At 40.2% G+C, this 71,755-nt stretch overlaps 5 protein-coding genes across 7 annotated transcripts; 3 read left to right on the top strand and 2 right to left on the bottom strand.

Moving 5' to 3' along the window:
- The first annotated feature begins 30,963 nt into the window (after positions 1-30,963).
- On the top strand, positions 30,964-34,970 carry ube2g1b (ubiquitin-conjugating enzyme E2G 1b). The gene is made up of 6 exons (XM_079235443.1): positions 30,964-31,131; positions 31,574-31,676; positions 31,796-31,893; positions 32,883-33,061; positions 33,392-33,502; positions 33,677-34,970. The coding sequence occupies exons 1-5, from the start codon at positions 31,089-31,091 to the stop codon at positions 33,476-33,478; spliced, it is 510 nt and encodes a 169-aa protein (XP_079091569.1). The 5' UTR covers positions 30,964-31,088; the 3' UTR covers positions 33,479-33,502; positions 33,677-34,970.
- A 156-nt stretch (positions 34,971-35,126) lies between these two features.
- Positions 35,127-38,068, bottom strand: arpc3 (actin related protein 2/3 complex, subunit 3). The gene is made up of 7 exons (XM_079235708.1): positions 37,974-38,068; positions 37,474-37,573; positions 37,001-37,077; positions 36,590-36,658; positions 36,181-36,307; positions 35,658-35,752; positions 35,127-35,367 (listed from the first exon to the last, which is right to left on the bottom strand). Exons 1-7 carry the CDS (start codon positions 37,977-37,979, stop codon positions 35,305-35,307), a joined length of 537 nt encoding a protein of 178 aa, XP_079091834.1. The 5' UTR covers positions 37,980-38,068; the 3' UTR covers positions 35,127-35,304.
- A 90-nt stretch (positions 38,069-38,158) lies between these two features.
- On the bottom strand, positions 38,159-41,039 carry gpn3 (GPN-loop GTPase 3). 3 transcript variants are annotated; one of them, XM_079235395.1, is made up of 8 exons: positions 40,875-41,039; positions 40,619-40,727; positions 39,953-40,120; positions 39,493-39,617; positions 39,245-39,360; positions 38,862-38,958; positions 38,661-38,789; positions 38,159-38,561 (listed from the first exon to the last, which is right to left on the bottom strand). In XM_079235395.1, exons 1-8 carry the CDS (start codon positions 40,920-40,922, stop codon positions 38,496-38,498), a joined length of 858 nt encoding a protein of 285 aa, XP_079091521.1. In that variant the 5' UTR covers positions 40,923-41,039; the 3' UTR covers positions 38,159-38,495. The 3 variants fall into 3 exon arrangements, with proteins under 3 accessions (XP_079091521.1, XP_079091520.1, XP_079091522.1); XM_079235396.1 differs by having other exon boundaries at positions 38,521-38,561; positions 38,735-38,789; XM_079235394.1 differs by having other exon boundaries at positions 38,661-38,958.
- A 1,297-nt stretch (positions 41,040-42,336) lies between these two features.
- On the top strand, positions 42,337-45,891 carry rnf170 (ring finger protein 170; the record flags this gene model as incomplete). Its single annotated transcript, XM_079235312.1, has 6 exons — positions 42,337-42,476; positions 42,876-42,951; positions 43,256-43,370; positions 43,630-43,703; positions 44,021-44,152; positions 44,485-45,891. The coding sequence occupies 6 exons, from the start codon at positions 42,337-42,339 to the stop codon at positions 44,752-44,754; spliced, it is 807 nt and encodes a 268-aa protein (XP_079091438.1). The 3' UTR covers positions 44,755-45,891.
- A 1,563-nt stretch (positions 45,892-47,454) lies between these two features.
- hook3 (hook microtubule-tethering protein 3) lies at positions 47,455-64,550 on the top strand (the record flags this gene model as incomplete). Its single annotated transcript, XM_079235468.1, has 23 exons — positions 47,455-47,586; positions 52,689-52,774; positions 52,973-53,045; positions 53,226-53,276; positions 53,457-53,589; positions 53,711-53,778; positions 53,949-54,011; positions 54,510-54,593; positions 56,901-57,064; positions 57,179-57,319; positions 57,527-57,614; positions 57,811-57,924; positions 58,098-58,208; positions 58,601-58,685; positions 58,818-58,887; positions 60,487-60,627; positions 60,966-61,053; positions 62,519-62,553; positions 62,722-62,804; positions 63,018-63,118; positions 63,238-63,342; positions 63,510-63,581; positions 64,410-64,550. Exons 1-23 carry the CDS (start codon positions 47,530-47,532, stop codon positions 64,548-64,550), a joined length of 2,154 nt encoding a protein of 717 aa, XP_079091594.1. The 5' UTR covers positions 47,455-47,529.
- Positions 64,551-71,755: the final 7,205 nt, after the last annotated feature.

Here is a 71,755-nt window from a genome sequence, read left to right as displayed (position 1 = left end):
ATGCGTCTCTTGATCTATGTCGACCATTTGAAACTTCATTAATATCTGAGTATTTAAAAGTGTTACGTCTCCTTCAAATGGATTTAGATTTAAAGCAGTTATGATCAATGGCTTTTATTAAAACAATTGATCAAATGACTGTTTGTATTGTTTTGAGTGACAGTGAGGATATTGCTTGTAGCTCCTTGGATAGCACGCCATGTTCGATCTGTTTGACGTGTACTGCTGGCATTACGACTAAAGATCTGTTGGTAAACAGCCAATGTTGTAATTGCTTGGGTGAAGTAGTGCTGCGTGTCTGGTCAGTATCTCTTCCCCCAGTGACCCTTACATCATAACACAGCAACACAAGTGGAAACATGCCGGCATATTAAAGGGAGTTAAGTATTAATAATGTCTTGCCTCTCTATAAAGGTTTAATTCAGCAGGTTAGCCAAAGGCCCGGCTGCCCTGTTAAGTTTTAACAATAAAAGATTTATCTGTTAAACTGAGTTCTTCATAATGCAGTAGATATTGCACTCACCTATGTGGAGTGTAGAAAAGAGAGCAAAGTAATGAGTCAGTAGATGCATCACTGATATAGCACACACACACACACACACACACACACACACACACACACACACACACACACAGACACACAAACACACACACAGTGTACGCACACATCCTTTTAAAGGGGTCATTGCCAGAGGCTGACCTGATAAGAGATTTAAAAAGAAAATAGTACTGTGCCCTTCTCAAATCAGGAGCAACACAAACAAAACAATATCATAATGTGCTGATGAATCAGAGTTGAGAGGCAGACGCACAATGATATGTAATGAATAAAAGATCAGATGCTGCTGTGAAGCACATCTTCTTTCTCAATGTGAGGCACCTTTTTAAATATTCCTCGATGCACATGAAGGACCAGAGAGGTTAGAGACAAAAGTGTCACTAAAATTCACAGAGAAACGGGAACAATTGGAGAGAACCATTAGTGAAGTAAACATGTTGTCAAGCACCCTGTTTTATCTCATCTCAAAGGTTTCTATTAGCACGGCACATGCAATTTCTCTGTAAGATACAGCTGTAAAACTGTGCTGGGAGGTTATCGTATGCCTCTTGCCAGCATGCACTCGGACATTTCTAACTGCCTGGTAGGTTTATTTTATATTGTAGCATAACAGGACATCTCAAGGAGTTCTGGTCAACATTTTAACCCACTCTCTAAATCAAGTGCACTTTGTATAGAGTTTCCAAGTAGTAGACATGGCCAGTTTCAGTTTTCTTTTTATTACATCCTGAAGTTCTAAATCTTTAGATGTCAGACCCTGATGGACACTCCTAACAGGTGGTTCGATACAAGCCTAAGAATTCTGGGTCTGTTATATACTCTGTCAGAAATAGAACAGAGGAGGTTTATCTATTTACAGCGCAGCCAAGCAAACAACAAAATAATTGGCCTTTTTCCATTATGCCATGCAACTGAAAACTGATTTCTCGTTGAGCGTGGCGCAAGTAGTTTCCCACACAACGGCGAAAGCAGTGGGTTACCTTGCTGAGGATTTAGAGGTGTCGCCCGCTGCTCTTCGTCTAAACGCTCGCTGTATAGCTGCTCTTTCTTGTTCCATTTCTCTGCGCAATACTTTAAGCTGATCTGGCTGTGGTCTCGTTTTGTGGGCACATTGTTGATGATGGTTGTGGTCATCAAACAACAATACAAGTCACCTTGTGTTTTCTACATTGGTTGTAACTTAATACAGCTGTGATATTGCTGTAGGAAAGTGAAGACTAAACAGTGAAGCTGTTAAAAACAGCCATGTTCAACCCTGTCTCCTAAAAATTACGTTCCCCCAGAACTAATACGCATTCCCAATTACTTTTGATCAGAAACGTATCTCCTCCCTGATTATGTTTGTGTTTGACGTATTTACATATACGTTGATTAAACACTTATGTTGATTATACACATATTTTTGTTTTATTGTTGTTATGTTTGTGTTTGACGTATTACAAATACGTGTATAATCGTGTGTTTGTGTTATTGTTTTCTTGCTTTATTTAAGCATATTTTAATTTTTAAACTCTGCAGAGAAAAAAGAAAAGAGGGGCAGCTGTCACTGGCCTCACCCCGCCCCTCTTTTCTTTTTTCAAGAAAAAGCAAGAAAACAATAACACAAACACACAATTATACACGTATTTGTAATACGTCAAACACAAACATAAAAACAATAAAACAAAAATACGTGTATGATCAACATACGTGTTTAATCAACGTATGTGCAATATGTCAAACACAAACATAATCAGGGAGGAGATACGTTTCTGATCAAACGTAATTGGGAATGCGTATTAGTTCTGGGGGAACGTAATTTTTAGGAGACAGGGTTGCCATGTTGGATTATATTCATGCATCATTTCCTGCGTGTCCCTTGTCCGTGTGAATTCAGCGCCAAAATGGCGTACTCCGCCACTAACAATTAAATCTAAGGCATAGAGAGGAAGATGCAGCCTGTGAATGCATATTGAGTATAAAAAGTATCAAGCATGTGGTTTGATTTTCCAATTAGCTTTAATGTTCCTCAACATAGAAACCCAGGAGTTTGCTGGATAATGTAACTGTACTTCAGTTTTCAGTTTTAGCTATTTCACATCTGTTTTTGAGAAATCTTGATTCGTCGATCAGTTTGGTATCGCGGATGGCTTTGAGTACCACAACAATAACCATCACTCAGCTGCCATCCATCACGATAGAGAAGAAGCCAGCGAGAGGTGGAGTCAGAGCATATCATCATCAGTGTACTTAGCTTCTGCTCGGCATCAGTGTCACTCATTGTAGGCTCAATTATTGGATGTTTCCTACTGAAGTCCTGCATCATAGATGACATATTTCATTATATTTTTAACGTACACAGGCTCGTGCCTTTGACTTTTTCATCAAAGAACCAGCAGTTTTCAAACGCAGTTTTTAAAATCTTTTGTCCCGATAACTCTGATGAAGCTGAGAGTTTCCTCCCATTCAAGCCTTTTTCAGAACTCCAGCAGTGCAGGAAATTAACCATTCCTTTCAGAACCTTGGAAAGTGCATCCCATTAACTCACCCCCCTCCATGTTGAACTATAGGAACCCTTAGCAACAGTAAATCTGCTTCATTTCATATTACTGAATGCAGTGTATCTCTCACTGGAGGAACTTGAGTTCAACTTTAATATATTTTATAATATTGCCTACTTGAGGTTTTCACCTCCATCTCTTCAGTTATTTCCATTTTATCAGGACACTTTGTTGTGTTTTATAGCTCTCATAGAAAATCACAAAGTGCTCATGACAAACCAGATTGACACAAACAAATTTTGACACAATTTCGCCTTGATTATATATTTTGATAAACAATCATCAATGTATCTCTGTCTGTTTATTTTACTATAATTGTCTCACCTCCTTTCTCACACACACATGCACACACACCCACACACACACAAACACACACACACACACACACACACACACAGTTTGGCTGGTGAGATAATTTGAAGAAAACCATTCTTCTCTTGGGATTCCAGCTTTTCTCTTATTAGTATTTCTCGAGGATGCATCAGCTGGTTCACATACAGAGCATGCGTTCTCTTCCAGGCAAAATCACTGAAGTATTGATTAGCTGTATTACATCCTTGCCGCTGCCATTGGGCAGACTTGAAGCGAGCTGTTAGCTGATCTGTATTGACTAATGAGGACCAATGTATGGAGGATTTGCTGCTACTCCAAATAAATGCTTCTTTTGTTGTCTTTTCCATGTTTCATCATTCATTTTGAAAGCTTCTGGGTTTGTAATATAATATTCCGCTCAACTTTGAGATGAAAGGAAATCAGCAGTGAAACAGATAGTGAGATAGAAGCAAATGTTTTACACTACTGCTGCAGCACATTTGATCTGTCTTTAGTCCCAGAAAATGATAAACATAAGAACAAACACATACAATGATATACAAAATAATATACAGTCACAACTGCAAAAACAAATGCTCAACAGTAATTCCATCATGAGGTCCTCTTCTTGCTGCTCCAGCTGCGTTCTCCGTCTGATGTCAGGGTGGAGTAATTAACATTTATCAGTCTCAAAGAGAAACCTTTCCCCAACAAGGGGATAATGATGTGTTACCTGCAATGGTCTTTACTTGCCCACTACTCTGCTCCCTCAGCCATTACCAACAACAGGCAATCAGGGATGGAGCTCCGAACAAGGCCGAACTGTCATCAGCTGCCATTATATGCTGCAGAGCCAGTAATACTGAGTGACCGGCCAATTTGATGTGGCAGGCTCAACTTGCAAAGTTCATGACCAACGATATAGCCATTAGATCTAATAAGCACCCACATAAGAAATTATATATTTGAAAAAGATCCACACTCATCAGCATAGTTATTGGGTCAACCACATTTGGTGCACTATGAGCATAAATATGTTGGATTCAGTATTACAGCATAATGGACTATATTTATTCTCACGCTAATTATGTCAAGTATGGCCGTGCCTTGTTTTAAATAGTAGCTATAGTCTATGAGAAGGACTTGCGCAATGTGAAGCTACATTATACAAATGCTCAAAGCGTCTTTGAGCATTTGGAAAAGCGCTATATAAATTGAAAGTATTATTATTATTATTATTATTATTACACTGTATCTTAATTTGATGCAGTTGTGCGATGACATTTGCCTTTGCTCCTTCCCTGTTGGCTTTCATTCTTCTTCAAACATGCACGGCCAATCCACTTGTGTACACTCAGGATAATGGTAAATAATTGAATCTACAATCAACAACAAAGGCAAAACAGACTTCAAACTTCAAGCAATGTTTTCCCTCAAAGGTCATGCAGTTGCTTTAAAGCCCCTGAAAACATGGTTTAAAATATAAAGAACTTCTCTATAGCATTAAATATTCATGACTACATAAGCAAAAAAACACCCTACGTTATTGTTTGTGAATAGTTTACCAGTCCATCCATTATCTTTTCTGCTTATTCTGGGCTGGGTTGCCGTGGCAGCAAGCTTTGCTCCAGGATATTCCAATGTTTTCCAGCTCTTCCTGGGGAACCCCGAGGAGTACACAGGCCAGATGAGATCAATAATCCCTCCAGCGTGTTCTGGGTCTCCTTCTGGTTTCTTTCCAGTTGGACCTGCCCAGAAAACCTTGAAAGGGAGGCGTCCAGGAGACATACTGATCAGATGTCCAAACCACCTCAGCTGGCCACCTTCCTACCCCAAAGAGCAGCGGATCTACTCCAAGCTGGGCCGCTTGAATCCGTAATCTCATTCCTTCATTCACTACCCATCGCTCATGACCATAGGTGAGGGTCTAAACATTAATGGGCTGGTAAATCGAGAGCGTTGCCTTCTGGCTAAGCTCCCTCTTCACCACAACGGTCCACTACAACACTCGCATCACTGCTGATGCCGCAGTGAGCCGCCTGTCGATCTCACGCTCCATTTTTCCCTCACTCAGGAACAAGGCCCCAAGATGACTGAACTCCATCGCACGGGGCATTGACTCCCAACCCAGAGGGCGCAATATATTGTTTTCTATCAGGGAACCATGTCTTCAGACTTGGAGGTATTGTGCCAGTGGACGGGGCGAGACTTTATTCATATTTGCGTTATTTTTACAGTTTTAAACGCACATGTTTATGGATGCTATTATTTTGTAATTTATGTTATTTCCCCTTTTATGTATTTACTTTATTGTTGTCTTTTCTATCATTTCACATAGCTTACACACACACACACACACACACACACACACACACACACACACACACACACACGCTCACACACACATAATATTTACACAGTATGAAATATTAAATCCCAAGACTCCACGTTTCGTATGCACTAATTCATGAAATGGAAATATCCGTGCGCTTCAGTCGCGCCTTTCTCCCCTACAGTCATCCTGACTGAGTGCATATCTTTAGAAACTAGAACTTCAGATCACGCCGTGACACTTTCCAGCTGTTTGCAGACCCCTTCTCAGCTGATGTGGAGAGTGTCCCAAGTATGTCGCAAATGGAACTTATTGACTTGTAGTGCAGCAGTGATCTAAGAGCCACAAGGAAAACCAGGCATGACTGGACAATTTATGAGAGAATTACCTCCATCCTTCCCTGAGCTGACAAAAGTGTTCAGTCGGGTAATGTGCCTTTTTAGAGGTGTGAGACACTTTTCTCGATTATGAACTTTAATAAATGCAAGTACAGGTCTAGCGATGTCCATCTTGGAGCTGTAATCAGGGTTTCTACTGTGACCTCAATCAGGGTTAATGTGGCTCAGCTGTGTGAGCAAGCAGAAGCGCTGCCAGGAGTCTGGCAAGAAATAGAAGTACAAATGTATTCAGGGATTGCATTTGTTGGTTCGGTGCAATGTTTCAATAAGTCGATGAAAAACCGGTCCAATAAATTCAGCTCGCTGTATGATCTCTTGCACGTAGGTTTTGTTTTTATATATACACTTAAAAAAAGAAATGCTGAAACATAAAAGCATTCACTTTTGAAGGTGACTTAATATAGCCCTCACCGCTGTTGGTTCCTCATTTTACAGATCCAGGTCATCAGGAGTAAAAAGACTGCTGATAAAGTTTCAGAATCGAATGACTTCTCTTTGGACATATCCTCAAAAGGATGATTGAACTTGATGCTGCCAAGAGGCTTACACTCCTTCAGGTGCTCTAGCATCCAGCATGCATCACTGACACCATCTCAGCGCCCAGTAAGTTCATGTTGATATTTCAGTTATTGCACTTTTAGTGATGTGTGATGTACTTTCTCTGAATGTAGAAGTTTATTCATGTAATTCTTATTACAGAAGAGCTAACCTTCTGCTTCTGCTGAGAGAGGCGCCCTGAGCCAGCGACAATGCATCAACCCTCATCCCTGCTCTACCCAGATCTCGGTTTGTTCAATTCAGGTATGAAAAGAAACACTTGTTGTATGCCAGCGGATCGGAGGAGCGTACCCTCTGAGCATCACCGCCACCGCACACACACTTTAAGCAGCACCCAGACTAAGAGCCGGGCTCACTCAGAACTGAAAATAAAATCCCCTGACGGTGAAGACATGCTGGATAGAAAAAGGACCTCTGCTCTCAAGTCAGATAAAAAGAAAGGAAGGTCTGCAGTGTGTGACGAGCAGGATAGGAGGAGGAGAAGGAGAAGAAGGACCTGATCAGTGTTGCATCCCCTCCGAGCACCACCACCACAGCGCATATACAGTTGACGTTCGCCTTTACAGGGGATGTACCTCATACTATGGTGTCGAGCCTATTAATCACAAACCAGTGGAAGTTTAAACTTCAGCTCCAGCTCCATTTATCTGTCTCTTTCTCCAAAGATTTGAGTCCAAATTAATAGCTAACCGGCGACTTGAGGTATCGATACAAAATCTTGTAAATTGTTGCATGGCAATAAAGTTCTTATATATATATATGTTTTTGAATTTTAAATGTGGCTGCGCAGTGCGAGTTTGTAATGACTGGCCTACTGGCATGCAACCTCTTGTTAGACAATCAGATGCAAAGTACAAACGAGAGTTACACACAAAGCTCCCTCCTCTGATTGACCATGCATATTGGCAATTATGTTACAATTGTGCATGTATAATCCCAATGTCTCATACGTAATGCATGCAACATGGTACAATTTGCATGTTGAACATCATAGTGTGAAGCCCATTACGACAGTACATTTGACTCTACTTGGAAAAGCATGGACAGCTTTTTAGCACAACGATGGATTATCACAGCATTATTATTTCTGTTGTTGGTTAATGAGAATCAAAAGGTCAGTGCAACACTCTCTGTAACATTGATCAAATAAAAGGAAGTAGATGAGCTTCTGGTTGAGCCAGCACGAGTCATTAAACACATTACAAAACATAAAATATAGAAATGTGATCTTATTATTATTACTACTGGTGTTATTGTTTTTCCACAGACTCCTACACATTCATGCATAACTTTGATGTACAGCCATGTAATAACAAAGAACAAAATAATTAATCTTTGGTGACTTTACAATAAAATCTCCACATTTCAGTTTAACTATGTATATTCACCGGGGGTGCACCAAGCTTTGTGCAAAGAAATGGATGAAAAACTGCATTAATTAAACAGATGAGCAAGGGTATCATTTTTAGGCACAAAGTACACATCACCTTTTGAATTAATGTAAAATCTTCCAGCCAGTAAATTACACCTGATTCCATACACCTTGAGACGAAGACAATAGTCGGCTTCAATTAAAAAGTGCTTGATGAATCATTGTCATGAAGTTATTAAAAGTCCTGAAAAGGAAACAGAAGGAGATAATTGTCTGTATGTGATTTGTATGCAAGTCAGACACACTGACAGTGTTACTGCAACTACAGTGGTTGGACAGCTACCTGGAATGTAATGTTATACTGTTTCAACAGCCTGGCAGTAACATGGGCGTGCTTGTCCCTGCACAGAAAGGAATACTGATTGTTTTCTGATCACACAGCATGGGAAAATGGGAAAAGAACCTGCTGACACATCTGGTAATAGATCAACCTGTTGAGAGGCTTCTCCCAGAGCCTAGAGATTTACTTTTTCAGCCGTGGGACATGGAAAATAGCACTGTTATTCTCCCAGGTGGCTAAAGCCCCTTTATTATCTCTGTAATCCGACCCTTTGCAACATCGCCAACCATCAGCTCCCCATTGCAGTACGCGGCTAAGTGGGATAGACAGCAACAGATTGCCATGCAGCCCATTTACTATACTCAAGGTCTCTGTGATGCATTCTCACATCCAACCTCCAGTGCAATTCAGGGGATGAACTTTAAAAAATGCAATCAATTACCTTTTCAATTACTTTTTGTAATGGAAATGAATTAACCTTATCAATCTCCTTCAGAGAAAACAAATGCTATGTGAAACATTTAAATGTCTTTAAGCATTTATTAAACATAAACTTGGAATAATTCAATTGAATGGACAAAGCTCGTCACCACAGATGGTTCGGAGGTCTGACCTAGAAAAATAGTTCAACATGAGTTTTATACAAACAATTATTATTGAAATGTTTGAAATGTTTGATTCCTGAGCCAGCCATGTTAAAACTCCATGCATGCGTAGAGTGCTAACATTATATTTGTATTTTATTTTATTTAAATGTTTTAAATTTGTACTTTTAAGATTTTGATTCATTTAATTTTGATTCATTCTTTTTTTCTTTAAAAACCAAGATCATAGTAAAGCCTCAGATTCACATTATGTCATCTAAGACCCTTTTAAAGCCCCTTAAACCATAGCTTCAAATATTGTGTATGTACATATTTCTCTATAAGATTAAAAGAACACAAGTGAGCAATAGTGACCACAGGCCACTGATAAGCACATGAAATGTGACATCACCTTTTTTCCAAATGATTGCACAGATCCAATCCCAACGACAACCACATACAACACTAATGTTCTCTTCTGACTTGTGCACAAGACCATTGAAACATAGCTGACACAATCAGGTGTTGTTTACTCAAGTATATACAAAACATCAACTCATAGAGAACCTTTTGAGACAGCAATGTTGGTGGAGGTGTCCTTGAGTGGGCATTACACTTACCTCTTGAAGCAGAACAAGAGGCCATCACAAACAACAGAGACGGTCAGTAAAGTGTCTATTGCTTTTGGATGTGAACTTGCATTTGCATGAGCGCGTATGATCAATGTGGTCATTGTGTGTTACCGACCATCTGCTTGTTTGGTGCACTGAGATCACTGTTGTGGTCACCTGCTGACTTCAATTCAGTCACCTGAGATGCATGTTAATGGGCTCTATGTTCCCATACCATCATAACAGGTGGCTGAGGACATGTGAACAACCAGGTCTGAAAATATATCACAGTATGGAACTGTAACAACAGGGCAGAGATACAAAATGTGTCCTGAAGGAAATATCTTTTGGGAAAAATGGTGTTGCCATGTTTGTGTCAGCTTGTCTAGACAGGTTGATATAATGCCCGCTGTCTACCACACTAAACATGACATCACACGGCATCTGATGAAATGTCTAACAGTGGAAGCAATGGCCTGCCAAAGTGCTTACCCCCCAGCCCTTGGATATGTCATAGTGACATATGAAAGTGCTTAAACTCAAGGAGGCAGTGGGGCCACTGAAGATGAGGTTGGAGAGGTGTTCAAATGCCGGAGCAGCGTGTTTGTAATGAGAAGAGAAGAGGGAACACTGCAGCAGCATAAAGAAAGAACATTAAAGTGTGGGGTGTTTTACAGAAGGTAATAAAGCCCCCGGCTAATCACATTCACCAGGAGGGCACTATCCTTGAACCAAAGACCAACGTACAATCATCCAGTTTTAGCTTAATAAACAATGCATGTCTTTCTTCTTTTTCTGGTGTGAAGAAAAATAGGATGAACAGGGATTTTTGATGCCATAGGTTTTTAAGTGTGTCTCTCATCTCGGCAGATAGAAATGTAAATTACTTTGATACAGTCATGCTTGATCTGCAAAAAATATGCATTGGCTTTTGCTTTTGGAGGCTAGTTTTGTCACAGTTTAGAATAAGAGGCAACACCATTGAGAAATACTGCAGTAGTGCTGCCAGATATAACGGGTCAAATAGTGTGCTAGTTTAAGATCAGGTTAATTGTCTGAGAAATAATCAAACAGAAGCCAGAGGTGGTTTCTCTGCTTTTTCAGACTAAAATAATTGAAAAATGTGTTCTTATTAGCTCATCCATCAAAGCTTTTGTTACTTAAATATCACTTACCACACTCAGGTTGAACTTCCTTTTTCCAGAATAAAGACCCAGAAAGATAAAAAAAAAAAAATAATTGATGTACCTAAAGAGTACTGAAATTTTAACACACACAATCTCAGCCCAAACTTGCGGTCAGTGCTTTGTCTGTTCATAGGATTCTATCTCATGGACATTTCAGGCTCCTTTTCAGGATCTGTGATCACTGAAAAAACACTGGACAGGTAAAAAGGGTGGGGTGCATGTCGGTTTTGTTGCACCTGACCCCATGATCAACATGCATGTTCCCGTGCTCATTGATGACCTTTGACCCCTGCAGGGTTAGGCCATGGCTCTACCCCGTTCAGTTGTGCACCCCCTAAGTTGGTTGGACCCCCACCTGTCTGTTGTGGCAGCATCGGTCATAGAAGAGTAGATAGGCAGCAGCTACTGACGTCTAGCCGGACAGGATCAATATGGCTGGGTCGATGTTATGGCATTGCATTCGGCGGGCTCTACCCACACAGCCTCTGGGAGTTAGAACGAAGGTTACGATATTGTAACCGTTGTTCTATAAGCACAGACAGAACCTCCTACCAAGGGGGCCCTGCCACTCCGAAGATAGGGTAGGATGGCAGACAGCGTTCTGTGAGGCCTTATATACTGTGGGGTCAGCACCTATTTGCAGCGACATGTCCTGATTGGCTGGCTAATGTATGCTCGTGATTGAAAGAGGGTTTTACCCATAGTCCAGAAGAGGGCTTATACAACTAGGGTTACAATATCATAACCTCCGTCGCCATGCAACCGCTCACCATGTCATCATGACATGAAGCAGCCAAAACAGCCCATTGTTTAGTCAGCACAGTGGTGACACAATCACATATGGATGTATTTTATGATTAATTTAGCTCTGGAGGACTCAGGGCAATTAAGAGTCTCATTCACTACGAAGAGCATCCTGCTGAATAGTAAGTAGAGGCTCTTGGGGGAGGAAGATGAAACAGGTTTCCTGCTTTAGACTGCCACAAACACAAATACAAGATTTAATCAGACAGTTTATTCATCATCTCGTGCAATTATCTTCACTGGCAACACTTTACCTTTCACTGCCTCTTTTCAATTATTTCAGCTTGTGTACTAACTTATGGATTTATCTACCTTTTTGGTTAATTTAATATTCTAAAAAGCAATTATACATTCTTGATAAAACATCTAATTACAGGAGTACAAAGCATATCAAATGGCATTAAATACATCCCACTATTGTTCAATATACATACACTGAAATAGTATCATGTTGTGCACTAGTATTAAGGTGATTATGGCTTTTGATGTTAATTAAAATTGTTCACCATAATTCCTAACTATTCAGGGCCTTCAATAACTAACAGCTCTACAGCCCTGTCCACTCCAAAAATCCTCATACTAGTGCAGATACAGCCAACAATGCCACATACTAAATACACATCGCGAACAGCACTATGTGCAACACTGCATCATCACCAACAAGGCAATTGATCTTCAACAACCGAAACGCACACCTCTGTGCACTATAGCAGCAAGTTGCAGGATCACTATCACATCTTCCTCAGCGACCAGATTCCAAACGCAAACCAACAACAAGCAGTGCTCAACAGTGTTCACTCGTGCAACTTCAACAAATGTAATAAAGTATAGCCAAAATATTAACAGCGCACTGCCTTCAGTTCAATAAGAAAACGATGAGACATCTAAGTTAGGTCTATATGCTAAAACTTTTGCGCTAGCGAAAGCTGCTCCTTCTCTATGGAAAAGCTGCTGGGCTCTTCCCCTGGAAGTTGTGCTCAATCATCGCACTGTGCACTAACTTTGTCTCCTTTCGTACAAAAACAGCAATATCATGGGCTCTTTTTATCTCTGTAACGTCCTCTAATTTAAAAAATCTCTCTTTTACACCCATTTCCGTAGTGTACCGGAAGACAAATGACAGCTGCACAAAGGATCAATTGCATTTCAATTTGTGTCATGCTTTGGTTGATAACTAAATACCTGCCCAAACTAATAACATTCTTATCAGCCTCAGGTGTACTTTGCGGTTTGTGCTAATTAGCGGTTGTTAGCAAACTAGCATGCTAAATTAAGAAGGTCAATGTGGCAGACATTATGCTCGCTTGACATTAGCTCACACATGTGTGAGCATGTTAGCATGACAACGTTAACATTTAGCTCAATGCATCGCCTAAGAACAGCCTCACAGAGTTACTAACATGGCTGTAGACATCCACTGCCTTAACCTTGTGGCATTCTGTGTGGCCTTCCCTGTATGGGGGACACAGCTTTGAGGCCCCAAGCATTTCATCAACTTTGCATCTTGCATCAATGCACATCTGTTGCTTTTTTAAGACAAAACTGAAAACTCATCTTTTTAAATAAGCTCTCCCTGAGGCTTTTTAATCTGCATATATAAAATGTGTCTGGCTATCCTTGACGGATCCACTTGTCTTGTTTTCTGTGTTTTTCGTTTTCATTTTGCACGGATTCTGCTACTTGTATAAATTTGTTGACCTTTAATTATGATCTGTGCATTGTCCTTGGGTGACGGATTTGAAATTGGCTTTTGAATAAAAAGTCTAATTTTTTTTTTGAAACTGTGGAAATGTTTGTGTTTGCATACTTCAGTTCTATGACACTTTAAACTCAATCCTATTTTTTAATTGCAGGGATCTGTCATCTGTTGCAAGGCAAGATCGTGCTATGCATATACTTGTCCAAAGTTAGTCTCAAGGATACTAAGACATACAGTAAAGCGAAAAATGCTTAGTAACAAAGCTGCTCCTGCATAATTTGAAGAAGAAAATGAATATGATTACATTTTATTTTCTTACCTACAGTAGAAAACTCGTGCTTGATTTTCATATACATTTTTAGAGAACATAATTACACTCATTGGAATTGAAAGTTCATTGTGACGTAACATTTTCCTTGCAAAAGGATGCCTTTCCTCCAAATATCCTACCAATGGAAAGTCACCATGTGCATGAAACCCACTCAAGTAAAGAAAAGGCAAAAATGTCTTCAGGTGCATCATCATGCCCTAAGCTAATTAATTCCTGTGCTAGTAAAATAAAGCAGTTTTTTTTTAATGGAAGAATATATGGCTGTCATAAAAAGTGGTTTATTCAGTTTAGTTTAGTTCATGATGAAGAGCAAAAGGCACTTTGCCGAGTTGATGATAACAAGAGATGATGTGTTGTGTTGCAGGGGCTATCCTTTAAATAATTTAGTAAATTGAACTGTGCAGAAAATAAAATGGGATTATTTTCCAGGATTCTGTATTGACACATAAAGCACGTAGTTTGGCATCAAATGCTATCGCTCAAAGTGGAGGAAAGATACCACGACATTCACTGGTGAAACTTTTCCAATGCCTTCGGCAGAGTATCACATAACTGATTGTGGGAGGTTTGGACTCTCTGGTAAAATGCAAAAGCCAGAGCATATTTAAAAAATATTTAAATGTTCATCACAATAGCAGAGTTCAGTACAGAAGGGCAGCATCTGCAGATAGGCATCATGACAGACTGAACAATTTCCCCTCCAGCAATCAGTAGTGCATCATGGTGGGTTTAAGGGAAGCAAAAGGCTACAGTGAGAGTTGCACCTTCCACTGAGTTGGGTGTATGTGATTAAATCTTATCATATGCAGAACCTTGTACAAAAGGTTACTGAACAAACTGGGCGAACATTGGATGGAATTTGGAAATTGGATCTCAGCCTAAGCCTTTCCAAACTCTTAGTCAAGTATAATGAAGAGAGTCTTTATTTCACTACCTCTTGTTAACAGAAAACTATCACGTAAAAGCTCTGCATAGAGGAGAAGACAATTCCAACGGACTTAGAGAGAAGGGTGTAAAGCTTAAATGACAAGGAGCGGCTTTGGCAGAACAGACAGGGGACAGTTGGAGATACAAAGGGATAATTGAGGGCACGGAGGCGTCTAAGCCACCTGGTTGAAGGAAAATTCTTCCTTTTTTAATTCTGTGTACATTCTTGCTTTGAGAAAGTTGACATTTTGCTGACACACTTATGGATCTGGCGAATGCGGCCACGTAGCTGGATCAAAGTCATACAGAGCTAGAAACACAAGTGGCCAGACAACCAGACAGGTTATTAAAAACTGTTGGGTTTATAAGAATAGCAAAGAAGGGGAGAGATTAAAGGCTGTGAAAGTGGTTAGTTTATAGATATTGGGAAAGGGTTTGAGGTCCCATCTCGACAAGTCTTCTTATAAACCACTTATATCTACGTTAACCCGAAAGACATTACGACTGCAAATATGTGAATAAAAAGGCTGAGAAGATGAATCTGTGTGTTCAATATAAATGCAAGAATTGGATAACAAATAATTACACAGTTGAATTCAAACAAGTCCAAGGACCAGTCTATCGACACAGAATGTTTGACACTGAAGGAGGAGTTGAAAAGTTGAGAGCCACAGGCAGGAATGACTTCCTGTGGTCATTGTGGTGGAATGAGACATGCACAGAATGTGCTCCTGTGTTTGACCAGCACTTCAGGGAGTGGGTGGGAGACATTGTCCAACATGGCACATAGCTTGGACAGCATCTGCCTTTCTCAAACCGCCTTCAGGGAGTCCAGCTCCACCCCCACAACGAGACTGGCCTTTCAGATTAGTCTATTGAGTCTGTTGGCATCCATTACCCTCAACCCATTACCCCTTGCTGCCCAAGCTCATAACAGCCAACGGGAGAGCACTGCCACTGACTTATAAAACCTCTTTAGCATTGTCCGGCAGATGTTGAAGGACCTCCGCCTCCTCAGAAATTGGAGATGGCTCTAGCCCTTCTTGTAAGGCTTCAATGTTCTTCGGCCAATCTTATTGAGTGTACTGTCAAAGTATCCTCCCAAGTACTTTTGTGCCCCACATTGTCCATGCTGACCCATGAATATCATGGGTTGAGTACTGCAATGGGTTTGCACAGTGTATTTACTTGTTTAACAATTCTTTGATTATATTATGTATTAATTTCATACGTATTATATTATTTGTAATTGATATGCTCTGAATTGCATCTAGATCTAATTTAAGTGTTTATTTTCTGATTCTGAAATTCTTCTTAAACACAGCTGTCTCTCTGCCCCAGCGAGGCCTTTAGATGTCTTCCAGGTAGAAATACGTGTTATTCTGTTGAACAACATATTCAAAGCAATTTATCTCAGATAAAACGAAGGCACTGTGGCACTGGAATCCTGTTTTTAGTTCACTGAGTGGATATGATGGACTATTGCAACTACATTATTAAAAAAAATATATCACACTGCTATAGGACAATGTGAAAAGTCCTTTACTATATTACACATATTAAAGAATATTAATAGAAATGTTTAAACGAACAGCCCTTTCAGATTGATCACACACCACACTTTAAAGTTTACTTTAGAACAAATGATTCACTACTGAAGTTGACCATTAAATGCACGCATTTAAGGATAAATACTCGTTGTTGAATGCATTATGTCATCTCTGTTGTACCTCTAGTCCCGGAGTCCTTCTCAGTGGTTGATGCTTGGGTTTGAGACTTTCAAAGAAAAACACCTGCTGTCATACCTAAGGGCATTATAGGAAAGAAAACACAAATAAATCATGCGGGTAAATATTCAGTCAAAAATAAAGGGATTATAAAGTTTAACATATCCTGTACAACAGTTTCAGAAAGGGTTAGGTCTTCTAGCTCTAGTTGTTTTTTCTTTCTTGTTTTAAAATCTTGATTTTGGATGGCAGTGTTGGTCAGTGGGTTGGTCTACTACTTTGTTCCAGACCAAACAGAAACTACAGGTTGGATTGCTACTAAATTCAGTACAGACATTCATTGCTCCCAGATGATACATACAAATTACTTTGGTGAGTCTCTGATTTTTCCTCTGCCACCATGAACTGACCATTTGTGCTTTTTTAGTATAATGTCTCAACACATATTGATTGGATGGCCATGACATTTGTTCCAGACTTTCATTTACCCATCTGGCTGAATTGTAGTCACTTTGGTTATCACTTCATCAGGTACACATTTTCATTTGTCCAATGCTTTGTTATATTAACAAATACCTGCAAATCTAATGGCATCCCCATCAACCCCAGCTGTACTTTGTGTTAAGGCAATAAGCTATTAGCAAATGTTAGCACTCTATACTAAGATGGGAAACAATACCAGACTAGTATGTTATCATTGTCACTGTGAGCAGGTTTGCCAAGTAGTCTGAAGACTCTTTGTTTTTCTATTTGTTCTCTTTCTTCCTCTTTTGTATGCTCTCCGTAAACATGAGTAGGTGAGGATTATTGACAGGAAATGATCAAACACTCAATGATAGATATTTATCCCAACATGGGCCCAATTACATTTTATTTTCGGGATTTCAGGAGGCAGTTTCGATGAACTGAAGATACCAGAAGTTATTCAGTTCAGTTCATTACCAACAACAATAGAGGGGAAAAATAGGTCAGATGGAAACAGAATTTATTCAAAACATTATTCCATTTCAGAGAAATTGAATGATAATGTATGCTTTTCTTCGAATCCTGTGCAAATAATGTGTCCCCCAACGCAAACCAAACTCTTTCATGAGGAACAGTCCACTGACTGAGATGGATGACTTCTGTCAAATACAGCGAACCAATCTTTGAACTATGGCAAAGACCCCACTGGATTTTGCATAAAAGTACAGAACAAAACCCCCAACTCCTCATCCTTTCTGTTTTTTCCACATTGCCCCTCCCTGGCTGGCTCCTGACAGCCTTCATGTCGTAGCTGGGCTGGAGCAACTAAATCCATCATCCCTCTCCAACTCTGCCACTGCGGCTGTCTGATCAATGATACCACTAATAATAACTGCCACGCTGTCACCTCTGTCTCATCATCCCAACTGGCATGGCCAGGGGCAGCTCTCTGCAGATTGCCTCCACAGATTAGGACTCCATTAGAGAAGCTATTTACCCACCTTTCCTCCCCTCGGGCTCCCCTTCACTTTGTTTGCCCACCAAAAGACCCCATGGAGGACATTATAACCTTTTGCAAAGTGAGAAATAGTTTCTTTGTGTATATTGCTCCAGAGGCATCTTATAAATCTGGACTCAGGAGTTCTGTTTCAGGGTAACGCTACAGTGAGGATTGTAATAAAGTACCAACTTTGGAGCTCATGGCAAGAAATTGCATCCAGCATTTCTCTCTGTGAGGGCCATTTATCATTTTGCCATCACACACCTGCATGGCATCATCCACGCTTTCAGTTAAAGGTTAGCTTAAAACAAGGCCACCGAGTTCCCTTTCTCTCTGCGATAAATATGCAGAATCACCCTTTGGTTTTCAGGAAAGAGTAATATACATAGATCTTGTGTAAATGTCTTTTTTTCTCCTGAAATTATTGCCAAAGCATGGCTGAACTCACCCATCCAGGCTTCTCCAATGCCATGACGTAAGGAGGGAGTCCCGTAAATCACCGACTCCAGCACCACAGCCCATTACAGCACTCACTTAAACCAATCATTAGAAAAAGAAGACCCATTGCATCCTTGCCCTCCTCTTCCATTACAAACTCCATATTAATCATCCACTTCTCTGCTGAAGGAGCAAAGAACAACAAAGGTCCTCATTTACCCCCAGAACAAAAGAACAGGGATGTTTTGGCCTTTTATCTGCATGAGTAAGCTAGTTGAAGCCATGACGGTGGAAAGCACTGCTGCTCAGAATATAAACTGATGTATTATGTTGCAGAGAAACCTAAATATGAGTGGGCATATGTAACTTTGGGAATGATGAAGGCTCTCACTGGCTGCTTTAATTAAGCGCAATGAGCCTTGTAAATCCAATATTCATCCAATAGGGAATGATTTGCGGAAGAATGGCTTCCATTACACAATAGAAAAATTGGTATTTAAGAAGATACACAGGATCTTTTATGACAATGTTACTCCCCTGTCTCTCAAATTCCCAAAAGGGAGTAAAAGTGTTGAATTTTTAATGCCATTCGGCCTTTACGAGCAGAGAGAAATTACGAGAGTGAATCTCGTCTCTGGCAGTCCATTATCGGACCAGCTTCTCTCCAGGTAATTTCACTGGCAAGCGACTAGTCCCGATAGACAGAATGGAAAAGAAAAATGTCATATTTCCTCCACCACTCTTTAATTCATGAGTCCTCTGCCTTATCAGAGCACTGGAGTCCTGACCTGTTTTACTTTCTGCCGGCGTCCATTGTGTGTGTGGGTGTCCTTCCCCCCGAAGACTTCCGCTTTTCCCTTCCCCAACACTGAGCAGGCCAAAGTTCCCTTGCTTCCCCCAAGGGACTGATAACACCTCACATATACTGAGTCAAGAGGATAGGGTGGGATAAGGCTTTCAGAATTCAGAATTGGCTTTCCCTAAATTTGATTAGCATTTCATGGTGCTCCATTTTCTCGCTGTGCACCAAGGGCAAGCAGTGGGATTATGCAGTCTGCTTCACATGTGCCAGATGTGCATAAAAATAGATAGCATTAAGAAACATACTTAGCATTTATTGTAAACTGCTGGGGGCCCTGTAAGGTGTTGCCATCCACACCAGGCCATTCAACCACCAGGCTGCTTGATTTTAAAGGACATTTTGGTTTATTACATCTTGGTCTTAATTGTGCATCATTTGGTCAACATTTTTATTGGCAATAAAAACATTGTAGTCATAAGGATGATCGCTGAGATCTTGTACAGTGCAGTACTGATAAAAAGAAGTCCTGTGGGGACTGTGGGGAAACAAAAACAGTTAGACCATCATGCGATGATCATGGAGAGCCCACGTTATTTGGAAAAGAAGCATGATAAAATACAAGCCAAACTGTCCTTTATAAACATGCATGTGATTGCTGTACTGTGCCGTCTGATTGTGTGACTTCTCTGTCCTACATAATGTCTCCAATCCTCCAAATGATACAAAGCGGGTTTGTGTTAATGAACCTGCACGTAAAGATAATATCCCTGTCTTTGATTGGGTTAATTGCACTGTGATTGAATCTAATCAAATAAGAGCAGAGCAGTTGAAACATAATTAAGAAGAGGATTAGATTGTGGATGGGCTTTTAGTTAAACTCATAAGTCATAAATTTGATCAGGGAGGATGGGAAAAAAACGCCTTCTGCCAAGGAAGGGAATGATAGATCACAGGTCAGACTGATCACTCTGTCTTGCAGTCATATTCACTTTAAAGCAATCAAAACTTGTGGATTTGTCATAACTTTTGACTCGTTGGTAAATGGATCTAGTTGTCAATGTGAATCAGAAGAGGAGCAGGAACCATCGGTTTATAAAGGGAGCAATATTTTAAATACAATTCATGTTATTTATTCAGACAGAACATGCAGTCGAATTATATCTCACCATTATCGAAAGCTGCTTGTGTGGAAAATGGCAAGAGTGGGGTATTACCTGAATACCGCTTTCCATCAATCATAGCAGGCAGACTAATGTTTAAAACTAGGGAGGCACAGCTGACAATACTGCACCCATCTGTCTTGTCCTTCATTATGGTCATTCTCCATTTGCATTGATTGGCTACAGAAAATGATTGTGAGCAGTGAGAGGAAAGATTTATGAAAACAAATGGTGAAAAAGAATGACATTTTGTGTTTGTGTATGAGGGGATAAAGGAGAGATTGTGAAGAGACAAAGGCAGAGAGAGGTTAGAAAAACGTGCACTCACAGTAATAGAGGTGGAAGACAGACAGCAAAGGCATGTTGGGATTGGGCGAAAACAAAAGAGTGAGACAAAGTCTGAGTTTTGGAGTGAAAGAGAATCAAACACACACTTGCAGCCAGATAATGATCCAGGTTAAGCACAGGTTTGGTCCTCGTCCAGTGGCTCCTGGTCAAAGGGAGGTCAAGCAGGCCACATCCATCAGCAAAGAAACGCAGGATAGACTCTTAAATGGCCTGGTTCCTCCCCTTCCAGCCACTACAGAGTGATGACGGCCTTGTCTGAGATAAAGGCCGATCCATTGGTCTGATTTGTGGCCAGCGGGGCAATTTCAATACCCGTCTTTGGCTTGATAGATGAGACCCCTGTTTGATAAAGGGCCAATTGGCTACGGGGCCAATAGGGATAAAATTGCAGCAGTCGCCTTTATTTTGTCCTCTCTTCAATCCAAAGCAAAACAGCGCTGGAGGGAAATAACCCCATAATGCAAAGCAGGCACAGTGAAAACAGCTGGGTGGAATATTGCTCTTCAGACTACTGGCAGAGACTGAGGCTGTCTTTGAACATGAGCATGCATCCTGTTTCTTTCAACAGCAGCAGCCAAATTGTTGTGATGTCAGAAAAGAACAACATTGGGAATGGACCGGGTTGAAGGAACAGTACACATGGAATATTAACTATCCTGATCGATTGGTCCAATTCAGCTGCAGAAAAGCTCTAAAAAAGAAAAACACGAATAAGAACCACCTCGGCCGCCTGTCGATCCTCCCTCCAGACTGAAGCTTGCACAGGATAACTCTTAATGGCAAGCGGGAAGAAGCGTCACACTCAGCTGCCGATCAGAAATCTGCATATTTGACGCTTAGTCCGTTCTAATTGTATGGTGCATGATGGAGAGTGTACCCGCCAAGTACCTGGATCAAACTCCCTGATTCTAAATTGCACAAAAGGCACCGGCACACCGGTTGAAATCTCTGGAGAAATATACTCCAGAGGCTGCGTATATATCTTTTCAATTTCAAGAAGTCAAGCACCCAAAATTGCCAAAAGCCTTCAGGAGCACTATCTTCTCCTCTTTTGAGTCCCAGAACGTCTACATGGTAATTAGGACTATATGTGCCGTATCTGGCAGAATTGAAGACAAGGAAAACCTTATTTAAGACTTCAGTGTGCCAACCTACGCTCACCTTTTCAGTTGTTTTTTTACAAGGGAGGTTACCACTCCACCTACGCCACATCAAAATATGTAAATCCTATTTTGGTGCCTGCACTCATCTTGCTCTTGAGGCTACAAAGATGCAGGCTGACAAAGTTTTGAAATGTGAGTTAGAGTACACATGGATGTGGGGGACAGAGTTCATGTGACAATCTCATTCTTCTGGTTATGCCTGCACTCAAAACACAAAGTTGTCGATCACCAGAAATTGCAAGCGTATTCTAGACTTTACAGTTGTGACTTTACAGGTCACATATGATGATTGGTTTAATGGGAAAAGAGGGAAGCAAACAGGTTAGTTCATTTTTTTGTACTACATCAGGGATTCCCAACCTTTGTTTTTCCAAAATCTGGGTCAGACAAACTAAAATAACTTAAGTACATTTTAATTGAAACAAAATATCCGTGTTGTAAATGTAGACACAATTGAACTGTCAATGTTTGCACTACTCACTACTCACTACTACCTTTGGGAGTTACTGAAATTGAATTTCAACCATTTATCCATTACTTTAAGCTAACTCTTTCGTTTATTCATCTATTTTACGTATTTTAACCATTATTTTGAGCTAAATACTTCCACTGTGTTTACATATATGTTTAGCTATTCTACCTCTAATCATTTTATTAGAGGTATCAATCCTTTATTCGTTTGTTACTTGTCACGCATTCTTAATGGTGTTGTGTCCAGGTGTTATAGCTGACTCAATATGTGGATATGATGTTTTAATCAAATCATCATTTTATCAAATGAGTTGAGCTACTCTACAATCTTTCCCTCATACTCCCTGGCAACTATATAAGTACAGTATATAAGTTTAGGATCACTGTTGTACATGATTTGGGTTTAAACAAAAGATGGGAGTACAGTGATTGGATACATGAAAAAGGCAAATGTAATGACTGTGTGAACAATCACACATCTTGGAATAAAGGTACGGGCAGGAGGCCACATAGATATGAAAGGCATGCAAGAAGTATCAAAACACTAAAGGTCAAATGGGATTAGAAATTTCTAGTATACTTTCGATATGAAATGTTTGATTTTCGTCATGTTTGGACAAACCTTGAGAATACATTGAATACAGACATATTGCAAAAGGCCAAACACAATTACACCAACCATTGCTCTGATTGCACCACCTGTGTTCACTGCAGTCATGTCGGGGAGCAATAAATCAAAATTCTGCTCCTCAGACAGAGCTCATCAGTAACCTTGTTTCTGCCTCTCGTGTCGCATTGTACATAAGAATTTCGCTTGGGTGCACCCTAAAACATCAATGATAAATTGATTGTAGGAGTTGGTCATTGAGCCTATTTGGAGGCAAATAACTATTTAGGGTACACAGAGAATGGCTTTTCACGAAAGAAATATATATACATTGAAGTCCTTCGGAGCAATCATTACCCACTGAGACAAATGTCTACTAAACATCTTATATCATCTTCTCCCTTAACAGGGATTTGATTTAAATCACTCGAGTTGGAAGAAATTGTACATCTCCCATTCAAAATGAATGGTACTTGAATAAGCACTCTAGATCAAGAGCTTTTCTCCTCAAAACCAGATGTGATACCACATAATCGCACTTTTCCCAAAAGTAGATTAAAGTGTAATGGGGTGATATTAAAACAGAATTTACACTCTCAGCTTCTCTTTCAACCTGTTTGCGTGCATGCGTGATCTCTGCTGGATATTGTGTTATCCAGGCCAATCTTGTTCTCATCCTGTAATCGTGTTAATCAATTCTGTTTTCCTCTGTGTCATGCCTTGTTGTGTTATCCGTATATGTGAATAAACAGGAACATTGATGAACATTGAACACATGAAGCCTCTTATTCACGGCCACCAACTGAGAGGACAATCAGGACAGCTATTCCTGGTCATAAGCCTGAGGGGGCCCTCTGCCTATTACTTTACTAACGAGACAATGCTCAGTGATAGGGCAATTGGTTTTTATAAGCACAAAGCAGGAAGTATTGTCCCGGTTTTCCACTCACTCTCTATGTATTTACAGTGGCAGTTTTAAAGGTCCTGCACTGAAATGTCAACAGGCAACAAAAAACACATCAGAGGTCTCATTTGCATACAAAGTGTATTCATGTGTTTTCACTGGGAATTGTTATGTGTCATATTTGCCCATAATCTATCATTAATCTTCAATCAAAAAGTCGAACATCATATTTGTTATTTGTTTACAAGTTAGACTGAGCAGTAATTATGAACAACAACCTGGTTGGCTGGTAACAGCTTAAATTGAAGCTCAGATCACATTCAATCCAACTCAGATTGGTTGAATGGAAGAGACCAAAAGTGGTCGAGATGTAGAGATTTTCAAAATAAAAATAAAAAATATAGCAATTTCTGTAACAGAAGTATTCTATCTTACCCCTTTGGGTAAAAAAAAACATCTTGCCTCCGACAGATGTTTTTCTTTAAAGATATCTGTGAATATTAGGGAAACCACTGTACACATCTTTTATAACTCTGCCCTCATACGAACAGGCAGAGGGATATTGGAACCCCGACTGGGTTGTGTCAGCTCTACAGTGACAACATCAGATTTACTCACAAGCCATTTATTAATCATTTTGACCGGCCCACTAATTTCCGGGCAGAACCAGGGGACTCCAGTGATGTTTGTGAGGGATGAGTGCATTTAAATCAAAGCAGGATGTAATCAGCCATGCAGGGTGTTGAGCTGTCCCCGGGGGATTTAATACTCCATTATTTAAAGCAGGGTGTAGCAATGTGAAAATAAAACACACACGGGAAAGAGCTGTCAAAACATTAAACTAAAATCTCAAAAAATTGTGATTTCACCAATATAATTCCGCTTAGTCACAATTGCCTCGTTATACATATGGATTTTTGTGTATAGAAACAATTAGAAATTGACACTTTTATCATAAAAATGGTTGTCCTTTCAAACTTTTTATTTTCTCTTATCTAACAATGCACCTTTTACTTTTGATCCTTCTTATAAAGTTTGACAGTTTCAGCCTAAAGGCTAAGCCTAAAGTCTCAAACTCTGCTGTTGTTCCCTCTAGAGTCGTCATACACATAGTGAATAATTGTTTTTTGTTGGAAGATAATGAGCCTGTAAGCCCTGACCTTTGGTGAATCATCCTAATGTACAGTCTACGTTTTCAGAATAACGGGTGAGTCTATGTCCTGGAAAAGCCATTGTGCAACTGCAAGATAGCCGGTGCAAGTCCCCAGATGATCAGGAAAGGATGTTGGACAGGGAAAGTGATGTTCTTATCTCACCCATTTACTTTACAGGAATCACTGCTGCTCTCTGGTGTGTTTGTCTTGCAAGATTGTAGAGAAAATTGCATGCTCGACAACTTTCTCCAGATAGAAAAAAATAAATAAGAAAAGTTAAACTGTCAAACAATTCAAACCACCAAAGTTGCAGTTTGTAATCTTAAACTCATCCATATTTGAAGCCTTGTATTTATAATGTGGGTCACACTGCCATCTACTGAAAGGTAACGTCTACCTCCAGTGCATGTGCTCCACTGGACCGCATGAAGTGAAAATTAATCTATTTGTCTTTCTACTCCTCTTTCTCTTGTTCTTCTTATTCATCTATGTATTATCACAATTCTACACCACTTGCTGCTTTCATATAACAACAGCTTTCTAAGTATTATTTGTATTATTCACCCTTTTATTTTTAAGTCAATTCTGAGGCAACTACAGATATGATCATAAAAAACATGACTGTTGCCTATTCCCAGACATATTTATTTTCTTTGCTCGCAGTTGAGTGGTGAGGTGGGCTGCATGCAATCAACTATAATGAATGCAATAATGAATTTGACATTTACAATATGTCAAATTTCCTATAGAAAGGAAATGAAACTCCTTAAATAAACGACTTTAGAAACGAAAAACAGCAAATGAGCCAATTTGCTGTTGTTGGAGACAAGTGTTTTATTCATATTTCATAAATATGATGGTGTTTACCGGTACTTGAGACGGTACAAAGTAGCTCAGCTTGTTTAATGGCTGCTATATTTGTAGCTGTGATAAAGTCTATATTGAGCTTATAATATATTAAGTGTGGACCTCTTGGGAATGACAGTGGAAATAGTATGGTTATACTTTGATATTAATAAGACTTTTTGTCAATATCATGTTCACTAGTTTTAAAAAAAATCACACTGTAATACGTTTCCTGAGATAGATTTGAAATCAGCTGTACGCCCGTCAGTTATTGAGCGAAATAATGATAAATCATAAGTGTATTGTATATTATATCAACGAGTAGTTAAGTCAAACCTGCAATGTCTCTCACCGTGGTGCTGAAACATTCAAACACTTCTACAATATACGGCCCCTCCCTTTCCCTCAGTGATGAAATGTCTTACATTAGAGAGTGAGTTATTTGGGTCCTCAGCAAAGAAAACAAAAGCGAGGAATGAATGGAAGTTTAAATCAAGTGTTCCAACCAATCGAGCAAATCAATAAATTCCATGTGAAAATGTGTTTTCATAACCTCGCTACCTCAAATTAGTTCTCCATTGATCATCTTATTCTAGAAATGTAGTTTTCTGGATGTCTACTGAAGCACTTTGATGTTGTTCCTATTGGCTGGCCAGAAACAGTCATGCCATTAATTGGGATTCCTGAGCAAAGAAACTGCACCACTTGTGGATGTACTTAACCAACACGGCTGGAGGAAAGGTCAAAGAGTCACTCAATCAATCAATCAATGGCTGCTGCTGCTGGACTTTCATGGCGATAGTTCTGACATAATGTGTGTCACGGATTGAAAATAAACAAACAGATGGATATATGTGCACAATCTCTGTTCCTTTGAGGTTTAAATATATTAATCACTTAACTTGGTTTCCTATAATAAGGTGCAAAGTTCAAAATCCCCATTGGACTGGGGGAAAAAAACACTGTTGGTTCCAGGCTGCAAATTGTTGTGATCCTTTTTAACAACTGTCACGTTCCCAAGAGAGCCAGTATTCCCGCGAATAGTAACTTATATCTGCTAATTGCTTTAGCACCATCACAATAGCTTACTACCAGCTTGCTGTTTTGCAGTTTCATGACTAGTAGAACATATCGCTAATATAAATCATCAAACATTAAAGTATCAGCGGAAGCAATAGCATCTTTCCACACACAGAGATTCCAAAATACATCAAATCAACAAGATGAGCAGCAGACTGTGTTAAACAAGATGTTTGCAAGACAAGTATGAATGAGTATGTATGAATGACTAAAGTGTCATTGTCAGCACATATGCACAGAATATTTTCCAAACAAACCTTATTTGATCGCTGTCGGCATGAACAAACTTAGAGAAACAAGCCATCAGGCACATGTTGACAGGATTTGTAAATTAAGTTCACTCTAAAACAAATTTAGAAAAACAGCACACATGGTCAAATGCACAGGTGAGCAGATAGTTTGTGCACAACCTTGAGAATCTAGTTAAGCTTTGATCATATTTTCACATTGAGTAGCAATTGAGTCAGCAAATCCTGGTCCACATGGACTATATTTTATAAACAGCAGTGCCCAAGGCTCAAACTTGTGTTTGACTTAAATTCCTTGCAACATTACAGCATTACTCTCTGAGTTCAGAGAGTCCAGCTCTCCATGTGCATCAGACAAACTCGTATGTTCAGACTATAGTGAACAGAACAGACAGTACAGGTCTGGGATCATAACAACATTAAGTAGTCTGTGTGATAAATCAAATCCCTTAGCAGAGGGTATGTGACATTTAGCTCCATGGTATTCAGGTTGCACATGCATGACCAAAATGGTGTGTTCTTAAGAAAGGAAAGAATGACCCTAGTTCTGACAAGATCTATCTTTAACCAGGCTGAAACTAACACCAATAATTCATTTAATTTCAGAGCCAATCACAATCTCCCACTTGATCTTTTCTCTCATCAGACCGGTGATTATAGCTGATTTCCCGGTTTCTTTCTTCTAAAGGTGCAGTTCAATCCCAGGTTAGTGTGTACTTTTCACCTCACTTTTGAAGGGGTCTAATCTTCCATTTCATAGTTAATTCTCAAGGAAAGAGTTGCGAGTCTGCAACTGATTCCTTTTCTCCTTTTGAAGAGTATCAATTGTATACTCCAATGTGGTTTCGATCTCAGAACGGCAATGAGACAGCTCTAATCAATGGAACAAATGACCTGCTATTAGCCACTGGCCAGGGCTCTGTGTCTCTTCCTTCTCTGGTTTCAGTGCTCATGTGCACACAAAGGCAAATGCATGCAACTCTTTGCACATCAATGAGCTAGCTATATCACTGCTTAATGATTTACGCAGCATGTAACGGCATCACTGCGTTATACAAATAAGACAATACAGCAAGTATAGCTTTTCTGTCTTGTGCCAGTGGTATTGTTAGCACTCAAAGTTCAATCCATCCATTTAATTTTGGTTCTACAAGGTTGGGTTGCAAGCTTGGAAAACCTTCAAAATTAAGGTGACCAGAACTGCCTGATGCCCAAACCACCTCAACTTCCTCTGGATGTCTGAGCTTCTTACCCTATTTCTCAGGCCCAGACACCCTACTGAAGAAACTCCTTTCAGCTGCTTGTACCCGCAATCTCATTCTGGTTACTACCCAAAGCTCACGACCATAGGTAAAGGTTGAAACCTCTCCTCCTCCGATACCTTCATAGCTTTTTTGTCAAAGATAAATGTGTGTTCTTCATGTGTTTTCCTTAGTATTTTGCTAATTGCTCCATCTGATCATTTGTAAAAAAAAAAAAAAAAAAAGCATTGGTTCTGTAAACATGTTAGAAATAGTTTGTTCCAAACCAACAAGTGGCAACTTCTGTGTATGCATCATATTTAATAAATAGAAGAATGTATTGTCGTCTTTTAAATGTTGACAGTTTCTGTAGTCTGCAGGGATGCAAGATGATGGGTGTGATGTGGCAAGGATCATATGCAAGAAAGCTTTTTGAAAAACGGAAGGTGACAGCAGGATATGTGGGTGTGCATGGAAATACCACCCTCAAGACCAACCCAAGTAGAAAGTCCCCCCGATGCATATTTGATGAGAACACTGTCTTTTCTCTACATTTATCATGAGTGCCTGTAGGCAAAAAACAATGTCAGTCAGTAAGAGAGCTGAGGTGACCAGAGTTCTGGCTAAAGCAACAGAGACGTTCCTGGAAGATCAAATGTGGAGGAGAGGAGTTGCATATTAAGGAAATACAGAGGGCTTTGTCAGGGGACTTGAGAAGTATGTTCAGTCAGTCAGAATGCAAATTGGTTCAAGACAATGACATAGTATGTTGTATGTATTGCTGTGAATGGGCAAGAAATTAAAAGATGTATTGATATTTCTGAGGATAAACTGGTCCTTTTACAGTTTTGTTGCACCATGTTATGGAGGAAGGTAGCATGTGATAATGCAGATGGTGAAATGAATTTAGTCCAGAGAGCTGCGCGAAAACATCGCAAGGGTCATTATGAAGCTGGATCATTAAGGTAAAAATTATCTTAATAATGGGAGACTTGATGATGTAATAGAGGCAATGTTTCCATTTTAAAACCAGGGAAAGGATGCCACTGCAACGGTTATGTTTAAGATCATATAGAGAGAGGGTAGTGAATGTTTTCAAGCTGGAGAAGCAGGTTGGTTCAAAAACATTATATGAGGTTTCATTCTCTAAAAGTATGTGTTGAAACATGCAGGAGACCAGACAAGCTATAAAATAAGACAGATATGAGAGAATAAAACACCAATATGTGATTTATAGGCTATTCACCGAGACCATGAGCCTGCATGTTACATACTAAAAGTACTATGGAGGCATTCGAGAACAGGTGTAAGGAGTTAAGATGTACAAGGAGAGCCTGAGGTTCACCCAGAGAAACCGAAAGAAAAGGGCAGCTCTGTGAGCACGGCATGTCAGGAGGTGGAGATGAAACGTCACACAGCCTGCTGGCCAGGCTTTAGAACAGTATTATCAGATCCTAAACAGGTCTATCAGTACTGGGGAAGAGAATAAAGGATGATTGTGGAAAGTCAAAGTTTAATGATGAGGTTCAAAAAGCCCAAATGAGAAGTGAGAATTGCACCTGCAGATTTTATACAGAAAAACTATTGCTAGTTTTTACCAGAGGTAACACCATTACAGGTATTTTCTTCAGCAGATGCACTAACAGCACTGCTAGGGGATGATCTTTGGTCAGACCTGAAAACGTTTTTCAGCTTTTAGTGGCTCTGAATTGAGTGGATGGGAGTGCTTTGTGCTTTTGCAGATGAGTTGGCTACGGTGTTGCTAATGTGGCAGGTAAGGAATAGAGTGAGATGATGTGGATTTGAAGCTGCGATCTGAAAGCGGTAAATAGGAGAGGAAACAACTAGGAGATGGCAGAAGGAGTGGGGGAAGGAGAGTATAAGGTATGTCAGTGTTTCAGCAGGGGACACATTCTGTAGGTAAGTGATTTGGCAATAAAGATAATTAAGACTCAGACACTGTTTTATAAGCTACAGTTGAGCTCAGGGATTTGCTCCCATTTAGACATAAGAGCAATGTGAGCTCAAGCACTGCTGTTGGTCAATAACACCTGGGTTTTATAGTTGGCTTTCTAATTTAAAGCAACGTTGTTTGGTATACTGTAGGTCAGATCTCTGTGCAGACAAGGCCATAGTCACACATTTCACATGAATTTAATTTAGCATAAATTTGATTTATTCAGTACTGTTCAACATATTTTCTGTCAGGTTATTTCCCACAGGATCGTCCCAATGCTGTTAAAGCCTTCTTCAAGTTGCCAGGATTATAACTGAAGTGTGGCAAACCGGAATTAATCGGTAGTTTTAACTTGTGGCGTCTTGTTGCTGTATCTTCTCCACAAGTCTACACCTCAGTGTAAAAAGAGAACGTGTAGTGTTCATTACAAACGGTTGGAGGCAGTGATGCACCAATGGGGCTATTGGCCTGCTGCGCAGCTACACGAAGAAGAGAAAGTAGTTAGAGAATAATTATCCCTCGATTTTACCTGACAGGCAGCACATTCTAACCTATGTGAGCAATAACTTCGAAATGATTTACCAAAGTTAACCGCCATGTACATCAGCCATGGCCCTTGGTGTGGCGTTAAGATGACATAATTTGGTTAAACTCATCAAGGACCGAACAAACCCCGGAAGAAAGGCTTGCCTGACAGGTTAAACTGAGGAAATAAAACCTCCCTTTGTTGCTCACAATTTTTTTTAGGTTTTTGACTCATGTTATTTATTGGTCTTGACCACAGAGGCAGATGAGAAAACGTGGACGGCGTTAGCTTCATTCTCTGCCCAATGTTAAATTCAACCGCGTTGACAGTTTGACAGTTAGTTGGCGTTAATCAATACAAACGACGGAGTTGGGAAACACAACGTTATAGCTATAAAATGACAGAACGCTCCTCGTTGTTGCTCCGTAAACAATTAGCAGGTAAGTTTGCTAACTTGCTACTGGACCTTATTTCACTGCACGTGAGGCTCCAGTCGCACCAGAGCCACCGCTGCGTTCAACGTGAACGAGCCGTTTGGTCAGTTTATGTTCTTACGTACGGACACCGCGAGGGACAACAACTAAGTGCACGTGTAACGTTACAGACGAAGCGTAGCAGACAGCTGGGAGAGTATGAGTCAGGCTAGTTGTTGCTCAATAACCAGTGACACGGGCCACTAATTACGTACGTTGGATATTCAGCTAACTAAGCATTGCTAGGTTGACAGCAGGGGCACTGATTTAACTTACCTCATGCTAATGCCAATACATTTGTAAGTATAGTCAACGTACTACTCGTGTTGATGTAGTTAGTGTGACTAAAACCTGAGTTTCAACTGCTTCCGTCCACATTACGTCAGGCTAATTGCAACTTATTTTCCAGAGCTCAACAAGAACCCAGTGGAAGGCTTCTCTGCCGGTCTCGTCGATGACGATGACATCTATCAGTGGGAAGTGGTTGTCATTGGACCTCAAGACACGATATTGTGAGAGAAATCCCTTTGCCAGTGGACTTATTTTCGCTCATAAACCCCACTGTTTTTAACCGTATATTAAGTCACACTGTACATTAACAATAACTGTACATCCTATTTGTCATCTGTAGTGAAGGAGGTTTCTTCAAAGCCACACTAACTTTCCCCCGTGACTATCCTCTGAGGCCTCCCAAGATGAAGTTCGTCACAGAAATCTGGCATCCAAATGGTGAGGACTAACTGACCGGGCTTCTGTTGCTCTTATTATTCTATATCAAAGAAAGTAATCCATACATTTTAGTCTGCAGCTGGTGTGAAAACGAATATCAGGGTAGCCTATGGAAATAGCCATAAATGGCTATAACAGTCACTAAGACCTTTATACTCCATTGCAAAACAGTTAACATTATTGGAAAATGTTTAACATTGGATTCTGTTTTTTTAGTATCTGCTATAATGTAGATGTGAATAAATTTTTTGCTTCATTTCGGCGGAATGGACACATTTTCTGTGTTGGTATTTTGATATTTAAACACAGGCCACTAGTTGCCTTGAGGGTTTTAGTTTGCAGTTGCAGTTCTGTGCTAAAGATGCCTCGACAAGAGTCTCTCACTAAGTGGCTTCACAATTAAATGTGTTAGGTTTGACTTTTTGCAGAGTGCAGAGCTGCAGTATGGAACCTGATCTTCTGCTTTAGTACAAACGTGTCAGTAAGGCTGGGCAATAAGGGCCAAATCTATAATCATGTTATAGGTCATTTCATATCTCAAAAACAATATACAAATATATCGCAATACAGCAAATTTTCTGGTAATTCAATAGAAAGTCAATGTACCACATGGTAACGCCTATTTAGTCCTGTTTGAATAAATACTTTTCGAACAAAAAGTACTTTGTATTTTCTAAAAAAAAAGTTTCAGGTAAAATTCTAAAGATGCAATATTTTCTTCTATACACTGACTAATACATGCACATAAATACAGACTCAGATTAAGACAATGGTTTTATTTAACTACACTGGGGTGTTCCCAGCAGAATTCTGATCAATTCAGGCTTTTTGAAATGTTTTCATTATTATCAATTTATATGACAAAGTTGTGTACCACGTTATCTCATGTATTGATTTCACCACAATGTGATTCCGTTGAAATTGTTAGATTGAATTATCGGCCAGTTCTACATGTCCGTAATCTCTGTGTATTCCTGTTTGTCTACTAGTGGCAAAAAATGGAGATGTCTGCATCTCCATCCTGCATGAACCTGGTGAGGACAAGTATGGCTATGAGAAGCCAGAGGAGCGCTGGCTGCCAATCCATACAGTTGAGACCATCATGATCAGCGTTATCTCCATGTTGGCAGATCCCAATGGAGACTCTCCCGCCAATGTAGACGCAGCTGTAAGTGCCCACTGTCTCCTAAAATCGCTCCCAAGCTGGGCTCAGTTATTTTTCACCAGTGATGCTTACTGTACTTTCCAGACTTAATTTGAACCTGAGTATTCACAGTGAAGTCTTTGTTGGGTTCAAAGGCGTTGTAGCTTTATTCAGAGGAGCGGCCTCGAGACAGAAAAAGGCAACCGTTCAAACTCAAGTTTAAAATGCTGTGTTGGGACTTTTTTTTTTTTTTGAGCAAAATGTGTGGCCAAGAATTAAGTAGAAAGAAAGGACATTAGGATGTAATGGTAACTCTAAAGTGATAGTTGATAGAGTTTGTGTTCTATCCTGCAGAAAGAGTGGCGGGAGGATCCTAGAGGAGTTTTTAAGAAGAAGGTGGCCCGCTGTGTGCGGAGGAGTCAAGAGATGGCGTATGATTAAGGCCTTACTCCCGCCCTCAACACAGTAAGTAGCACCGCCTGTCAGGATTCATCGTAGAGTGATCGCACACAGTTGAGTTACTGTTGCTGCTCATCGAGCTGATGTTTTTCCTTGTGAAACCAGACCAGCAAAGAGCCGTAGGTTTACACAACATTAAACCACAATGATGACCAAACCTCCGTGTTTATTTTGTTTCAGATTGGAACTGGATAGGGGATTTGACAACTGGTTACACTTTGGCTCGATGACCACGGGGCCCTCAACTAGTCACCGAAACAAGAAAAAGACTCGCAGGAACAGTTTAAAAATTCATATTTCTCTACTAATTTTGCAATTTGAGGGTTGATATTTATAAATGTTGCTGACTGGCAGGGGCATTCATGCTGCCATGGGTTAAATTGTCCACCATCAATTGCACCAGACACTTAGTGGTCACGCATCCACATTTCCCTTACAGGAAGATTAATTACACAGCCTAATACTTTCTCTAATGTACATACGCGTCAGATTTCTAGCAGGAATCCTCGTTGATAAATGCAACATTTTGTTATTTAGTTTACATTTATATTGACCTATTTATTTAGAGTGAGGCTGTTTTAAGATGCATATCATCTGTTAGAGGTTTTTGTTTATTTTCAACCTGCCACACTGAGCCATTCAGTCCACAGCTATTTTAGTCAAATATGCAATTTTGCAATATTTACAGTCACACTGGCCCTCATTTCCCTGCACACCCTAAGTGTTCTGCAGAGAACGTGGTCCTTCTCTCCCTGATGGGCAAACTTATCACCCAGCGCTGCCTTAACGTGGACTGCCAGCAAAGGAAACGTATATCTGCGATAAAATTGCATCTGAAGGCCTGTTTAGAATCCAGAAAAAAAAAAACTTGTGGGCAAACCAAAGAGAATACACACCAATAAATATATATATATATAAATATATATATATATATATATTTTAACGAACATGCTACATTTTTTTACTCGTGTAAATATAAACTGTTTGTCCTTGCTTTGATAAACTGTCAATACGCTTTTGAACACTGCATGTGTACAGAGAAAATGCATTCACCTTGCCTCTGGGAGAGGCGGTATGTTGATATTGTACAGCACTTGAAATAGGCCTTTTTGACAGAAGACATTTTGACATGTCGCAGGAGATGCACAGGTGTATAATAATGGCTTAATTCCATTTAGCGGCTCCAGTTTCAGGGTCCTAGTTCCACTCACTTTCACTGTACTTTAACACTTGTACAGAATGTAGCTAGTAAGTTATCAGTAACACTTATTTTTCTCCTGTTAAGTCAAAATGTCTGCTATAGTAAAGACCTATACCACCTACAAAATGATCTGCTGATCAAGTGACTCAGAGCCACACAACCGTGATTTGTATGATTTAGTATGGACATCCGTTGAATAACAGGTATGCAGAGGCACCCACTTAATGAACTTTTCATTGTGAAAACTAGTAATAAACCATATTGTGGACATGTGAGCGAGTGGTGAAATGTTTCTACACCTCCACTATACAACTTGGTCTTTATCTAAAACAAATGTCTAAGTCAGTAAATTTAAACTTTTCAGATTGAAATTTAAACTGTTTTAAATGTGAAGTGCTATATAAACAAAACAGTTCCACATCATTTTCCAATCATGATTACTTTATTGAATTAAGAACCAGCTCAATATGGTCAACATCCAAACGAGTAAAGACATTTCCGTAAACTTAGATTATAAAATCATTTCAGCAACAAAAGGAGCAGACCCCACCAAAAGAAAAATCCATCCATCTTGCAGGTGTAGAGTAGAAACAGAGTCCTGAGTCGTTTACTGTCCAGGAGCTGACAGACTTTTGTTCATGAACTGCCTTTTGACAAAGCACACCCACCACTGGAAAAGAAAAAAAAAGAGAATAACATATGTCAAGAAAAGTATCTGGAGCAAGAATTCATTAGTCACAAAACATGCAACAGATTGTTTTAATGCTGAAATACATTTAGAGCTCCAACATCCTGTACTCAATATGTTGATATACATTATATTGATACAATGGCTGTGCTCCATCAACCAAACCTGGACGTACTTACAGGCTGCTGTTGACCCTTGATCAGCTATAGCGTTTCGACAATGCCCCCTCATAACAATGTGTGTATAAAACTGTTGTGTAACATTGGACTCACCTTGCTGGGTTTGTCTGTCTGGGGATCAAACACGCGATCACATAGCCTCAAGCCGGTCTCCTGGCGGATCTGCTGGAGGTACGCCCTCATAGTCTCTGGAAAAGGTTACGGAGACAGTATTATCATCACAGCCACCAACAACAGTTTTAGACACTTACTGTGGAGAAATGTCACAGGATAACATTTCATTTGTTACTGGGATCAAATTGTTTACCTCCCACCTTTTTAATATTTTCTTATTGTTCCAAAAAAAGGAGAAAAAAAAGCCAGAAATGAAGGGTAGACATAGTTGTGACTATGCCTAATGCAAAGACAGCATGGAAGTTGTGTTGATTCAGTAAAATTGACATGTCAGCCACTACCTAACATCTTTAGTGATGATGGGGTCAGCATGGCTATTTTGGGATTGTTATTACTTTGGGCTCGGTATTTAAAAAAATATGACACGGGTACATGGATACCGTATACTGGACAACAGGGAAGTGAAACAGCATTAGACCTCGGGGATGGTGCTGGTTCTTACCGTCCTCTTGCTTGTTTGCAGGTTTCACATACATAGCATTGAGAGGGAAGCCAGGTTCTCCAGGAATGGGGAAGTTAGTGATGCCCAGAGTGTACATCTCCTTCTCTCCCTGGTTCCTGGAGCTGCACTGTAAACAGCAACCAAACACACCAATGCAAAGGGTTAGACAGAGCACCTGTTTGAAGGAATTAACACACATTTTAATAGGCATTTAAGCAATTAATTCCTCCTCCCATTGTGTAAGGAAAACAACACAGTCTACTAATTTAATGACTCATTAAAATCCCTTTGCTAACCCCGAGTAGATTTTTAGCACAATCCTGTAAATTGCTGATGCTAATATTATGAAGCCAGTGTAAAGTCCAGATTTTCACCACCAACTCTGTCCATTAACAAATGTGTGAATTACCTTCTGTAGCCTCTTCAAGCATTCAGAAATGTACAGTGTGACATAGATCAGTGTCCTGTCCGCCTCATTCTGAAAACACACAAAAACCATGAATGTTAATCAGTACAGTTCCAGCCAGGTCTCCAGAGCAAATATGCACTGCTGAGGGGAACGGGAAGAAGCAAGTTGGGGCATGTGGAGGAATCAAAATACACAGCTGCTTCAAGACAGAGAGAGACAGGGAAGAGAAAACACTGAGTAACAGGCATACTAGTGAGGTACATACTTGTTTCTCACTGTCAAGCTAATTTAAAACTGTGTGGTTCCCTGTCAAATATCTACAAGCACACAGTTCTTAAGTTTGGCATCTTTGGTCACTTTAAATGAGGGATGAATGCAAGCTGCCAATACAGGTGACACTACACAACGTACCTTGATTTCATAGTTCTTAAAGAAAACATTGGCCTTGAAGTAGTAGATGGCCTCATCGATGATGTCTGACTCGATACCTGAAATGGAAAAAGAGGAATCGGTGAATAAAAGGCTCTCGAATCAATTCATAATGATGAATGAGAGAATTTACATTTAACAAGTGTTGTCAAACTATGTGCATCACTGCAGGTCATTTCCTGTTTCGGGCAGCACATATCCGTTTTTAATGTGTGATTTAGTTCTATTTTGGATTTGTCACATACAGAATCTGAGAGGGACACTCAGCTTGACAGACAGACAAGCTGGAAGCCACAACAAGACACGAATGAAGAAGTTGAACTCTCTGCACTCTTCGGACCATATATGGAGGTGAAGCCAATCCGTGTATCAGGGACGTGTCGTAACAAGGTAACGGGTGAGACTCCATTAACGCACAAACTAAACATAACGTGTGTTTCTGTAGTGAACCTTACCGTCTCCTCTGGCAGGTCCCTTGAACTGGGTTTTAAGAGGAAGCAAAGCCATGTTCCCCACCATTCTGGTGTCGGGGACCATCAGGCTGGAGTGATACGCCTTTAAAGAAGAAAAAAAGAGGAAAAAGTTGCTTTCAAGTAGTTTTATATTTACCAGGTAACGTTACATTCCTGGCAGGTAGCGTCAGTGACATTTCTGCTACGGCTCCTTCCGCTCAAACAACTATGCCATCACGATACAGCGTTTTATAGACACTAAACAATGAAAATGTTGCAGAAAAAAAAATCACAACGAAGACTTTATGATGTCGGGCATGTAAAAACATCACTACATCGCGAGCAAAAGCTAACATAGCTAGCGTTAGCTAGTGATACTCGTCATCACAGCTAGCGTCAACTCGGAGGCCCTCGTGTGAACCAGAGTTTATGCGCATTTCTTTCTGCTCGAAACCGCACAACAGGAGCTTCTGCTCGTCAATAATCGTGTAGAGTTTACTCACCGGCATGTTGAGTGATAAATATCAGTCCAACTGCTCAGCGAGAGGAAAACAGTAGCACGGAAGGACCCAGCTTCCGCCCGTCCCACCCTTCAGCTTTACAGGAAGTGGCTACGTGTCCTGTCGCGTACCGTCCACACGGCGGCGCTAGCGTACCAGTTTCATTCACACCGGAAGTCAAGTTGAATATTTTGTCATATTTTATTTAAAAATATAGCATTAATACATGTATTTACAAACTACTCTTTACAATTAGACTTGGCCCTGAAATAATGAAACATGAATGGGTTAAAATCCCCCCAAATCTCTAAAAGGACTGCAACAAAAACTTCTGAACATGAACGATACATGGTATTGATCTTCGTCTTTGCCCCACACATGCCCCTTTTTTGTTGTCCTTGTAGTTCCATGCTATTCTGCATCTGGAGTTGATATCGGGAATCCTGGTTCTTCGTCATCCTTGAACTATAATTTTTTTCAAAACTCGTCTGTTTTTTTGCAGAATTCCTGCAGTCGCTCGACTCCTCAGCTGTCCACTTTGTCTTGAAACGCCTCATCATAATTTAGGTTATCAGGGTCTTCATCAGCCTCCTGTAGAACAAGTAAGGATGTAAATAACAACACAAGGAATAATGCAATAATTATAATAAATGATATTTTATTGCATTTGTTTTTTGTTCGTTTCTTTACCCTTGGCTCCTTAAATTCCAGGTCCTCTCCATACTGGATAGAGAAGTCAATATTTTGCAGTACTATGTTAATACCTTCCTCATCTGTGCGGTCAAAAGGCAGGAATCTCACCATACTGTAGTCATCAATCTGTACACAGAGACATTTTTTTAAATTCTGATCCAAAATTAAACGTAGTATCAAATGAAGGCCTTCACTTACCAGACCACAGATGGCTTTAGTCAGATTCTTGAACTTTTTGCTTCTGATGTGATCCACGTTATCTTCCATCATTGAGTACATATCTGGGTCCAGGTACCTAGTAAAAAAACAAAGCAAAACACAATGTATGCTGATTCCACACTAAACACTTGTTTAACTTGTAAGCTTTTCAAGAATTCTGGAAAAAAATAAGGCTTTCTTTTTACTACGTTTATTTATTATTTTTTTATTAGTTCAGACTATTCTGTAAAAGTAACATTCAAGTAACGATAACCCTTCCTTTATTCGTGTCTAAGTAGTAACATTAAGGGTAATCATTAGTGAAGTTTTATGTGAACTGAAGACACATAGCATTGCTATGTCTGTACCCTTACAGCACTTACTTCTCAATCTCCTTCTTGGCTTTGGGACTAAGCAGGTCCATTTTTGTCATGATGCTTATTTGAGGGATCTCCAATAACACCATGGCACTCAGGGCAGCCATGACTCCTGAGAGGAACTGTGTGTGGAGAGGAGGGAAGATGTGAGACTCCATGTTTGCTTTCATTAAAAAATGAAGTGCGCCCCGTGTGCTCAGGCACACGTAGGAACCAAATAAGCAGATGAAGCCACTCAAGAGATTGTCTGTTACCTTGAAAGACTCCACCATGAACTGGGAGTCTACCAGAAAGACCCCACACACCCGAAACTCCCGCTGCTGGAGCTCCTCCACCAGCTGTTTCATTACAGGGAGGTGTGTATAAAGTTCAATCTGACCTGCAAAAGAAGCTACATGTCAAAACTGTGCTAGAGCTGTAAAATCATAGCTCCAAAACTGGGGCAATGCTGTATCTATTCAGTGCCAACAGTAATTAATTAGCACATGTCGTAAAGAAAACATGACAGATCTTATTTTAGGATATCACGCCCCTTGTTTTCTTTCTTAAATTAATTCATGCTCTTTTTATTATTACTATTGTAATTACAATGTGCATTAACAAAACACACCTCATCCCATTTCACCACCCATTACAACTCTTCACATACTGGGCCAGCACAAACAAAGTGGGCACATTGCACTTGCTCCAGTATGTGTCTGACAAGATGTTTACCTGGACAGTCGAACAGTATGTAGTCATCCTCCACATGACCCAGGCTCTCATCCAGCCAGTCAAAGTTGTTGGCGAAGTACTCCATGCAGAAGACCAGGCCTCCGTTAGGGCCAAATCTGAGAGAAGGGTCCTCCATTACATCATCCACCTGGATGAGCTCACGGATGTCTGCAGACACAAAAACAGTGAGATTGTCGTGTAAGTATACTAAAGGTAATAGCAAGTAAAACATGTTAGCATGTAATTCAGAACATATCTATCATAACATTGTGCTGTACAGTAAAGAAGGAATCATTTGTAACACACTACAGTACATAACGCTACATTTAAATTAAAAACACTCCCCAATTTAGGGTGCATTGTTTTGTACTGTTTTGTCTTGTTAAGTTGACCATCTGTGTGGTCATACTAAACTGTATCCTAGTTGAGTATGTTAGTGTACAGTATGCAAAACAAAATAATGTATATATCCACCCATCCATCCATAATTAGAAAACCACATCTCAATGTTTCAGTGGTTTCACTGTAAAGCTTGATTAGACCTAAAACACCATCTAAACCCATATCCATGTAACAAATTAACACAACTCTTTAATTTCTTCTTACAATTGTGTCTATATTGTGTACTATAATAATTGTATAAAACTAAAAACAAGCTGTATTCACCTGCCAAGACGGGGTAGTCAAAGTGCTCAGCTGCTGGGTCCAGATTGACTACATGGGCTGAGCGGTTCATGTTCGCCAAGTGCTGGATCATGGTGGAGCAGTAGGTACTCTGAAATGTAAAATAAAAGGCAAGTCAAACTTGAACTGGATCGATGTGGCTGTGACAATAAGACAACCTCATGCCTTAGCACGTCGCTTTAGCCGCCTAGCATAACAAGGCATGTCAGCACGTGTGACTAAATGGCTGATAACGTACCTTCCCACTCCCCGCCGGGCCCATCACGAGCTGCGCATAACGAGGCATGCTGCCTCAATGAGCAGGTGTTGTGGTCAAGTGAAATAACTCTATTCGCTGACAGTAGCTAGCTATGTTATGTACTGATGGATGCCTTAGCAATTCGTCTTCTTCTTCTTCTTCTTCTTCTTCTTCTTCTTCTTTTTGTTTTCAGGGATGTTCACACACTCGTCGTAAGGCCCATTACTGCCCCCTACCCCTAGGTGGCACCCCTGGCAGTGTCGATAAAAGCGTAAACAGGAGCGCAGAAGAAGAAAAAGGCGAAGAGGAGGAGGAAGCAACAAACTGAAACAGTATGCAGGACTGCTGCAACTCTGCTTCTTATATACAAACCAAAACTGCTGCGAAACAAAACTCGTTGCCAAACCTGCACAAACAGGCTTCTCGTACACGGTATATTCCCGCCACGGCAACTGTACTGCTTCTTGCGTGCTCCTCAAATCTGTCTTGAAAATGTCTCGATGCTCAAAAGAGTGAATAGAGTTGGCAAGTCGAGCCACACACAGGACTCACGGGGAGGTCATCGTCATATCTTGCGCTGCCGGGCACGTCACGTAGACTTACATTTGCTCGATTGTGCTCTTGTGTTGAACGACTCTTTAGCTGTTGCTCGCAGCGGCTGGACCCGACCGTTGGTTGGACCCAGGACCAACCGTCGGTTAACCAGGCTCAGGGGGAAGCGTTAGCTATGGTTATGATTTAGCGTTAACTACAGGCGATTACTGGCCAGGTTGAGCTCGGATTTAGAAGACCAGCCATTTGTGTTTCATCGGTGTGTAATAATAACCATCTCAAGCGGCGGGTGTGCTTTCAAAAGCGAGACGACACGACGTTGGCTACCAGCGTTAGCAGTATTTATAACGGTAACTAGGTTAACTATATTAATTTCTACGTATTATGAGTGAGTAACGGCCACTCTGCGCTAACGCTAAATTTAGCTAGCAGTGTGAGTACAGTAACTTAATTGTCATCTTAATGCGGACAGTGCCAGCTGACAATGTCAGGAAAGTAAACAACAGCGGCTTTGGTGATTTCTGGTTTCACATTGGCTTGGATTAGCTCAAAAATGCTAGTTTGTTAGATGTGCTGATGATAAGAAGCTAACGGTATTATTGTTTTTGGTTCATTGGTCACAGCAAGCTTCTGTTTGTGGCTGAAGCTTATTAGTTCAGTGAAAAATGAAAATGTTAAAATCCAAAAGTTTTGGATTGTTTTAATAGTGGTATACTCAGTTACATGATGGGATATCCACAAGATAAATAATGTTGCTTATACTACTCGCACTTAGACGTAATAATCCAGTATAGGTTATATTACTAATGCATACTGTTTTATTTTACTCTTGGATAGATCGGGATCAGAAACAGAAGAGAAATGCTAACCTCTCTTTGTGTCCTAGTGTTGTAGGCTATGAGTGTCGGTGATGGAGGACAGTCAATGTGGAGACTTGGACTACCTGTACCAAGATGAGGACACCCTCATTGAAGGTGTTAGCAACCAGGTCTTATTTGTTGTGGTGCTAAGTATTACCTTCCTTGCAGGACTTCTCACTTTGCTCTTCAGGTAAATTAAAATGCAATTTATTTTCTTATCTTTTAATTTTGTCATTAAAAGGTGATTACTATAATTATGGTACAGGTATAATGCAACCAGTAGATATATTCCACCAAACAACAAAGCTTTATTTGTAATTCAATCTCACAAAGGAGAACTTCCCTCCACAGCCTGTTACACCTGCTTGGCACTAACGTTAATTTAACTACAGTATTATGAATTTTTCTATAATTCAAATTAAAGTGGCATGTACGGCAAGCTTAGTTTTGCATTTATTCTCCTGGTGTCAGCTTACCAAATTCTTCGTGAAATGAAAATTGTCTCGTCAGTTTGCATGGCTTTCTGTGTTGTTCCACTCATTAGCTTCAGCTGTCAAATGTCTGCCTTTTCACCTTTTTTCTTCTTCAGAGAAGTGCAGCAGAACATTCATCCTGAGAATCAAGAGCATGTTCGAGCCGTCCGACAACAGCTCCAAACCGAGCAGGTACGCAGGCAAACAAGCCTCTCCGCCAATATATGGTTATACAACCATAAAAATACACAAGAGACACTTCTTTATTTAACCATAAACAAGTTCAACACATTTTTACTCAATTTTGCAGGTATATAAGGTCATATGCCCTGTGGGGTTTTGCAGGACTGATGACTGGTTTTATTTTTCATACATTTGTATAATATTTATTTTTCAATCAGTAGATGCATTTAAAAATGGTGTGCTCTGTGATGACTCAAATTAAACTTTCATGTGTGTTTTTTATTTTCATGCATTTTATTTTTTATTTTGTCAGGATGAAAATCCTCAGACGGAGGCCAGGCAGCAGTATTACACAGACATGTCCTGTCCTGTGTGTTTACAGCAGGCCGTTCTGCCTGTGGAAACCAATTGTGGACACCTTTTCTGTGGTAAGAATGTTGTACAGTTTCTAGTAATGTACACTGAGCAAAACCGAGCTGTTACATTAGAAAAAAAAATCTATCAGTAATTGTTATTACTTGAGTATGTTTACTTTGCTCTATTCTGTTAACACATGCTGATATAGCTTTAGATAATACACAGAAGTCCGAATTACTTTAGAATCCAGTTGTAAAAAATAATTCTTCATGATTTTTATGTATACTTACTACATTCATGTTATAAAGCAAAGTCTTTTTTTCTGCATAGGATCCTGCATTATAGCCTACTGGAGATATGGCACATGGCTGGGTGCTATTCATTGCCCCATCTGCAGACAAATGGTGAGACTTATAATAAATGTTGGATGTAGAATGATTAACCTGAGCTTTCATATTACAATTTCTCCATACCAGACTTGCAGGTAGCTGTTAACAATGCTATCTTCCAAATTTACCCATCGAGATAAATGCTAAATTCTCATCTATAAAGACTTACTGTATACTCATGTTTATCTCTCAGTTGAAATATCTATTATTTTCGATGTAATTGTTTTCTTGTCGTTACTCTCCTCATTCAAATATTTGTATTCATCTAGGTGTGCGGCACACAATTAGTTTTTGGGCATCAGCATTGATAGGTTTTTCTACCTCTTGCCCAGGTGACGTTGATGTTCCCACTGTTTCATGAGCACACCACTCCTGAGAGGGTCCAGGATGGGGCGGCGGAGCCTCAGCTGATATTAACAGACATCTTCGATTACAATCGCAGGTTCTCAGGCCAGCCGAGATCTGTGAGTATACCACAGTGCCAATACAATATTCATATTTAAATAACTTGTGTGTGTGATTAGCAACAATGATTTAAATAGAAACGAGTTAAAGTTGCTACCATTAACATTCATGTCGTCCTGGTACAAATGTTATTCAAGTATGTTAAAAGCAATATCACTGACTATACTTTTGAGTGTTAAGAACATAAATTCCCCTCCCAGACTATATAATCTGTGGCTCTGCTAGTAAAAGATTCCAGTATGCATATGCGATAACGACTTGTGCTGGGCGTTACAATCGGGAGTACATTTAGAACTTCTCATAATATATTTCGTCTCATCTGTCTTCTCAGTATATGGACAGGCTGCGAGATGTGCCCACCCTTCTTCGTCATGCCTTTCGGGAGATGTTCTCTGTGGGTGGCCTCTTCTGGATGTTCAGGATTCGAATTCTTCTCTGCCTTGTGGGAGCAATCACCTACCTGGCCTCGCCGCTCGACATCCTCCCCGAGGCACTTTTCGGTCTGCTGGGATTCATGGACGATTTCTTTGTGATCCTACTTCTCTTTGTGTACATCTCCATCATGTACAGAGAGGTGGTAACACAGAGACTAAATGGCTAGAGGTTCACTCATACCAGAGGCTTTGGCTCGCTCACAGCGTGCTCAGGAAGAGCGAACGCGGGCATCTGAGGTGGACACGTAAAGACTGCATGAAAGAACACGGTCGATCAATAATGCTGTCTCTCAGAGAGGTTCACTGGAGACGGGTCAGCAAAAGAATGAACTCTGAATGTTCACACTGTAGATATAATTCACCAAGAATGGTTTATAGATTGGGGGAGATCAAGGGCGCACAACAAGACAGCATCAGACCTATTAGACTCTGCCAGGGAAGTCGTTATTGTGCATTCAGTGACTTGAGAGACACTCCGAACTGAACACTACCAGCTAATTCTGTGTCAGCATTGCCAGTTATTTGGTTAACGTGCATGAACATAATGAAGACAACTGTGCAACATAATGTGATCTTGAATGTATTGTATACATGGCAGTGTCTTGATTATATGCATTTAAAGTTGGCTGTCTGCATTGAGATTGTTGAGCGTTGAACCATCTTTTTTCGTGGCTATTGCAGCCAGTTGGGTCAATTAAACTGATGATGCATTTGTTTAAGTAACCTGCGACTATGCAGATTCATAATGACCAAAAAGAAAAATCACAGCCTTGTGGTGCGAAAAGTCACATGATCATTTTGCTTCAAACCGTTTACATTTATAGCGCAGCTCTGACGAAGTCTGAACCTCTCTGCATGAATCCACATGGACTGAGGATGGACACGACAATCAGGCTGTTGCATTAATAACTTTTCACATTTAATTAAAAAGTAGTCTTGATCATCAAAAGAAGGCCAACCAAAGGTATCGGAGAGTAATTATAGTTCATGTTGAATGTAAACACGCTGAAGTCATGAATATTAACTTAAAGCTAATTGTTTGAATGTCTTCCATACAGAACGTATAGTCCTGAGGCTCAGAGTCAACTGAACTCTGCACACCACAAAGATGTTCACATTCATCAGTTCATGTTTTGGAACATCAGTGTCCTAATTTGTAACCTGTTGTTCCGTTGGAAAAAAAAAAAAAAAAGGTAATCAATATTTCAAAATTAAATTAATATGCAATATGTGATTCAGTTTTTTTTTTTTTTTGGGAGATATTTTGCCACGGCATGCTGAAGTTATGCTGCCTCACAGTAAAGATGTGCTCATTCTCAACCCTTTTTGTCTTGTGACCTCTTAAATTTGTCGATATATATTATTTGTTCTGTTCCTATTAAGCTTTGCCTGGCACCCTAAAGTTACTGTGAGTCCATGAGGGATTTTTTACCCTCTGAAAATTTCTGCTTTGGAGTGGCAACTGAAACTGTATCCGGGCCATTTGCCTGCCTTGAGGCTCTATTTTCTGAGCAAGCACTGGCCTTCGTGTTCATGAAAAGATGAAGAACAAGATTGCGGTTGGGGCTAATTTGGCAGATTAACAGTGAAATGTAAAATACATTCAGTTTGCTTGACTGCTTCAGCTCCCTCTCAGAATGTCATGTTTTAAGGTGTGGCACATGCCGAGCTTTGTCATTCCTATTCACGGTCCTTACAGACGAGCATGTCCTCCAGTTTGTCTCCAGGGTGTTTGAGCAGCCTCCACCCTTTTCCCTTTTTTGTTTTTGACAGCCAAACTGAGGCAGCGTGTGTTGTAAATCTCCTGCTCATCTTCAGCAGGGAACCAGTTGGGTGAGAGTCTTGCCCTGTAGCTGCTGGAAGAGTCATTGCTTTGGTGCAATCAGCATCAGAATTTCTACCCAAAAAAAATATACTAAAAGATGACACCTCCACAAGCAATTACTATCACACTCTTCACCTTCCTCAAGTTAAAGGGTTTTCCACGGAAAATGCTCCAAAGTGACTGAGACTATATCATGGTTCTCTTTGATGGATTCCATAACGAGCTGTCAGTCGGGATACTTGCCATGACATTCACAATGTATTGAGTTTAGTGGTCATATGATGCCCCAGACAGGTCTGCCTTACACAGACTGGTCTCTGAGCACAACCCCCACTATTTCTTCAGAAGGGAGTCAGCTGTGCACTTTCCCAAACTAGACGAGACAGCTATCTATATATATATTGGCTATGATACTATTTAAAAACCTAAAGAGGTAAAATTATCCTGTAATTCACAAGAAGAAGAAAAAGCAGGAATTAGACTAATGTCATTTTTTGGTTTTGGCTATGGTTTTCTGCTTTCCTATGTTAGTAATCATCTCACAACCCATAATTAGATAACCACGTTGGGAACCACTACCTGACATTACCAGTGGTGCACCCACAGAATGTATTTTACTTCTCTGCTTCTGTGGCAAGCAAAGCTGGATTACCTACCGGGCCTTGGGCCAAAGTTGTCTGCATGACAATTACTTATTCAATACATTGCAAATGTGTTTGGTAAAGCACAATAAACCGAAACTGGACCAGAGATATTTTCCACATTTTTATCAACACTTTAGCCAGCAGCTCCTTTCTGCAGGTTGATCAGCCCTGCAAGCAAACCTTGCAAGCAAGTGGCTGTAAATGCAACTTCAACGCACAGCTTCATATTTGTGTCACCAAACGTCATGCCATTACCACTCCTGTCCCAAAGCAACATTTCGATGGAAAATAGTGTTTTTTTCTTTATTTTACAATGCACTGCAGACTCCGCCCACCCCGCCCGCCCCCGGCAGACGCCGGGCTCGCGAAGCAGCGAACCCGACTATTGGCCGACGTGACCGAGAAACATCGGGAGTAACGTTACATGAAGCCGACTGTTAACTTCAGGCTGTGTCGGTTTACGTCAGGTAAAGATGACTACCTCGGGGCCCTTGGATCGAGTGGAACTCTGTGAAAGCCTCTTGACATGGGTAGGTCATCAAATGGGAAGGGTTTTTGTTTTTATTTATATTTTTCACTGACAGACGGTCCTCTGGCGCCGGGGCGACGCTAGCTAGCATCCGGGGCTAAACGTCTAGCTCGACGGACTAGCGGGGTGTAACGTTAGCAGGCTCACGTCGGTTACGTACACAGGCCAGCTGTTTGCTGCTTTAGCTGCTGATGTGTTGCTTGCTAGCTGCCAGCAAAGCTTCCCCCCAGCCGTGAGCATAACACTGGCTGTAGCCCAGTGCTATCGGGTCTTTAGCTAGCTCAACTTTGTATTGCCCCGTCGTGTGTTGTGACGGGGGATCTAGCGGCAGAAACGCTGGCCTTGTTGTGGTCCATCGCTTTCTTAGCGAAGTCTTCCCTTCTCCTCTGGGTTGAGCATACAACGTTTCAGCTCGGTGTCTGCTTGAGAGTCTGACATTCCTGCCATTGTTGACCCACGCATCGAGCCCGAGCTCCCTCTTTCCTCTTGGTCATAAACGTCAAATACAGGCTCTGATTTCTAACGGGACTCTAAACAGTTGTAATTAAAACCTGAAAACGGATGCAGAAAAGTGGCATCAAATTGTATGATCACGTGACACGGATTGTAGTATGTTTGCATTGTTGACAACAACACACCTGAAGAAAAGTCCCGAATCTCTGAACCGAAATGTAGACATTTAGACGAGGAAAAGGCAATACTACTGTCACTGACTTGTGATGCTTCAGATGTGTACAGAATTGTGGATGGATCGGCTGGCATATCATTTGATGGAAGCTGCGCATAGATGCTTCCATGTGTACACCCTATACTGTTTTAAATGTCAGTAGTGCATGCTGAAGAAGTGGTTTTAGTTCGAGCTCAGTACAAGCAAGCTACCTTCCTGCATAGTCATGTGGTCACACAATCATACTTTAAATCAATGTGTGAGTTCTCTGTAGTGAAATTGAGAAAAAGGCCTTTCAGAGCTTGTGTGTTTATTGTAATGTGACATGTGCGTTCATCACTGACGCCTCATCCTCTTGTTGTCACAGCTTGGCTAGGGTACATCAACTCAGAGTTGCCTTTCTTCATGCTCCTATAATGGTGTGGCTGTCAAACATTCCCCACATACCTGTTAACTGTGAAGTCACAGCGCTGAGGATGACCGACTGTTGTTAAAGCGCATGAGGCGGTTCCTCTTACGAAAGAGCAGAAGCCTCAGTATTAAGTCAATGCGTTTATGATTGTAGTCTGTTTGGTTCGAATGCCAGAGTAATGCACCTTCGGCCTAGAAAAATTCCTCGTTTGTGTAAACATTCCTGGCAAATAAACGGTTTCTGATTCTGATAATGACGGAATAGTATATTTGGATGGAAATTAATGATTTAAAATTCTCCGGGTGGCCCTAGCTGCATGAATATCTCCCAATTTCAGTTGCATACACATGCTAACTTGTAGTTTCACCAGGTGTATTAATGTTAATTATGAATTGTGCCCTATAACGATATAGCCAAATGCAGTAAAGCAGCATTGCTTGAAAATAATCTTGTCTGACATGTATGGCTCACTCGTGCTTTACACAGCAAGTATGCACTGGGTCACACATCACCAAAGCAACTTGGTGCATTGCTTGCATGTTATTGTCTTGGCTGTTTTATGATACGCTGCATGATGAGACCTGATGTGGACATTATGGTAGAGGGAAGAGTATCTGCTTCATCACTTGTCCTAGTCATGTGACATATGTGTTTTCCACAGATAGACTGTCTCCTTTCCAACTGTTTCCACAAACTCTTAGGCGTGGGCTTACTTTTTTTACATCAGTCCGCCCTGTTTTGTATGTCAATATTGTAGTTAAGCCAATATTTTGAACGCTATTATTCTTACATTTTTGTATTTCTTTGGTCTGTTTAAAACAAATAAAAATAAAACTCTTTTCTAATAGATACAAAATTCATTTTACGTTGCATTTCTTATGTTTATTTTCTATTTCTTGTCCCTTCTGCGTGTTGCCACAACATTGTTGTCATTCCGTGAGTTATTGTGCATGTGACCCGTTTAGGTCTCATACACTGTCAGACATGAACTTATTTCAGTTAAACTCAATTAAGATCTCTTATCTACCCTTTAAGCAGATTGTTATGGATGATGCGATCAAAGCAGACTGAATGTAATCTGGGAACATGAGCAAATCTTGCTTAACCAGAACCTCAAAATCCCTCAGATCACATGCTGCGTTGCGTCCAGATTAATAGGTTTTCAATCATCAGATTGCAGCTCACACACAAAGATTGGGCATTAACAAAACCTTAAGACACTCTGCAGATCAAATAGTACAATATGGTATGTGGCATATGCTGTTTCCGTGAACAGTTACTGGTTCAAATAGGCATTTAGCAAATAGGTAAAGGTAGTGGTTGGCAATAATTATCATAATAAACTAATAATAATGAAAATGTGACGTACAAAAAAGGTTTATTTCAGAAACTGAACAAACATCTTTGTAGTTTGTGTTTTTCTTATACTTTATAGAATTTGAGTCTGAAAGTGTTCAGTTTAATGTGTCCACCCTCAATTCCTGGAATACTATATTGTTTGTAAAATGTGTGTCTAAAACAGATGCCAGGTGTGCACACGCACACGGGAGTAAACGCACATGCAGTGTTGTTTAGTTCTGACTGTAACAGCAATATTTACATATCACTGATGCAACAAATATGAATCCTGATCAGCATTCAAGGCAATACATGTGACACAAATAATGAACTTTTAAAAGCACAATGCATGTGCCATCAGTAATTGAAACGGCTGTCAAAAAGGGGGCTTCTATCACAGATAGCCAGTGCCTGCACAATGTCCCATACAGCATAAAGGAACTCACCAGCACTGCTCCACTGTGGCTTTTCAAGAGGCATCACATGGGCATACCTTCTGTTAAAAGGCTTTGTAATCCAGTGGTATGTATACCAGAGGTTTGTTGACCTGACATGCAGTCGAGCATTTGGAGCTTTGGCAATGAGAACCTATTTCTGCTTGGGAACAATAGTTTCGGGTGTAAAAATAGAGCCTCGTCGAAGGTGCTGTTGGTCGGTCAGTCAGTTTACAAAATGCAACAGATCTGGATGTGTTGGACCTCAACACATGCATTGTTTGATTTAATTATACAGTGTTAGCCTGTATAACACTGTAATGTATTGTGTCTTGTTGCAGTGACCCACCCAGTGTAATCTATATTTCTGTCTTCCATAGTGCTGGTACTTGTTTTTAATACAGCGCTTTGACTGGTCTGAAACAAATTTGAAAGCAACATTTTTGACTCAACAATTTCATCACTACTCCATCCATTCTAATATGTAATACAATCTCACTTTCCAGTATTGTGCTAGCATCTAAACCCAGGACGTCAGCATGTGACCCACCTATGAGACAACTTAGCTTCACAGGAATGGTGTAGACTTCTCGTATACATTTAAGGTTGCAGTTTCAATGTGGCAGGGTAATTGGAGTGGGTCAGGTTTTCTCAGTCTCTCACTGGTAACCATGTTATTTAATCAGGGTGATTGTTTTGTGTTGGCTCTGGGCCAGAGGTTGGCTTTCGCTGCTACCTGTCTACTGATATACAGAAAAGTTATATTATTGGTGTTGGCTACCTAGAAAAAAAGTGATAGTTCGTGGAAATAGGAATAATAATACAGATGTTTGAGGGGGTCATCTGGTTGACAAGTCAGTAATTTGAAAGCTCTCATACATACAGTCATTCAAGAGCAATGTAGTCAAACTTTGAGTGGAGGTTCCTAGAAGTCAATCTCACCCACATTAGGATATTTTAAATTGCTTTTTTATTATAGTATCAGTCTTATACAATGTATTAAAGTGGGTGGGCAAACATTTTTAAGGTCTACAGTTACGCAGAGGTTGTACACTTATTGTCCAACTGTGAATCTAAATTAAAACTGCAGCATTTTAGGAACATTAATAAAACATTTAGGTTGTCTGAATGTATCAACTGATTAGTGTGTTGTTTTGAGTGTCATGTTGACCTCGTGCCATGTGACGTGTGTCCTTGATTGTTTACAGTGTCGAATGTCTTCTTGTTTACTGACCTCTGTCTTTGCTAATAAGGGATATTATAGGGCTCTTATAAGTGTTGCTTCATGTCCCAGACCTATGGAATTGATTGTAAAGAATACAAAAAAATTAAATAAAGCACAGTGAATTCACATGTCCATTTAAAATCTGTTCAAAACCAGATGCTCACATTACAGGCACACAGTAATTGGAGATGTTCTTGCATCATCTTTATTTTAAGAAATGTTCTACAGCCAGTAGTTTAAAATTAGGGGAGACAACACAAAGCAAATGGCATAATATTGTTTACCCAAATATTTCAAAAGAAATCTCAATGAATTAAATGTCGACCACAATGGGAACACATTAACGTCGAGCTTGAGTCTCGCTGAAATCGCTCTTTTCAGTTCATTTCATTTCACGTGGAGCCCGTCAGCAGGGATTCAAGCTGTGTTGATAGCCGGTCTCTCAGGCAATCTGCTGATGCCTTGTTTGTTGCCCTCTGCTCTTGGTAAATGTGTGACTCAGAGAGCTGCACGACGAGCCACGTAATGAAAAGTGAGCCCAATGGAACGAGACGTGCAGGCAGAATTTGAACCTCGTCATTTTATTTCTGTCAGAATTCAAACATTCCTGCTCTCAATTTCCCTTTCCTTTGGCATGTGGACAGAAACAAATATTCTCTTGTGTCTGGGCAACAGACTTTAAGCCTGCTGGAAAAGTGATAAAGAAGGATATAAAGGACGGAAAGGGAACAATGACTTGCCAAGTGAGAAAAAAAGAATCTGAAAAAAGAGAGACAGAGCTGATGAAAGAGAAACTAAGAAAGAAGGACAAGCAAAGTAGAGAGAGAGATTGGAAGCGGCAAGTGAGAGCTGCACACTTGTGACTGGACTCGGGCCTTCAGGGAGCTACTGTGGAAAGATCAAAATACCATTTTCCTAACTTGCTTCCTCATGTGAAATGTTTGTTGACATTTTACTCTAGGTGCACTTGACTACATTGTTTTCTGCTGCTGCCAGCACTCAACAGGTGTCTGTCTTTTTGGTTTAGATCCAGACATTTGGAGTGGAGGCTCCATGCAAGACAGTAGAAGACCTGACGAGCGGCATCGTCATGGCCCAAGCTCTGCAGAAAATGTAAGTTTTCATCTTTACGCTCAGTGTAGAAGTAAAATGCATCTTTCTAAGAATATGTTGAAAGAAAATATACCAGGATCTACTGTAAACATAATTCTCACTAATAAGTCCACACATTGAAATATTCAGTAGGACTATCAGCCTATTCCTCATTACGTTCCCTTAAGCCCTGTTCTCTTGTCCATCTGCATCTTCTAGAGATTTAGTGTATTTCAATGACGCTTGGATTAGTCGAGTCAAACCAGAGGTTGGGGACAACTGGAGGTTAAAGGTAAGAATACTTTGTGGGTGTGGGTGGTTCATGTTATGTGAGGGCAGTTTATTTTTTTATCCCATTAGCAAATGACATAGCAGACTTTTCCAAATTTAAATGAATCATCTGTTTATCCAGAAAGTGATAATTATTTGTTGGTATTAGGGATACCGCGACATAAATTCTCTCTTGTTTCAGATCAGCAATCTCAAGAAAGTTCTGAAAGGCGTCCTCGACTATAACCAGGAGGTAAGAAGAATCTACTGTGTTCATTTAGATTTCATCAGTACCCAGCATCCAATTTACAGAAGCCGTGTCAAGACAAGTTGTGACTGCAGACACTACCCTTAACCCCTTTAGCACAACACAGACCACGATCATCCAGTTTTCATATTTTTAATTATTAACATACCTTTCATGCCCGTCTAGATCATCGGTCAGCACATTAACGACTTCACACTACCCGACATCAACCTTATTGGGGAGCACTCTGACGCAGCAGAACTTGGGAGGATGCTTCAACTTATACTGGGCTGTGCTGTGAACTGTGAACAGAAACAAGGTACACATCCCGTGCTCTGCTTGTCAACACGTGTGCGATGTGCAGTTTGAAAACAACGTGCATTACCAACTGACTCGGAGGCTTGAATTTTCCCCTCTCGTTATTTTGTCTATATCTCCAGAATACATCCAGACCATAATGATGATGGAGGAGTCAGTGCAGCATGTTGTCATGACGGCCATCCAAGAGGTGAACGATCATGCTTTCTTTATAATAATTGATTAACGATGAGAATAAGGTGCTCCTGTAGCTGTCGGCTGGTGCAGGTGCTAGCTGGTTGTCCTCATTACTGAACCAAGGCGGAGCAAGTTTGGTGCTGTACACGCTGAACCTTCTTCCATTTTTGTGTGTTTCTGCAGCTGATGAGTAAAGAGACTCCAGTGATGGGAGGAAGTGACTCATATGTGGACCTAGACAGACAGGTATGGAGACTATAAAACCTCACTGTGGTGCTTTTTATAGCACATCTGTTTTTTTACACTGCCATCAAAATGGTCTTAGATTAGACAGATTTCAAGTTTGAAGGTAACTGCTCTGTATTGAATAGACTTATCTTTGAAGGTAAACTTTTGAACATTCACACGTCAAAGTCTTTTGAACTCGCACACAGACGTTACACACAAAGTTACTATAAAACTTGACTCGGATCTCTGCCACAGACCTGTAAAACAGCTGGATGTTTCAAAAAGCGAGCATCAGCAGAAGCGCTGCGCTATTGTGCAATCATTGCTGTGTACAAACTGCCTCAAAAACATCTCTCACTGTTGTTTGTGGTAAATGTATTTGTTTAGTCCTTGATCCAACATCTCCTTGAGGTTATAAATGTTTGTTTCTTTAATCTCAGCTGAGTAGACAATAAATTGTGTGGAAATTAAACAAAATCTGCAGGGTTTTTATTCTTTTTTTCTTTGGTTTCGCAGCTGAAGAAGACTGCAGAGGAGCTGAATGATGCTTTGTCTACCAAGGAAGAGATTGGCCAGAGATGTCGTGAGCTTGACATGCAGGTTGGTTTTCTGCACTTTAATTCCCCCATGTTTTATGGTGGTCGACTGCTGGCTTTAGAGCTCATCATGGCACAGTGTTCAGGTAGTCCAACCCCGTATTGAATGGCCGAACGCCACCAGTGGGCCTGGCGAGGTTGTATAGGTCAGTTAGTTATCACAATGGCACACTATTAAAAAGGGATTATGTGAATAATTGACATTAATAATATTGGATAACATTAATCCGATGCTGCCCTCATTATGAGAGTACTATTTGGTCGATATCTTCATGGAATGACAATCCTATGTCTAAAGTGTGAACCATATTGGTATTGTTAGGTGTGGTTAAGGTTTATTTTAGCTGTTGCGTGTCAGGCGTTGCTCATTAGCCTCGAGCAATTATAATTGTGCAATGATGATGCAATTTGAAACTGAAAAGATCCGTGAGCACTTATGTACAGTAACTGTACAATTTGATGGAACATATTCATTCAAATAACTCACTTTAATTAATTTGTTTCTTATTTTGTAACTCTTAACTATCTAACTGATTGTGTCATACTTCTTACAGCTATTTTTGGGTTACACTTTAAAAGCAGCTCCTTTTTTTTGCATGATTACACTGTAAAACATCTGATTGGACTTTCCTATACTTACTTCAATATTTCCTGGTCAGATTGTACATTTTCTTTACCGTAATAGTGACAAAAGGAGATTAACACACTTTGTGTATCTATCATCATAGCAGATGATCATAATGAACATATTTATTTACATTTACTGACTAAAGACCCAGCTACTGCAGATCAAATGGAGCTGTGATTTAAAGGGTTACCTGCTCTCCTGTCTTAAATCGGTTTCCTCTTATTTCCTGACTATTGCATCACTGTGTGCCTTGCTTTAAAGGCCCTCCGTGTCCAGGAGGAGCGTGATAGACTGAGGTTAGACTTTAATGAGCTAGAAGAGAGGGTAAATCCAAACTTTCTTTTCTTTCTGTCTCTTTTTTTTCCATCTCCATGATGTGTGTGCTGTGTCTAATGGTCCTGGGGTTTCTTTCAGTCTGCTTGCACCAGCGTCCCCTTTGGAATCCAGAGCCCCCTCCCACTAATTATCTGTGCATGCGTGTTTGTGCACACGTATACACTTGGTCCTAATGGGACACACCAGCCACACCTGAAGTGTGTTGTGGGTGTGTCGTTGTCACCCTTTCCCTAATTATCCTTTGCCTTTTTACCCTTGTGTGTTTCATTGCTCTCACACAGCAATAGCAGACCGTAAGGGGGAAACCCAGGAAGGAGTCTTCTCTTGGCAAAACTGTTGAATATATGCAAAATATCACACATACTGTATAGTATTATTATGTAATGTAACCATTATTTTTTTACTGAATGAAAAAAGTGCACATCAAGAACCTTTTTATCATAATAAAAAAGGACTCTGGTCAGCAGCATCGCTCGTACTGTAACTCAACTACGTATGTTTTTAGAAACGTTTCCTGTTTCTTTGTTTTTCTGATCAAAGCTCTGATGGGCTCTAGGCTTGTTGCAGTGGTGTTACCGACACATAAATGGAATATATTTTACACATAGAACAATTTTTTTACAAAAGCAGACGTAGTCTCAATTGGCTATTGACTTGATCCTGGCTTATTTATACAGGGTTGAGAAATTAAGAAATATGGTAATTGCTTAATCCTTTCAGGCCAGGCAATTAGAGAATTTGAAAATAACCCTGCTTATTCATCTTACACATATGCTTCTATCTCCTCTTAACAAAAATATAAAGATCAGTTCTTTTGTTTTGAGATGCAACAGACTTAGTAATGAATTACTATCATCAGTGGCATATTTAAAACCAGGAATCTGCTTCTGCTTTGCTTTGTGTGGAGTTTGATTCCCTCTCTCTCATATTGAGAAGGCAACATCAAACCATATGTAGCCCTCTTTGCTATGTTGGAGTTTGTTGGTTTGCCCCGTTGAAGTGTTTTTTGGTGTGTGCTTGCTTTATTACCAGAAGCGATGCGGCAGTATAATGACATAATGGATTGAATGCTGTCAAGAAGATATAAGTAGTTTGAGAGATGCATTTTAAAGAACTAACTTATTTCTCTTCTTTGCTTCTCTTCTCTCTCTATCTTCAACATTATATCCCTCTATCCTTCTCTACACCGCCCGTGTTCCCTTCTATCCTCCATTGAAACCCCTTTTTTTCTATTTCCTTTTCTCCAAATCCCTCTCTCTCACTTCTGAGCACATGTCTTCCTGCCCTTTCTGGTTCTCTTTTTTGCATTCCCATTATTTGCCCTCCCTTTCGCCATCCCTTCCACAGGTGGCAGCCCTGCAAGAGGAGAAGAGCAGTTTACTTGCAGAAAACCAGGTCCTGATGGAGAGACTTAACCAGTCTGACTCCATAGAGGATATAAACAGCCCTGCAGGACGCAGACACCTGCAGCTGCAGACACAACTGGAGCAACTACAGGAAGAAACTTTTAGGTGTGAAGTTGATAGAAGAAGAGACATTTTGTCAGATAAAAAGTGAGAGTTGAATTGATTGATGCTGATGTCAAAACCTGATTTTTAAAGATGATTACTGCTAATTCTGTCTAGGTTGGAGGCATCAAAAGATGACTACCGGATCCGCTGTGAAGAGCTCGATAAAGAGCTTGTTGATGTAAAGTCACAGAATGAAGAGCTTGCGTCTCTGGCTGATGAAGCACAGTCGCTCAAGGACGAGATGGATGTCCTCCGGTAAGAAGGGGATGCAACATCTTGGCTCTCAACACACTGAGATTACTGGAATGAAGCAAACTGAACTCAAGAGATGCCAAATGGAAATAAAATGAGTCAAATGAAGCGAGACAAATGTATTGTTGAACCACTATCTTGTTGCTTCAGACTTTCATCTTTCTAAATGTGACATCGCAAATTGAAAGTGCCGGTTGTTTCCCTCTTCAGGCATTCGTCAGACAAAGTGTCAAAGCTGGAGGGCACAGTGGAACACTACAAGAAGAAACTGGAGGACATGGGACTTCTCAGGAGACAGGTACACAAGCGACAGACGGCAGCAATAACTTCATCCCTTTATTTTGCCTTGAGATCTAATAAATCTTCCTGACAATGTATCACTCAGTGCATAGTTTCAATCCGTATCTTTTTTGTGTGTTGTTCTACCAACTGGCAATATTTGTATGTCCAAGTTACTAATGAATAAAGTTGACATGTCTGTCGTTCTTTCCCAGAATAAGCTTTTGGAGGAGAAGAACACGTTGTTGATGCAGAGCACTGTCAGTTTGGAAGAAGAGCTACGGAAGGCGAATGCAACCAAGGGCCAGCTGGAGACCTACAAGAGACAGGTAACCACCCAACAGCCATGTTGACTCACAGGGAATGATCATTATTTACATGGCCTCTGGCTTGGCGATGTACCCCAACTTGTAAATCTGTTATTATATAAACCTCACACACATATATATGTGTATATTTTAAGTGATAATTAATTTCACTTCTCTGCCCTTTCTCTGCACAGGTGGTAGAACTTCAGAACAGACTGTCAGAAGAGTCTAAAAAGGCTGACAAGATGGAGTTTGAATACAAACGCGTCAAAGAGAAAGTGGACTCTCTCCAAAAAGAAAAAGATGTACGTACAATTCATTGTAATAGTAGAACTGGTACAGTATTATTTATCAGTATTGTTTTTACTCTGCAAAAAGATTAATATAAAGTTCTCAGAGATATCCCACCCTACATTTTCTCAGTCCTATTTTATAGATGGAATCAGATGTATGAAGAGCAGTGTGCCTAAATTTGTAAATGAAACATTTTGTTCGACAAGTAAGAAGAAATTAAGACCGAAGGTTGTGCATAACTTTCAAATGCTGCTGTTTACAAAGTTACTAGAGTGGGCACTGTCCCTACTTGATTCACCGATTCATTGTTTTTGGCACATTGGGGATGTTTATTGCAAACCCTGCACTATTTCTCATCATAGTTTCATATTTTCTGTATAACTCCTTTTCTCTCCCTCTGTAGCGTATGCGTACGGAGAGAGACTCTCTGAAGGAGACCATTGAAGAGCTACATTGTGTCCAAGCCCAGGAGGGACAGCTCACATCAGGTACAATTTTTAAAAAAAAAAAAAAAATTGGTAAGAGTCGCTAAATGCAAATAGTTGAGCTCGGCCTTTCTTCAGTAAAATATAACTCACTTGGTTTTACCCTGTATTCACAGTACTATCTGTTTGTTATAGGCTTGTTCCCGATGGTCAGCAATGACGGCTCTGACTCCCTGGCTGCTGAGATCACCACCCCAGAGATTCGGTATGCCGTTTGAGCTCCACGTTTTATTTGTAAATAGTAAAGTATTTGCTGTTGTGAGGTTTTGGACACCGTTTATTGCAGCCAAAGTTGCAACTTGCGTGCTAGACACACATCGGAAGATGAAAGATAAGATTTGAGAGATGCTTTGCAATGCAGACAGCTCTCTGTGTGTGTGTGTGTGTGTGTGTGTGTGTGTGTGTGTGTGTGTGTGTGTGTGTGTGTGTGTGTGTTTTAAGTGCTGTTGTTTACTCTGTAGCCAGATGGTTTCTGGTCGGCTCCCTTTTCCTCTCTGCTGCTTTAAAAGAACCGTCTCTGTAGCGACTTATGTAATAGTTGGGTGTGAGTTACATCAGCCTGACTGCTGCTTTCCAAGAGGGCTGGGTTTTCTGCTGGCACCATACTGTGCCTGGATTTTTTGTGAACCAAAATAAATATGATTTACTTTGAAATCCTCTTAATAATGGGGAAAAAAAAGCATTGCTTGAGTTAACCCAGTCCAGACTAATTATTACCCTCTGGAGGTAAAGTAAGATAAAAACTGTTGTGGCCTGAGGTGATGTCATATCCTGCAAGCTTTCGGAGGTGGAAGTTAAATGTTGCAATAGCAGTGTTTCATGTGAGATATCTGAAGAGAATAACTGTGGTTGAAATACAAAATTGATGATTCATACCGACTTGTGATTGTCGGTTCAGCATCCAACAGTGAGTGTGAATACTGAACCAGGCGGTGCCTTTTAGACACATTCAACCTGTTGCTTTCATGAGCAGTGTCTGGGGTTGATTTCTGCCCTTCAGTTTCCTCGAAACCTCGACCAACAAAATTCCTGTCATACCGCTGTAATATTTTCCCAATAAGCTGTATTGAAACCTCTTCTTACGTCTTCCTTTGCCTTCTCTGGCTTTGCGAGCCAGCAGCTGTGAGTTCATCTGGAAACATTTAGTCAGTCTGCCAGTTGGAAAGGAGTCAGCAGCCACACCCTAAAAACAAGATATGTTATGTCTAGGATCTGTCTTTTGATAATGTTGAGCACCGCCTGTCTCCTGGTTCCTATCTGTTAGGTGGAAAGTATCTCAAGTATCTCTGTCCGTCTTTCCACCTTTACAGTTTTGTGTTTGACGTCAGCAAAGCGTCAAATCAGTCTGGGGAACAGAGCAACAGTGTATATACATATCAAAGTATATACAGTGTATTTATGTTTTTGTGGAGGCATTGTTGGTCAGTCTGACGGTAATATTAGAGAAGCATTACAGTCGTCTTGTTGCTCTAAATATTTTAGTATTAACTACTAGACCAAACCAGCAGATGGGTTGCATCTATTTGCATGATGTGTGTATGTAGAATTTTTCCCAAGTGCTAATAAAATTAAAATTTAACTGAATAGTAACTAAATATACAGAGAACAACGCATACAAAAATGTGTTCTCACCGGTGGTCTTTTGTTTATATTTAGCCATGATGATATAATATCCATGACATTGAGGTAAATATTCTATAGGGCTTGTGAGTACAGGTATACAAATCAATATTGGTTGTTTCAACTATGTTTGATCAGTGTTGTTTAAAATGAATACTTGCTTCTGTCCAATGTGTTGTTCCAGAGAACATCTGATTCGTCTTCAGCACGAGAACAAGATGCTGAAGCTGGCCCAGGAGGGATCCGACAATGAGAAGATTGCACTTCTGCAGAGTCTACTGGAGGATGCCAACAGAAGAAAGAATGAACTGGAGACAGAAAACAGGTCAGCAGAGAGCGGAGACATGCAACCTGGGAGCCTTCGAGGCATAAGCAAACAAACTGGAGGCTGAATTATGTTTTGTATTTGCCTAAAAATACACAATTACATTTTTCTCTTCCATGCTCAGTATCTTTTGTTGTGTTTATGTAGTTTCCAGAGCCACAGTTTCAGCGTGAGCTGTCTGTTTGTTTTATTTATTCATTTATGTCCCCAGTGAGATTTTCTTTATTGATACTAGAATTTCAAGGACCTTTTAGTCAGCAGCCAGCCTCCCTGCTCATTGCTGTGTCAAAATGTTCTTGTCAAACTGGTCTTTTGTGCTTTTTTATTTATTTATCTAGGTTAATCAATCAGCGCCTGATGGAGGAACAGGGTCAGGTGGAGGAGCTGCATAAGAATCTTCAAGAACAGGGCTCCAAAGCAGATGATGTAAGTAACGACATGCTTGTTCTGCATAACTCTGATACCAGTTAGAATGTTGGCAACAACCGCAAACTCCCATCAAAAAACACACTTACAAAGATGTTCGACAAGATTACAGTACACCGTTCCTCCTGAAGGCTCACGGCTTTGATATTTTAATTTAAAAAGTCACATTAAAAAAGGGAAAAGTCCAAAAGAGTGTAGTTAACATAATTAACCATCTGTATTTTCACTCAAACACCTATTTGAAGTATTTTGCCCAATTACTTTCAGTCTTTTTAGATACAGTACAGTTAACAAAAAAAGAGTTAAAAGTTAAAAACAAGCATTAAAAACGAATTGTATAGTTAAAAACATTATCACAATTATGGAGGAATATTCTCGGAAGACCTTTTATTTGAATACATTTTTTAGTACAAATTTAGCCAGGCCAGGACCTTAACAAATTATCACGTGATGATTATTGCCTCTAAGTGAAATACTTTCTTTTCATTATTTTCTTTTCAAATAATGCTTCCACTCACAGACTATAGTAAGTATAACTTTGTGATTCCTGACCAGTTCCCTCTCTTAGAACTTTCAGTTCTTTCAAGATGGTAGCCTTTTGACTTTGTGAAACAAATGTGTAACAACTCACAGTGGGATACATTTTCACATTATAAAAGCTGCAACACAACATTAAAGCTGTGTAATGTTGTGTTAGTATACATACTGCAAATATATTATATTTTGCAAATATAGTTACTTCATGCATTTGTTACACTGAGTTACTGCACTAAGGTAGTAGTTAGTTTCCCAGCTAGGTTTGGAGATTCTGCAGATCTCTTTTTCCTGTTAGAAATGGAGAAGAGACATCTGTAATTAGTTATTTGGTATCTTCTTTGTGTAGATTTCTCCTCTCTAGAAACCCAACTTTCCACTTTCCTCTTTCCTTGATGCTGTTTGAGTTCTTGTTTCGAGATACTACTATAGATACTTCTGCTCTCATGATTTTGAACACTACATGAAAAGTGGAACTTTCCATTGATACCGGAATCAAAGAAAATAAAAAATGAACCAGAACAATCCTCTAATTGTAAATATTCTTTGTTTTCCACCAACCTGGGCAATTATTTCATCACCCACCCAAAGGTTTTGGTTTGGGGACTGCATTGCTTCTCTGTTGGTCGCCTCGTTTATGGAAAATAATAGATTTTTTTTAAATGTAGTTTAAAGCCACATGATAACATTGCCCTAACATGTTATGTTCTCCACTTCCCTCTGTTGGATGAGAAGGGAATGTGCAGGGTTTTGTTCTATTGCGGTGCCTTTTAGTACCAACTTTAAAGGTCCTTTTGCATTCATCTAACACTAAAGTCTCTTTGAATGTTTCAAGTCTTTTATTTTGTATTATAAGTTTTATCTGTGGGTTTTGTAGGTTGGAATATATTGTTATAAAACATATCTTTAATTTTCTTTTCTTTTTATTCAGTCTTCCATCCTGAAGAAGAAATATGAGGAGCACATGTAAGTTCCCGTTTTACAAACTCAGAAATATGCTGACATAAACAAAACTTGATTTGAATAGATTTAAAATGTCCTTTTCATTTGGTTCTGAGAAGCTTGATATGAAATATTCCACAAAACTAGGTCTGAAAAACATTTTTGACATTAGTGCTTTGTCCTCTTCATCAGGGAGAAATTACGAGAGTTGAACAATGAGTTACTGAAGAAGAACGCCTTCATCGACGAAATGGAGCCCAAATACAACACCAGCTGTGAGTTTGAATTCTGAATGTGTGAAATGCAGTTGAAGCCTGATGATCTCTCTCCTCTGTTACCATCATTTATTTATTTGAAAGGATTGAATGTATGATGTTGTGCTACAGAAACACTGAGACATCTTATTGTTTCTCTCAATGCTGCATACTCGTAGCAAAGACCAAATACACTAAGCTTAACAAAATCACTTTTGTGTTTTTTCCTCTCAGCCCAACGAGTGGAGGAGCTGGAAGACGCCTTGAAGAAGAAAGATGAAGACATGAAGCAGATGGAGGAGAGATATAAGAAATACCTGGAAAAGGCCAAGAGTGTGAGTTTATTTATAGCTGAACTCTTTTTTTGCAGGTTGCATTCTAACCAGTGATTACTTGCTGTAGCTGCAGGTCAACAAGAAAGTGTATGTGATGCGATTGAATGTGTCCGCTCCAGGTGATCCGGACCCTAGACCCCAAGCAGAACCAGGGTTCAGGTCCAGAAGTCCAGGCCCTTAAGAACCAGCTGCAGGAGAAGGACAGGATGTTGCACTCCTTGGAGGTAATAAAGTATGAGAGTTGGATGATTCGGGAAGGAAAGCGGTGGACATTGCCGCTTGTTAACCAGTCACCTCATAGATGAGCAGGGACTGGAGAAGGAAGCATGTTTAATAAAAAAAATCGGCGTTGATTGATTTTTTTGTGTGTTTTTATATTTTCTCCAAACAGAAAGAGATGGACAAGACAAAATCCCAGAGAGATTACGAGGAGAAACTGATCGTGTCTGCCTGGTACAATATGGTAAGAAGGACTGGCCTAGTGTCCTTTTTAAACTCTGGCACACACAAATGTACAGCTGGGATTTATTACCAAGAGGAGTACAAATTCACAAGTCATAATACACAGAAGACCAGCCTTTGAGGAGGGAGCATTTTCCTTCCCTGCTTCTCTCTCTCTTTCATTATGATGTATACATGTGAGTAATATGGAACCTGAAGCCATTTTTATGCAGAAATGACAAACAGTTGACAGTACCAGCTTCTCAAAAGTGAGAATTCACCACTTGTATTATAGAGAATTGAGTATCTTGAGGTTTTGGACTCTTGAGTGGACTAAAAAAGACATTTTATTACGTAAGTTATATTGTGCTCTTGGACAGTGATGGGCATTTTTCACTGTTTTATAATGTTTTATTTACCAAATATCAACTTGATAATAAAAAAATAATCATTTAGTTGCAACTGGTGATAATACATAACTCCCTCAAGGATAGTTCTGCTTTTAGTGGGCTTTTTGTAATACCTTTTTATATGCATGACATTCATCATTTACAAGTCGTGCAAGAAGGCCTTTCAACCACCAGAGGGCAGCATATGCTTATCTATAGTTGTAATAAACCAACATGTCCTCCTTCAAACATTTGATCAGCTGGTGTTAATGTTCATGAATTGTTAGATAGGAACTAATATTGTTTTGGGGATTCTGCAGATGATTCTCTGGTGACTTCCACTCTCTATGTCGTGCTCTTGAAACAGCTCCGGCTATTGATTCTCCATGTACTCGCTGTCTTGTTCTACTGATAAAGACCATTGAGGGCGAAAATAAGACTTCTTCTGTATCTTTTCTCAGGGTATGTCTCTGCAGAAGAAGGCGGCTGAAGACAGACTCGCCAACACCGGTTCTGGTCAGTCCTTCCTGGCCCGCCAGAGACAAGCCACCAGCACACGCCGCTCCTATCCAGGCCACGTCCAGCCAGCTACCGCAAGGTAGATGGCAGCAGGGCAGACAAATAATGCAACAAACTACCATACAAATCCTCTGAATTTACACACAATAGATGTGCCTCTTTTTTTTTTTTTTTGAGGCACGCTATTTGCATTCATTTCTAATGGACGTTCTTATTTTCCTGCATTCCGCCTATTGATTTTCTTTTTTTTTTCTTCTTGATCAGATCCATGAGGTAGAGATGCCAGGCAAGGCTGTCCAAAATCTCGCACCACTTTTTCTTTTTCTTTTTCTTTTTTTCCTTTTGTGAGACCTGTCATACCCTGACTCCTGTGATGCCAGGCTCCACCCTTTTAAACACCCCAGCATATTCCATAGGGTCTGACCCCAAGCATCCTCTCTTCCTCCCTCTCCACCACTGACCTTCCTCAACCTGTGCTCTGTGGCAAACCTTTGTCAGGCAGGTAATTTTGACCCCGAGGGAGAGAAGAATTCCAAGTTCCTCTCATTTCTGTTTCGAGGAACCACTCTTGCTCGTTCATGCCGTATTCACGCACATCTCTGTCTTCATCTTGTTTCTCTACTGGCGTCGTCCTGCGTTTATCTGTTTTAACTCTTATGATGTAGCTTTCAGCAGGCGACAGCAATTCTCATTTACATGTGTTCAACGTTTGAATTTAGTTTTTCAAATGGAGATAAGTTACTCTCCTGCCGTGTCACATTATATTAGATTTTAATTTAGATGCAAAAATGAGCAACAAATGCATAGGAAGATGTATAGTCGCCTCATTTCATCTAAATGTTCCTTTTGCTTGCTTTTGGTCTTATTGATCTCTAATAGGTAACTGTCAGCTGGTAACAGTGCAGCAATAATTGAGTGATAATTTCTGCTTCAGCTGTTGCAGTTTTGTCTGAAGTTACAATGCTCAGCGAAGTAGATTGTGGCAAAGAATTCTACAAAACTGCGTAGACTGGTTTTCAATATCTTTCTTAAGGAGCCACCGTCAAGCAGACTGGGAAATACATCAGTTCATATCGTTTTAGCTTCACCAGCATTTAGCAGGTTGCCTCAGACAACACCTGACGCGCCATAGCGTTACATTTCAGAACATGCGCCACAGTGTTTGGTCGACGGCGCTGCACGGACATGAATGTGCTGAAGGAATAGTCGTGAGATGGTTTTAGATGCTTTGATCGGGACTTGGTTTGCAAATCGTTCTTCTGCTAATGAGTCAACAAAGAGGAGGTGTTTAAACAGCTCCGCTCCATATCGTTTTAGAATCCATTGATTGCTATCGTAGTGACAAGGTTGTTCAGGGTGTTTTTGAAAAGTACTAAGTGCTTCCCATGTCACTTTAAACACTTGAATAGGTATGCCTGTTGCAGCTGTTCCTGTCCTTTCTTCAACCCAGTTATTGTTCCACTCTGTTAACCTTGTCATTGTTTTTAAGCCACATCCTGAATGATCTCTCATTAACACAATGTATGTGTTTAGGTCAAGGCGTAGGATCTCAAGCTAACAAACCCCGCCATCTGACCGTTGTCTCTTTCTTTCCTCCCTCAACAGCAATGTCACTGCATGACTGGCACCCCACTGAAACTGGCCACGCCTTGAGTGGCCCGGCCCGTCTGTGGCCTACGCTGCCCGGGCCGGGCTAGACTGAGGCACACGGTGCATGAACTACCTGCCTGCCTACTGTTTGCATGACTTCGCATTGACTCGAGTCTGCGAATAACCAGCACACCAGTAACAGCATGAGCACTAACAACCCTCTGCAGTGGCATGCATCGTAACCCCCAGACCAGCTCGCGGAGGCCAGAAACTAAACTCCTTTCCCGGCCTTCCAGCTCCTCGCTCCTCATGTTCTCCTGCTCTTTGTTACCCTCCACGTTCCCCTTCTCTCCTCTCCTCCCTCCACTCTCTCTTCGTGGACGTGCCTGCTTGTGCTTCCACGCCGCATCAAGTCTGTTACACTTCAATGTATGTTACAAACACCAAGGACAGGGGAAGGATATAGCAGCGTCTGTCAAGCAGTCCATCGACAAATATGCCTTTTCTGTCATGTGTAACTTGACATCGTCTGACTGCCTCAGGATTCCTCAATGACATATTTCCACATATCTGTCTCTGTTTCCATGGGAGATAAATATTTGAGAGGTGTAGCCTGCAAAGCAGTCCCCATAACAAAAAGCGCTCCCCTTTAAACTTCTAGGTGTGGTTCTGCCCAGCCTCTCCTCAACATGTTGCTAGATGGCGTCTTAGAAGTGGTTTTACCTCAAGTAGTAGTCAGTACAACAAGGAGAGCCTGCAGGAAGGACATTACTGTGATGTCCTGCAGGCGTTTGGACAGATTGCAGTAGAAGCATAGGATGGCAAAATAAGTGTTTTAAAATGAATAACATTGTTACAGATATGCTTTTATACGGGATAAAAGCCCTCATTAAGGCGAGTTACAACTTTTTTTCCAATGGAATTTAATGTCAGCATAGCATCTATTTCTCCATAAATTTCTTCCTTAATGCGCGTGTATGCAGTGGTTGTAGTTGACTACTATGTTGTCTGTTATTTGTCTAAGTACCAAATAACTGAGCCGAGAGCAAGAGGCTCTGAAAACGGTGGAAATTTTTAACACATGATACCATAAAACATAAATGCAAATGTAATAGAATAGTTTCCTGACAAAAATAAGCGAATGAAACCGTACATTAGCTCTTGCTGGCTAATGTAGAGTGCATTCAATGTGTTGTCTGGAAAGTGTTAACTATTTAGAATGTAGACGAGGAAACCCCTGCAACAATCTCAAAGTTTCCTGTTGATCGCTGATTGTTATCAATACATTTCAGGCAGATCATCTTTTTTTTGGACATTGACTAAAGGTGTTGACTGCTTACACATACAGTTTACAGAAGGAGTTATACAAGACACACATGACACTATCAGGAATAAGAAACCTAAACTTGGTGTTGCTGCAAGACATACTGTACACTGTGTGTAGCTTTTCTTATTTTTTTTCTTTTATAAATGTCTTTATTTTAATTTTATTTTCAGATCATATTATAGGTATGTTGACAATTAGGGTGAGAGAGAAACACCTGGAGCTAAGGATATATGCATGTTTTAGGCATAAGTGCATACATGGTGCCTTTGTTTAAAATATATTGAAAAAAAACTAGACTGGCTGGTCTTTTTATGACTAAAGACAGCGAGACATACCACCTTTTTTTTTTTTTTAAACCAGTTTTATTGTGTTATTTGAAAAAAGAGTCTTTAATCTCATATGCATGCATTAAGTAGACTTAATGAGGGCTTTTCTTCTCTGTACTTTGACCTATTTTACTCATAACTGTATTATTGTGCAACCTTGGTTTAATTCATGCCGTGCATTTTTATCTTAATGGCTTATTTATTCTTTCGCCGCTTGTACAGCAGTGTTACATTCTCTTTTCTTTTTTTTTTACATCAGTAGTATTATTATATCACCGCTTGTACTGTTACAATGGAGTTGAAGTTTCCATACGACATCGAGATACTGTTACATACTTGTCTTATGCAACAAAAGGAGGAGATCAAAATGATGTAGTGTTTGTCTCCATCTAATGAAAATGACACAATGATTAATATTAACTGTCCTCTGAGTGTCAGTGAAACATGGAGAACATTGTGCAAGGATCCATTTACCTCCAGTCTTTTCAGGAAGAGGAGTCTCTTAGAAAACGTGTCAACGGGAATGTTTTCTCATCAACAAAAAAAAGCACATTTTTACACTTTTAATTCACTGAAAGGTTGGTGAATTTACTGTAAAGTGAGATCAGATGTTTGATTAACTTGATCAAATTTAGATTTTACATTCAGGCATTAAATAAGTTAGTTTTCCCAAAGGGAGCGGTGACATGGTGTGTAGTTTCCGTATGAATTCAGTTTCAAAGCAAAGGCGTGATGTTTTGTCTAGTTCGCTACTCGTTTCTGTCCAATTCTGTGTTTTGGAAACCACTTGCCATTAACATCCAGCTGTAAGTTATATTACACAGAACTCTTTTAACCGTCCATCCTCATGAGTCATTGGTTTGGGAAGAAATCTGTATATAATGGAACACATCCACATTGGGGTTGACCTGTTTAAAATCATATCAGGGATGTTGGGGAAACATTTTCTGTTATTTAATAACCCCTCAGAGAAAGCATACAATGTTCTCTTTTATCCCTATTCAAGTCAGCCACTGTAATTTGTCGTTATGTGTCTGTGTATATACTTAATATTACTGGCAAATAATGAGAAAGATTATCGCAGTAATATAACCTGAGAAAACCAGCTAGTTTGTGACAATTCACTTCTCAATAAAGAAGGAAAGGTGACATCTTGATTTACTGTTTAATGCTATGACCCCAAATCATTTTCTAATATTCATTTTTGAGAACAAAATAAGGAAGATTGCAGTATTCCAAACCCGGTCATAATGTGGTGTATTACTCGCATGCCGAAGCTCGTGCTACCTGACGAACAACATGAGGCTGTTCACCGGCAGCGTCGCGTCACTCCGCCTGCAATGTTTGCTGTATTTTTTTACTCATTGGAAAAACGTTTCTTTACATATTGAAGTAGCAAATAACCTTCCATTTGCCAAGTTTTATATTGCTTGTATACAAACACACTATGTACATACTAAATGTGGCAGTGCTAGAGGAGGCGTCTGGCTCTTTGAGAATGAGAACATATAACTTATGTCGAGTTAGATGGATTTCATTTAGCGTCTGTCCGATCAGGACCTATTGATGAAAATGTGCTTCCTACACTGCAAAAATTGGAACTTACATTGTAAATAAAGCTTGTATAAAACCGTCCGCGTCTCTGTTTTCCATCATTTTTACAAATCCTGACGACCAGTACCATGCAATCTGACACACACACACACACACACACACACAAACAAACACACACACAGTGTCTGGTTTCATTGGTCCACTTTATTTAAGGTGGACCAAAATTAAACTAGTGACATAAGTTAATCCTTAACCACAAATTCCATTGTTTGCACACAACACTGATTTGATATCTATATATTAGCAACGTATCAAATGACAGTCTGGAGGGGTAGCACCTGAATGCATCGCCCCTCGGCTTGATGGAGCGTTAGCTGACCAGCCCAGACCACCACTTTTAGCTTCTAGTATAGGAACTGTATTAGCATACATGCTGGTCCTACCACTGGATGAAAATACATATTCCATCTGCTGAATGATGAAACAAATATATAAAAATATTTTTCCAAAGCTACACCTGCTTCGGAATCGCAACAGAGATGGCTGCTCGCCAGCTACCTGAATAAGAAATAGTCGTTTAAGACTAGCCAGTCATTTCCCTCAGGAGAAGGGGGATCTATGTATATCTGTATATTTGGACTTCCATGCTACATAGACAGAAGTACGACTCCGTATGAAGGATAATTTGACAGCTGAATGGGTAAATAAGCAACTTTTTGCTATCAAGTTCACAGCATCAACTTAGAAGGTAAGATGTCAAAGTTGTGCACCTCTATGACCCCTAGTGGCCAAAAGTATAAATCACTTAATGCAGGTATAATGCCTCAAGGAGCCAGATCAAGTTCCCATGGCCTGCTGTTGGAGATTCTGCCACAGTCAGGAAGAGATCAGGACAAACTGTTAGGTGTAGCTATGACATACACACACACACACACACACACACACACACACACACACACACACACACACACACACACGCGCACACACACACACCCTAGGTTGCAAAGACATCAATAGACCAAAACAGTCAAGTTTAGGCCTGTAGTGAACTTGAATCCTTTCTTCAGCTTCTTCTTAAAACACCTTCCAGCAGTGCGTCTTTGCTTTCATCAGATCATTTGACAGATGGGACAGTATCCAAGTCAGACATTCTCTTATTAATAATGCATAATTAAGCTTAGTCTTGAAGTTACTGTATTTAGTGAATGCCAATTAGGTTTTCCCTAATAATAGATTACCACTCTTGTTAATACAGAACAATTTTGGTCATATTTCTGTTTGAGCTTATTAACTGAATCGTCCCTGCCTGGGAAATGAAGCCCGGATGCCCCTCGAGGCTGCGGACACAGAAACGTCCCTGTATCGGTGTCGCATTCTTCATTCCTGAGAGCTTCTTTCTCTCTCTCTCTCCCGACCTCGGCCTCTGGGTGCTTCCTCCTGACATTTCGCAGGCAGAGGTCCAGAGTCAATAAAAATACACTCCTCCGGTTTCTCACTCACTTCTATCATGACGGCTCTGATTGAAAGGAAGGCAGAAGAATGGTTGCAGTCCAGTGTCGGTATCACCCCCATACCTGGGACAAGTCATGTGTGCTGATGGTTTATCTCATTCCAGTCAGGTCCCCAAAAACAAATGACTGAACGTTCAGACAGTAACAGATTGGTTGTCTCTACTTTGAGTGTTTGTGATGTTGTTTGCACATCAGTGGGATATTTTATACAGGACCCTCCTCTGTATTCTGCTGCAGGAGAATAAGAGATGCTTGGATTACATCATGGCAATTCTAAAGGGATGCACAATGCATGTCCTGGCAAAAATAACCAACAGAAAGTGACACTTGTCAGCCTTGTAGTCAATGTAATAGTTTCAAATAACATCTCCAGGATATTGTTCAGTGTCCACATGCCCTTGAAATGACACGCTCCCGCCTCACATTTTGACAGGCATCTACTGTATGTTCTAGCTCTAGTTTGCTCCATTTTGTCATCCGAATTTCAAGGAAACAAAGAAGAACAAAATTGCCCACGGGCAGACAGTGAGTCGTGAACATTATGAATGGAGTGGACAAGCAGCAGCACTCACACGATTCCACTTGTGTGGTCTAGAGACAAAAGCCCCCAATTCTTCTACTGTTGTTTGAAACATGACAACAAGTTAGACGTTCCCTCAAATATAACAGATGCAGAGATTAATTAACCTTAAACAACCAATATTCTGCAAAGATAAAATCAAAAACATATTATTTGACTTGATGCACGGATGAAAATCACTACTTATGAGATTATTAAGCTGAATTTGCAAAATTGTACACGACACCCATTCCACTGAACATCGTTGCTCTTCCAAGCAAATGCTGCAAGAGTCAGAACATTGTTTTTAATATCCAAAGAAAATGTTGTCATTGATCCCAGATGTTTTTTTTTCTCTCTCTTTTTGACTCTCAATATTGAAGTAATTACGGAAACATTCCACCGGGAGGAAAATCAGAGC

The sequence above is a fragment of the Taurulus bubalis genome (genome assembly GCF_910589615.1).
Source record: "Taurulus bubalis genome assembly, chromosome: 19".
Taxonomy (NCBI): domain Eukaryota; kingdom Metazoa; phylum Chordata; class Actinopteri; order Perciformes; family Cottidae; genus Taurulus; species Taurulus bubalis.
The sequence above is the reverse complement of the archived record's forward strand: the minus strand, read 5'-3'. Positions and strand labels throughout refer to the sequence as shown.

Excerpts from the sequence above, each read along its gene's own strand:
- ube2g1b (XM_079235443.1), top strand. The coding sequence starts at position 31,089 with ATGACAGAACGCTCCTCGTTGTTGCTCCGTAAACAATTAGCAG. Across the intron at positions 31,132-31,573 it reads GCTCCGTAAACAATTAGCAG|AGCTCAACAAGAACCCAGTG; the intron begins GTAAGTTTGCTA and ends CTTATTTTCCAG. Across the intron at positions 31,677-31,795 it reads GGACCTCAAGACACGATATT|TGAAGGAGGTTTCTTCAAAG; the intron begins GTGAGAGAAATC and ends TGTCATCTGTAG.
- arpc3 (XM_079235708.1), bottom strand. Across the intron at positions 36,308-36,589 it reads GCTTGAAGAGGCTACAGAAG|TGCAGCTCCAGGAACCAGGG; the intron begins GTAATTCACACA and ends TGCTGTTTACAG. Across the intron at positions 35,753-36,180 it reads TGCAAACAAGCAAGAGGACG|AGACTATGAGGGCGTACCTC; the intron begins GTAAGAACCAGC and ends AACCTTTTCCAG.
- gpn3 (XM_079235394.1), bottom strand. The coding sequence starts at position 40,922 with ATGCCTCGTTATGCGCAGCTCGTGATGGGCCCGGCGGGGAGTGGGAAG. Across the intron at positions 40,728-40,874 it reads GCCCGGCGGGGAGTGGGAAG|AGTACCTACTGCTCCACCAT; the intron begins GTACGTTATCAG and ends TTTACATTTCAG. Across the intron at positions 40,121-40,618 it reads TGACTACCCCGTCTTGGCAG|ACATCCGTGAGCTCATCCAG; the intron begins GTGAATACAGCT and ends TTGTGTCTGCAG.